This window comes from Chenopodium album, chromosome 20, assembly GCF_948465745.1.
Source record: "Chenopodium album chromosome 20, dcCheAlbu1.1, whole genome shotgun sequence".
Lineage (NCBI taxonomy): Eukaryota > Viridiplantae > Streptophyta > Magnoliopsida > Caryophyllales > Amaranthaceae > Chenopodium > Chenopodium album.
The window spans coordinates 12,190,101-12,262,189 of record NC_137853.1 but is presented as its reverse complement, the minus strand read 5'-3'; the positions used below and the strand labels follow the sequence as shown (position 1 = coordinate 12,262,189).

The 72,089-nt window shown below is 35.0% G+C and overlaps 2 protein-coding genes across 2 annotated transcripts; one reads left to right on the top strand and one right to left on the bottom strand.

Moving 5' to 3' along the window:
* The first annotated feature begins 44,198 nt into the window (after nt 1-44,198).
* LOC145598080 (ABC transporter G family member 22-like) lies at nt 44,199-52,810 on the top strand. The gene is made up of 11 exons (XM_081654380.1): nt 44,199-44,349; nt 44,566-44,975; nt 48,730-48,800; nt 49,369-49,604; nt 49,701-49,856; nt 49,998-50,181; nt 50,419-50,727; nt 51,229-51,516; nt 51,716-52,000; nt 52,095-52,202; nt 52,317-52,810. Exons 2-11 carry the CDS (start codon nt 44,594-44,596, stop codon nt 52,527-52,529), a joined length of 2,232 nt encoding a protein of 743 aa, XP_081510506.1. The 5' UTR covers nt 44,199-44,349; nt 44,566-44,593; the 3' UTR covers nt 52,530-52,810.
* Nucleotides 52,811-53,026: 216 nt separating this feature from the next.
* Nucleotides 53,027-61,416, bottom strand: LOC145598081 (prolycopene isomerase, chloroplastic-like). Its single transcript, XM_081654381.1, has 13 exons — nt 60,750-61,416; nt 59,198-59,404; nt 59,007-59,106; nt 56,280-56,362; nt 56,140-56,196; nt 55,909-56,061; nt 55,710-55,788; nt 55,458-55,606; nt 55,233-55,367; nt 54,908-55,021; nt 53,727-53,837; nt 53,534-53,642; nt 53,027-53,360 (listed from the first exon to the last, which is right to left on the bottom strand). The coding sequence occupies exons 1-13, from the start codon at nt 61,341-61,343 to the stop codon at nt 53,287-53,289; spliced, it is 1,965 nt and encodes a 654-aa protein (XP_081510507.1). The 5' UTR covers nt 61,344-61,416; the 3' UTR covers nt 53,027-53,286.
* Nucleotides 61,417-72,089: the final 10,673 nt, after the last annotated feature.

Sequence of the window (72,089 nt, the reverse complement as noted above, 5' to 3'; positions counted from 1 at the left end):
AAAACATCCTAACATGATACTAGGAATTAAACATTGATAAACATGCTTTCTACATTGTGAAAGAAATAGAGAGTAAGCTAATCTACTTACTTTGAAGCCTCGTACCTCTTTCTAATAACAAAATGCACAAGTTAGTAAACTTCAATGAAAATAGTAAAGAATAATTAAATAATTAAATTGAAATCAAATTAAATAAAGTTTTGACTAGATTTGGACCAAACCCTCAGAAAAGTATAAACCTTGCACGTCTAGGGCGAAGGCAACTTCGAACTTGGCTAGATGATTCTAAGTCTTGTGAATGCGGAATATTGTGTTTGTAAAAGCTAGTTTAGAAAGAAAGAGAGAGAAAGAATTAAGTAATTCTTAATGAGAGTTGATTGTTGAGAGAATTGATGAATGAAAACGGAGTTTTGGGACCTTATTTATAAGGAAAATAGTCCGGAAAAGTATGGAATTTGATAAGGAATAAAACTACACGTTGTCGCCAGAAATTCACTCTGTCGCGAGGCGACAGACTTGTCGTTTAGCGACAGTCCGACATAGACGCGCTTTTCCACGCGGAATCCGATCTTTAATCAACTTGATCTACGGAATCCGTACAGAAGATAAAAACGTGTTTTCAAAGATAATAATAATAATAATAATAATAATAATAATAATAATAATAATAATAATAATAATAATAATAAAATAATAATATTTTATTCCAAATAAAAGTCCATCTTAAAATAAATAATTATTAGATCTAATAATATTAGAATTAAAAGGAACCTTCTAGAAACTTCTAGAAAGTTATAATTAATCCTAATAATTTTAGGAATAATAATTAACATTGGGCCCTCCTCTAGATCATTGGGCCGTATGTAAACAATTAACCGGGCCCAGTTTAGTATTTTGGCCATAACTTCCTCAATATTCATCGGAATTGGGCTTATAATATATCGTTGGAAAGGTCTCTTCGAGCCCCATCCAAATACACTATTATTGGACCTTAATTATGGACTAAACTAAACAGGTTTGGCTATTTTTAAATAAATAGAGTTATTTTCGAAAACAGATAGAAGAGAATTTTAAATAAAACTAAACCGCAACACTTGACGTTTCCACACTTTCACCTCATTCGATTATGGTTCGACGTGAAAGGCATTCATCACTGGGTTTGGTTTTGGGGAGACACAAATGGGTGTCTACAGTTAGTAAACTTCAATAAAATTTATCAATCATAGAATTAAATCAAATAATTTAAAAGAAAGAGTTAAAAAGTTTAGAATGGATTTGAGATTAAACCCTCAGAAATTATCAACCTTTCATTACTAGGGCGAAGGCAACTTCGAACTAGGCTAGGTGTGTCTAGATCTTGTGAATGCGGAATTGTATTTGAGAAAGGGTTGGTTTAGAAAGAGAGAGAAAGAAAGCTTATGCTTAAGAGAGAAGAGAGAGAATTAGAGAATTCTTGATGAGAATTGAAGATTCAAAACGGAGGTCCAAGGACCATATTTATAGAAAAATAGTCTGGAAACCGATAGAAAAGAGATTAAGTTTTAAACGGAGTAAAACACATCCTATCACCAGTTGTCACCAGGCGACAAGACTAGCGCCAGACGACAGATCTAGCGCCAGGCGCTATTCTGGAAAATAACACGTTTTCCACGCAGAATCCACTTCTCAATATAATTAAGTCATAAAATCCGTGTTTAAGGTAAAATTCGTATTTTCATAAAAATACTTATTTTATTCCAAGTAAAACTCTTAATCATAATTATCAATCCTAATCCCATTAGGATAAAAGAGAACCTTCTAGATAATTCTACAAGATTATAATCAATCCTAATAGCTTTAGGAATGATAATAGGCCCTCCTCTAGATCATTGGGCCGCATATAAGAACCAAATTGGGCCTAGTTTATTATTTTGGCCATAACTTCCTCATTATTCATCAGAATTGGGCTTATAATATATCGTTGGAAAACTCTTTTCGAGCCCTATCCAACTACACTATTATTGGACCCTTATCATAGAACAAACTAAATTAGACTGGCTATTTTAAAAAATAGAGCAGGTTTTCAAAAACAGAAAGAAGGATTTTTAATAAAAACCACCACAACACTAGACTTTTCACACTTTCACTTCATTCGATTATCATTCGACGTGAAAGATATTCATCACTGGGTTTGGTTTTGGGGAGACACAATTGGGTAACTACACTAATATATTCCTTTTGTTGGCTGATATGTTTTTTTTTTCCTTTCATTGGTTAATATCAGACATCATTTGGCTTATATGTTTTTTTTCCTCTTTTGTTGGTTGATATCAAACATCATTTGGCTTATATGTTTCTTTAGTGGGATGATATATTTTTTTGTTGGCTGATATGTATATCTTAATTGTTGGCTTATATGTTTCATTTGGTTGACTGCCATGTTTATTTTGTTGGCTAACATGTTGCTTTTGTTTCCCGATTTCATCTTTTTGTTGGCTGATATATTTCTTCGGTTGGCTGATATATTCCTCTTGTTGGCTGATGTATTCCTCTTGTTTGCTTATATGGATCTTGGCTGATACGTTGTTATTATTAATGTCTAATATGTCCCTAATACTAACTGATATCAGACATTAATTGGCTGGTAGGTTCAATATAATAGCTAATATGCATCATTACTTTTCTTTTCACCACCACTCACTTAATGTTACTTCATTTTCTCCTCATGCAAGCACAATTCCCTGTTCCCCCAATTCATTAACCCAACCTAACGGATCTTCAAGCAACAACAACCGTAACAGATATTCAAGCAAAAACAATAACCACACAATCCACCAACTGCTCACCAACTACCGCACAATCCACCATAACTGCTCACCAACTACCGCCTAACCAACCACCATCAATCGCTAATCCCAATTGCCGCCTAACCAACAACCATCAACCAGAGCACTCCACCAGGAGAGCATCACCACCAATCACAACCACCTTCAACTGTAATTACACCTTCCCTGTAACCTGCACCTCAAAAGCGAATCGCACCTCACCTCCGTACAACGACCGCGACTGTAATTGCACCTCACCAGCGAATCGCGGCCTATTGAAAAACGAAGTACTCTCTCTTGATTGGGGATCCATGAGGTATGGTCTGAGTTTTTCTTGATTTGATCTTTGATCGATCTCATACAATCAGACCTGCGCAGATCTAATTGGATAGCATTATAAAAATCAATAGGAAATTAACTCAAAACATTGACAATCAATAATAATACATTATCCCTTCATATTAATCATGAATCCCCAAGAACCCTAGAATTTAACTACTCGTGCATAATTATATCTAAACAAACCAAAGCAATTAAACAAAGCATAAAGGAAAATAAGAAAACAATAAATCATAAAACCAATAAGAAAACAGTTAAACAGAGATAATAAAACTACTAATAAGAAAAGTCAAAGAACATAAAAATAACAAATACGAAAACAAAGTTGCGTAAAAAGAAAAAGAAAACAATCCAAACTAAAAGAATTAACTATCTAAAACTACTGCCTTCGTATGAAAAATATGGGTATTTATAGTACCCATTAATCGACATCACAAAACAATCAGGTAGGCGCAAGATTAGCGCGTCCAGATGAATAGATTTTTCGCCCATCCGGCCAGGCCTCACCCGATCGGGCCCGGTAAAACTTGCAAGCCTATCTTATTTCCTTGCTTTAGTTTATAATTTGGGCTTCTCTTTCTTAGAGTTCTTCTGCCCAGATTCACTGTTGCATTATTTGATCCACTTTAATAGATTAATACGCGTCGTATAAGCCCCTATTTACCGAACTAAGTAAATCTAGATTAATACTACCTTCGGTTCATTTTAGTTGCAACAAAGGACAACTTTACGCAAACCAAGGCAAAACTTTTCAGGGGCTTTAAGCATGTGTAGATAAAGTAATTAAGGGAGTAAAATATGAGGGGGAAACCATGTAGGGTCTATTTTTAATAAAGTAAAAGTAGTGGAAAAATTTGGTGAGGTGGACATTTCCCACCCAAATAATTCTGACTTTTCACATGGGACTCACAATTTGATTTGGGTGTGAATTCCCTTCGTATTTTTCAGCCAAAATTAAGAGGGAGTTCCCTCTTTTTTACTTTCCCACGAATTTCCCTCCCAAAATTTCAAGCCAAATTCAAAAAATTTGGCAAATACCCTAAACTCTGCACTGTTCATAACATTCAAATCAAATCCCCTTATAAACAGAGGAGTTTCCAAAGAACATCACTGTTTGTTTATCAACCGAAAGAGAAATTAGGGAGGGGTTGGGGGATAAAGGGAAGATAATTTAATTTTTACAAAACGAAATCCCTACAAATTACACAAGCCTACAATTAGTTTTAAATTAGCCTAAATTCACAGTGCTAAGTTAATCAAAAGCAGCATCCATGTTCAGTTCTTTTAGGCTCTGTTGAAGACCATCCAAAAAATTCCAGCCACCACTTCATCACCTTCAGATAACCTGAAAAAAAAAGGTAAGGGACTCATGGAAAAGTTCTTTGAAGAACTCTTTTTGAATGAAAATCAACTGTACAATGAGGAGTAAACAATGGCAGCATGGCAGCATTTCACAGATGAAGGCTACTTTAAACCGGAAACTGAAGAATACAGTAGCAATTCAAAAGAAGAAGCTGGTTATGATGCAGATGATGATGGTGAGCAACATGGTCCACTTCATATGTATGGCAGACAAAGCAGATAAATGACTGTAGAAGAAAAGCGCCAACTTGTTGATGAGATTATACTCAATATGCAGGGAGACTCATTGCCAAGACGATTTTTATCCAATTTGGCCAGAAAGCATCATGTGCATAAATCAACAACAACATGATGGTTTCAGGTAATTAAGAAACACATGTTAGAGGGAAATATTGTAGATGTTAGGACCAAAAAATTAGGTATTGTTGGTAGAAAAACAAAAAGAGTACACTGATGAATTCTTAACATTGGTGCCTTTGTACAAGAGACAAACTGAAAGATGATATGCTGCAGCCCTTCATATTTCTAAGTCTGCTATTGTTGGTAGACTTAGAACACACACAAGAAAAAACAAGCCAGCACTAACTGACAACCACAAAATAGCAAGACTGGAATGGGTTCTTAGTCACATTACTCCAATTCCTGCTGAAGGGGACCCTTCATTTGTTGACATGCAACAAGTGAGACACATTGATGAGAAGTGGTTTTTTATAAACCCATAAACAAGGACTTTTCTATCTTTTTCCAACAGAAGATGGTCCATACAGAGCACAACAGTCCTGAAGGTTTAAGGTGAAGGCTATGTTTTTGGGCATGATAGGCAAACCATTGTATGACGCAAACAAACAACTCTTACATGGTGGGAAGTATGGTCTATTCCCTTTTGTGAAGTATGAAGCAGAAAAGAAAAAAAGTAAACAAGGAACCATAGAGGCTAAGGCAGTGTAGAGTATAAACAAGGAAGCAATAAGGGACATGCTACTCAATCATGTGCTTCCCACAATACATGAACAATGGCCCCCACAGCTGCCCCAGGATATAATTATTCAATGGGACAATGCAAGGCCTCATCAAATACCACAAGATCCAGAATTTCAAAAGAAACTCAAGCATATGGATTCAACATACAGTTTGTTTTTCAACCAGCTCAATCACCAGACATGAATGTTCTAACTTAGGACTCTTCAATGTCATTCAATCACTTCAATATCAGTCATTCCCTCAAAATTTAAATGAACTAATTAGAGAAGTTGAAATAGCATTCAAAGATTTTGATCTAGAGTTGAACAAATACAGTTGGATTACTCTTCAATCATGCATGGTTGAAGTATTAACAAGAAAAGGAGGAAACAACTACACACCACCATACATGAAAAAAGGAGCCTAGACAGGCAAGGGGTACTACCAGATGTGCTAGAGGTAGACAAGGAACTAGTTGCAGAAGTTGTTAACTATCTTGATTGAATCACAATCCCACTAATGGTGCAGATGAATGCCAAATGGAAGTTGATGCAGATTGAAGATTACAAGGAACCAATTTTGATAGCAAAAGCATAGACTGCCACACATAACCAGTACATTCTTAACATGTTTTTTGTTCTTTGTTTTGGTATTGGTTAGGTGTATTTTGGTACAAATTTAAATTGCTAATTCTTAGGCAGCCATGTATGCAGATTAGGTTTGGTTTTGTAAAAATTACAACCTTTTGAAATTAATGAAAACAAAACCTGTTTTGGTACTTAGCATCCATCAGAAAGGGTTTAAGTTATCTTTCAAGGCATCAATGAGTTATGGTACCTCAATAGAAACCTCAAACAGAGGTAACCAGAGCATCCAAGAAACTCAAATAGCTATTGGATAAGTCCCTTCCTTATTTGGATAGCATTCAAGTTGATGCAAGGTGGGTGGGGGGGACTCAATGCATCACACAAACGGGACTCATCAATTCATACCCACACATAACACAACCAAACCAGCATTCCACCAACAAACCAACACAAGTTATCAACATAACCAACACAAAACCAAACAATCAATCCAAACATAATAGGGACTCATCAACTCATACCCAAACAACCAACACAACCAAAAATAGCATAACCACAAAACAAGGGTCTCATCAACAGCATAATTAACAAAAAATTAGAACAATAGAAAAAGATTAGGGTAATAGAAATTACGCTGCCCAATTACTATGGGGGAAGGGACTACTGGGGGTAGTAGATCTGAAGGTAAGCCTCCAGAACATCATCTGGCTTCAACCCCTCACGTAAGCCAAATTTCATGCGCTTAGTACCTGCGCTTGGCCCAGAAGTACTCCCACCCATCATGGGATGGGACACAGGTGGCTGGAGGACTTCACCAGCAGTCAGCTCTGGCAATGCAGAAGACCTAGTCTCAAAATTAGCGTCTGGTGGTGGTGAAGCAGCAGGAACAGCCACCACAGCAGCAGATCCACCTTCCTTAGTAAAAACAATCTCCAGTTCTGTAGTGGGAGGTGGAGGAATGACCTTTTTAGACCCAGAACTCTTTATGGGCTTGTCATCATCGCCACTAGAGATGTACTCTACTAGCTTAGCCCTACGAATCTTTCTACGTGCTATCACAGAGGCACGACGAACTAGCGTCATAACATCAGAACCACGACGAGGTATATACCTAGTAACGCCTGGTTTTGGTGGATATGGTGTGGATCCAGAACAGAGGGACTCATTGCATAGCAGATCTGGGCTTTTCCCTAGAGAAGAAGACATTTTCAAGGAGAATTAAGTTGGAATAGAGTCGAAAACCCCGAAAATGAAGAGAGAGAAGAGGAAAAAAAAACCCAGAAATTTTGAAGAAAAAGAGGAGAGAGAGTAAGAGAGTGAGAGATTTAAAGAGGTAGGGTTTGGGGGAGTGGGATTTCTGGAAAAAATTTCCAGAATTGAATTCTCTCAACCATCTTCATTGTGAATTGAATGCAGATACAATGAAGGTGGTTGGGAGATGAAGGAATTTAAAGGGGAAGGGGTAAATTTGGTGGGAATAGTTAGGTTAATGAATTAAAACAGAAAACTAAGCAAATTAAATTAGGAGTATTAATAAGATAGATTAGAAAAAAGTAAGGGCATATAAGTCATTTTACAGCCCAAAAGTTACCAAATAAGGAAAAAAATTTGTTGCAAGTAATTTGAACCACCCCAAAATGAAAATTGTTGCAACTAAAATGAACCGGAGGTAGTAGTATAATCCGTGACAGTAGTGCGTGGTGTGTATCTTATGTGGAGGCTATGGCATGAACGAAATCTCAAGGTCTTCCAGAACGCTAACACACCAAACAACATTTTGACTGCTCGTGTTCTGAGGTGGGTCGAGGAAACGAATAAATACTCCAATGCCATCTACAAGTCTCCAACAATCCCCCGTCAACCCAGTCCCACTACTTGGTCTCCTCCCCCTGTAGGAACCATCAAAATAAACACTGATGCATCCCTGGTAGCTGAGGGTTGGGTGAGGCTAGGTGCCATTGTGCGAAATTTGAAGGGTGAAGTAATTTTGCTGCATCTAGAAGAATTAAGGCATGGTGGCCTGTCAAAAATGCTGAAGCAAAAGCCATAGTCATGGCGATCAGATTGGGCCTCAAGTTTGGATGTGAAAAAGGTGATTATCGAATCGGATTGCCAAATAGTTATCAACAGACTGTCTAAGGGGGCTACGTATCTTATTGATCTTGACTTTGTTATGTGTGACGCTACGTATCAAAGCTACTTATTCTCAAGCCTACAATGGAGGCACGTTAAGCTTGAAGGAAATATGGCTACCCACAACCTTGCAAGCTTCCTGCCATTTGGAGTAGTACAGATGTGGGAAAATTATGTTCCCCCTAATGTAGCTTCTTATGTACTCATGGATGCTTTGGCTATTAATTAATGAGTAATTCGCTTGTTTCCCCTAAAAAAAAAAGTAAATCTAGCTTGGCCTTGGGCGTCAAATATTTTGTCATAAATACATTCAAACTCCAATAAGATTGGAAATTATCATAAATCTGTAAATTCCTATAAAATAATACCAATTCTACAAAAACATTCGCAAATGTATATTAGTAATAAAAATAGTTTAGAAAACTTAAATGAGCACAAATATGGCCATGGGTTGGGGAATAAAAATATATATAAAATAGACTTATCAGCAGCAGCAGCCGCCGTAGTAACCGTGGCAACCGACCAGCAGTCGGCATCAGCAGCAGTGGCGTAGGCGCAGAACCGCCACCACCATATCGTCAGCAGCAGGATCAGGCGAGATGATGGTGATCATGGTGGCGGCGAGATGATGGTGATGCTTAGATAGATCTACTGGAAATGATGGTGGTTGGGGCTTGTGTTTATAAATGAGAAATGAGGGAGGAGGGAGAAGGGGAAGAAGCAATATTTACATAAAATGCCATTTGAGTAACACAATTTGTTACTCAAATTGAGTAACCTGGGCAAGCTCTTACTCTATACCTCTACTTTACATAATTTTTTAATAACCATGCATAATTCCAAACGTAAAAAAACATAAGGATACAACGGGAATATTTACTATATTTAAATCTCTTTGTAAATGGCGTATGGCGTTTTATATATAAATCAATATTTAATAAAAAAAAATGAACTACTAAAACTAAGTACGAAATGCAAAAGAAAATCGTATATGAGGTAAGGTATTTGAATTTAGGATCATTTAGATGATCACAACCATTTTTTCCAATTCTCTTTTTCCACTATGCCAACTAGCAAATTGTGCCCGAAAAGAAATTTAAACGTTATCACAATTGTGCTATATATGTGTTTCAAGAAAAACTTGGGCAATCCGCAACAATTATTATTTATGATTCATGTGAATATAGAACTTTAGTGTTCTTTGACCCTGATGATATATGACCTCATTGCATCCTGTAGAACTTTGAATCCCCAGATGATGTGTTTTAATCCTTTGACCTTTTGATATGTACTGTTGGTATACATTCTAAATGTCAACTATTTTTATTTCTAAATTAATTTGCTTCCTACTTCCCTTATTGCAATTTTCAATCTCGAATTCATTTTGAAAATGGCTTATAATTTTACTAGTATCATATATATAATTGGCTTTAATCTTTTTTTACTGTTTTAATTTTCTTCATTTCCAACTTCTCTTACTGCGTTTTTTCACTTTCAAACTCGAATACTTTTTGAAAATGTCTTATAACCTTTTCATTTTCTTTACAGGTTCCCCATTAGGTGGCAATCCACCAGTAATTGGCAGTGTCAAATCCGGTGATGGTTCTCTAACTAGTGCGAAGCATACAAGGTTGTACGATTGTTTATATTGCCAGGCCATCAAATGACCGAGTTCATTCAAGAAATTTTTTTGAATTGTGTTTTTGAATCTCTTAACTGCAATTATTATGTCTCATAGTCAAATTTTTATCGATGAATTTTTTTGGGATAAAGTTTGAGATTCAAATATTTAATACACAATGATAATGATAAATGAGTTCTATCGTAAACAAATTTTAAATTAATCATTGTTTAGACTACTTAATATAAATTGGATATTTATTTGAACTTCATGATATGTTAAAAATTAATTTGAACTTCATTAATATGATAGGGATTTTAAATAATGCATTTTTCCAATGAGCACCCATGACAAAGAGTAAATTAACACAATATTTAACATGAAAAGTATTATAAGTTTGAATAAATAAAGGTCTCAAAAAAAAAAAAATATTCCAAAATGTTTAACATGAAAAATCCTCGACAGAGGAAAAAAAACCCAAAATAATCTATTATATGAAAAATAAGAGAGTACAATGCAATGCAAAATAGTTTTATAAGGAGGGTAAAATGGCCTGGTAGGAAGACTTGTGTATACGCATGGCTTCTTATGTGTGTATGTGTTGATTATATATATAGTTGAAGATGCAAGTTGAAAGAAATTATTCCAAAACTCTAGTCATCATTCTTGTAGCCATAAAATCTTTTACAAACCATATATTCTTGTTGCTTCTATTAATGGCAAAAATCCACTAGAATTTTCAAGTAGGTCTAAAGAAATCATGAACAATTACTACATTGCTTGATTTTTTCGGAAGCTTTTAGAATATGCACAAATGCTCCACCAAATTAAACAATCAACCTATATAATTTGGGTCACACCTTTTCATATACTAGGGTGGCTAACGCGTGCGACGCACGCACCTTAACTATCTATGTTTGGGAAGCTTTTTTAGATGTTAGCTACATTAAACAAATATTCTAGGGATATAAATGTCCTTAAACTATTCTAAATAGTATGTTTTTGGTCCTTTTATTTTGTCCTTGTTTTCTTTGGTGTTTTTTAATGTTTTGTTAGAACTTCTTGTCCAAAATAGTAATAGTAATAGTGGTGGTGGTGGTGGTGGTGGTGGTGGTGGTGGTGGTGGTGGTGGTGGTAGTAGTAGTAGTAGTAGTAGTAGTAGTAGTAGTAGTAATAATAATAATAATAATAATAATAATAATAATAATAATTAGCACATTCAATATGTAATGGAAAGGCCAAATTAAACCTTGCTTTGTCTAAATAACCTAACAAAAAAATTTTAGTATCTCTCTCAAAAAATGCTCTCGACTGGAAACCCCAAGAACCCTAATGAGACTGTGAATTCCACTGAAGAACGTGATCAATTGGTTCGCTTGTCATTCAATATGCGCTTGTCATTCAATAATGTGCAGAGAAATGGCGAAAATATGCGCTTGTCATTCAATCCTCAAGGTACTGGATTATCAACAGGGACCTCATGAAGAAGGATTTGAATAAGGATAATGCATCTCAGATGGCAATACCCTTGGAGGACACAGATGATGAGGACATTTCTGATGATGAGGAGATACCTGATGAAGTTCTAAATGATGAGAGGTGCCCTGTTATCCGTCTCACGAAGGAAGAGAAAAAGCAACTGAGAAAACCATGGAAAACATCGCTGATTATCAAGATGTTTAGCGGAAAAATGGGATACATGGGACTGATGAGGAGGCTTAAGAAAAAATGGAACATCAAAGGTGACCTTACTCTGACAGATATAGGATGCAATTACTATATTGCAAGGTTCACAAGTCAGGCAGATTATAATTATGTTCTAACACAGGGACCTTGGCTACTTGATGATAAATATTTGACTATAAGAAAATGGGTTCCGAATTTTGTTCCGGATGAGGCTCCGATGAAGGTATTAATTGCTTGGGTGCGCATTCCAAATCTTCCGGTGGAATACTTTGATGTGAGTTTCTTGAACAAGGTAGGATTGAAGATTGGAAAAGTTCTAAGGGTGGATAAGACCACGGCTCAAGCGGAGAGGGGGCAGTTTACAAGACTAAGTGTAGAAATTGACTTGTCTAAGCCATTACTCTCGAAATTCTGGCTTAAAGGGCGCATATGGAGAGTCCAATATGAGGGAATCAGGATGGTTTGTTTTAAGTGTGGGAAGCTTGGTCATGTGGAGGATGATTGCCCTTTAACTAAAGCAGATGGAGTAGAATCTTCAATGATTGTTCATGACAATCCTTTGCATAATCAAGGATTAAAACCGGAGGACAATGAGGATTTTGGTTCGTGGATGTTAGTGAAGAAACCAATTAGGAAAAGGGATCCAAGAGTTGAAAAACCAGTGCAGGGTGGTGGAAAAGCAGGGGAAGTGGTGGCCAAGGTGGCGGAGATTGCTGTAGCTGGTCAGAATCTTGGTGGGGGTAAATTAGGAAAGAATATGCCTAATAATTCTGCTACCGTAAATCAAGCTAAAGGTTCGAGATTTGGTATCCTTACTGCGCAAGATGGGGAAGAGAATGAGATAAATATGGAAGTTGATAAAGATGCTGAAGATTTGGAGGAGAATTTGAATGATAATATTGAGGGCAATATTGCAACAATGAATTTAGGAGATAATTCTCAGCCAATCAAGCAAATAAAAGATAATTTTCCAAAGGATCAAGGGAAAAATATCTTTTCAAGTCAACAATTTCCAAAGTAAAAAAAGACTCATAGCAAAGTCTATCAAGAAAAAAAGAAAAAAGCCATTCAAAATAATGCCCCCCCCTTTGGTAGACATAACAAACACTTTGGAGTCGCAGCCAAAAAAGAACTTTGAAGTTAGTATTGAAGCTAATCCTACACGACACTTCCAAGCCACTGAGAAGCAATCAGAACCTATTGAGCAGCCACAACAAGCAGTGATCAAGCAGACCGTCAGTCCCACACATGTCTCAAGTTCCATCCCCAATTTTCCTGAAGATATCCCCGGAGAAGACAATATGTATAGGGACATTGACAAATCAACCTTACCAGGTAATAATGAACCCCTTGATACATGTTATGGAAGTGCAAATGGAGTCGATGCTACCGCCTATTTCGAACCCCCCGGAATTGGTGATGACATTGAAAATCCCCAATGAATTCCAGCGTCTCTTGATGCTTATTAGACAAGCTTATGTGTCTTCTCTACCTTCTATTCCTTTGTCTATGGAAGATAGTATCCCAAATTTAAACCTGGACTCTTTGCCTGTGTCTTGTATGGTTTGGAATGTACAAGGGGCGGGTAGCAGAAATTTTATTTCTTCTTTGAAAGATATAGTCAATTTTAATAAACCGGATGTAATTGCCTTGGTTGAGACGCATATGGGTGGAGACCAAGCAGTTAAAATAGCCTCGATTATTGGTTATGATGGACACTCGAGAGTGGATGCTGTGGGTTTTAGCGGAGGTATTTGGGTGTATTGGAAAACCAATTTTGTTACTGTCAATCCGATTAGCCAGCATAATCAATATATAACAATGGAGATTGTTAGGTGTGGTGATGTCCCTTGGTATTTTACGGCTATCTATGCTAGCCCGGACCCTTCAAAAAGACAGGATCTTTGGAGAGAGCTCAAGGATTTTGCTATGACTCACAATAAACCGTGGCTAATGGAGGGGGACTTTAATGATACAAGGTATCCCTCGAAGAGAAATAAATCATGTGCTGAGACCAATAGGCGATCAAGACTCTTCAATGAGTGGGTTGAAGAGATGGATTTGCTTGAGGTTGAATTTACAGGATCGTCACACACTTGGTCAAGAGGCAAGTCATTGGAAACAAGGCAAAGTGCAAGACTTGATAGAGCACTTTGTAATGGAGAGTGGGCTACTCATTTTGATAAGGCTATGATGAAGCATCTCCCGGCAGTAAGTTCTGATCATTGCCCCCTCTTTATATCCCCTAATGGATTTACCCCATTGCAATCCCTTCATAGACCTTTTAGGTTCCAAGCTACATGGCTAACTCATGAAAAATTTAAAGATTTTGTGGCGGAGAAGTGGGATGTGCAAGGTAATCTAATGGACTCTCTGAGCAAACTATCGAATGATCTTCAAAATTGGAATAGAGATGTCTTTGGCAACATTTTTAAGCTGAAAAGAATGCTTCATGCGCGTATTGCTGGTATACAAAAGAAATTAGCAGTGAAAGTTGACAGGGGCTTGATTAAACTAGAGGCTCGACTTAGGAGGGAATTGGATGAAATCTTGGAAAGAGAAGAGATCTTATGGTACCAGAAGGCGCGCATTGACTGGTTGAAGCATGGAGATCGAAACACGACCTTTTTCCACTTGAGCACAGTTGTTAAGAGATGGAAAAATAAGGTGGTGGCTATTAAAGATTCGAATGATGTCTGGCTGCAAGATAAAGTTGAAATTAAGGAGCACATTGTGAATTATTTTTCGACTTTATTTAGTGAAGAAGGGGAACCTGAATTCTTTGATGTTCCCTCTGATATTTTTCCAGAGCTATCTGCACAAGATTGGAGAGCCCTCACCTTACCTTACTCTAGAGTGGAAATTGAAAAAGTGATTAAGGAGATGGGAGCGCTGAAGGCCCCGGGGCCGGATGGTTTCCAAGCGTTATTTTATCAAAAAAATTGGGAAATTGTGGCTGAAATAGTGTATAGCACGATTATTCCAATTTTGGAAGGGAAAGGCTTACCGGAGCATCTAAATGATACTTTCATTGCTCTCATTCCCAAGATTGAGCAACCAGAACTAGCCTCTCAATTTCAACCCTTGGGACTTTGTAATGTAGCCTACAAGGTGGTGACAAAAGTCTTGGTGAATCGATTGAAACCCATTCTCCCTCATATCATCTCCAACACCCAAGCAAGCTTTATGCCGGGGTGACAAATCACGGATAACATTGTGATTGTGCATGAAGTCATACACACTATGAAAAGGAAGCAAGGAGGTAAAGGGTATATGGCAATCAAAATAGATTTTGAGAAAGCGTATGATAGACTTCGATGGTCTTTCATTCGAGACACTTTGCTCCAAATGAATTTGCCTATTTTCATGATTGAATTGATAATGGAGTGTGTGACTTCGGCTTCACTTCAAGTATTGTGGAATGGTGAACCTTCGAAGATTTTCAAACCAAGTAGAGGAATCCGCCAAGGAGATCCATTATCCCCGTATTTATTTGTAATGTGCATGGAAAGGTTCTACCAAACGATAGAGGAAGAAATAATTCAAGGGAAATGGAAACCAATCCGAGCAAGCCGCAATGGTCCTTTGTTATCTAATTTATTTTTTGCGGATGACATCATTCTATTTGCGGAAGCAACTATAGACCAAGCTGAGATCATTCATCACTGTTTGAAACGGTTTTGTGAGGCTTCAGGGCAGAAGGTCAGCTTGGCCAAATCAAGGGTCTATTTTTCGAATAATATGAGTGAAGAAGCATGTGAGTCTATAAGCGCTGCTCTTCATATGGAAAAAACGGAAGACCTTGGAATGTACTTGGGGATGCCTACATTGACAAGCCGTGTTACTCTTGATACTTACAATCATCTTTGTGAGAAGATTGATCGAAGATTGGCAGGATGGAAGTCGAAATACTTATCCTTGGCTGGCCGAATTACTCTAGCAAAGTCAACATTGTCGACCATGGCCATGTATTCAATGCAAACGGCAAAAATACCTCGTGGTATTTGTGATAAAATTGACAAGAATACTAGGCAATTCATATGGGGAGGTGATGAGGATCAGCGTAAGGTGCACCTTTTATCATGGGAGATGATGCAAAGACCCATGGAGCAAGGAGGAATTGGCATCACTTTGGCTAGACAGGCAAATGCTGCCTTCCTTACGAAGCTTGGATGGAGAATTCTTGCAGAACCGAATGCTTTATGGTCAAGAGTGTTGAGAGCAAAATATTGCAAAGGAAGGTGCGACATTGATATGTTCGTACCAAAGGTGGGGATGTCGAATGTGTGGAACGACATCACTGAGAATGCTAAGGTGATTGGTGAAGGTACTCGTGTGGCTATTGGTAATGGCAATAGCACATTGTTCTGGGACCATCGGTGGTGCACGGATCAGCCACTGTCTGACCTTACAAATCAGCCCCTGCCAGAGGAACTTATGGGAGCAACCGTAGGGGAAATGTGGGAGGAAGATGTTGGATGGCGTTGGGATATTTTTTCACCTTTTTTGGAGGAAAAATATTTGAAAATTATCCAGAATCATGAGGTTCGAGTAGATCCAAGCATAGGGGTCTTGTTTATTGGAAGGATGGAGACAAAGGACGATTCACAATAAGGTCTGCAATTCGTATAATGCAACACAATACTGATGTAATAGATGATGAGTGCTGGGAGGTTGTGTGGAAAGCTCCGGTTCAGCAGAGAATAAGGGCCTTCTTATGGCTTACGTGTCATGACTGTTTGTTGGGGAACTTGAACAGATTTAAGCGCAAACTAACTGATGATTCCAAGTGTTACATTTGTGGAGTAAATGAAGAGACTAATCTACACATATTGCGAGATTGTCCAGCTGCAAAAGTTGTTTGGAGAAAGACTTTAACCAACCCCCGATGATTTCAAATCAGTTTTACAATGGAAGCATTAGGGATTGGATAGTGAAAAATATGAAGGATCTAGACCATGAAGATGCAGAGAGCTGGGTGGTTTACTTGGATCACTTTGTGGTGGATATGGAGATGGCGCAACTGCTATGTGTTTAACAGGAGAGATGAACTTCCCATTGATTTTTGTGCTTTTCTTCAAGTAAGATATGAGGAGGCAAGAAGAGCTTGGGTGAGAAACAAAGAAGAGTTTAGCAGCATTAAGCAGCCGCGTATTCAAGTGAATGTCTCCTGGTGTCAGCCTGATTTTGGGTGGTATGTGCTGAATTGTGATGGTGCGGCAAAGGGTTGCCCAGGTCCTGCTGGTGGTGGCGCAATCATCAGAGATTATGCAGGCAAGTGTGTTTCAGCTTTCTCGAGTAACTTTGGTTACTGTTCTGCCTTCAGAGCAGAGGTAATGGCTCTGACTCGGGGATTGGAAATAGCAAAGAACTTGCAGCTAACCAGATTAGAAATTCAACTTGACAATTTGGCGTGTGTTCAAGCACTTCACAGAAAAGATGTGCTAAGAGGAGAAAACATTCACGATATAATCTATTGCAGGAGCTTGATAAATGAACAAAGATGGGAAGTGAAAGTGGTACATGTTTATCGTGAAGGGAACCGAGCGGCGGATTGGTTGGCCAATCGCGGAGCTATTCAAGACTCTCAACTTATATTTTATAATAATATTCCGGTAGATTTAAATCGTATTTTAGAGGAGGATACTAGAGGCGTGGCCATGCCACGATTTGTCCCTCCTTAGGTAGCTGTTATTTTTCATTCAGTAGCTTGTAGTGTGCTTTTTCTCTTTTTTCTTTGGTATTTGCTTACCTCTCTTGAAGCAAAAAAAAAAAAAAAAAAAAAAAAAAAAAAAAAAAAATGTAATGGAAAATTTGTCTAGAAGGGACTTATATGTTCACTATTTTGTCTAGAATGACCTTATATGTTCAAAGTGGTCTAAAAGGACCTTATAAATTGTTTGTTGATTAGTACATTCAATATGTAATGGAAAATTTGTCTAGAAGGGACTTATATGTTCACTATTTTGTCTAGAAGGATCTTATATGTTCAAAGTGGTCTAAAAGGACCTTATAAGTTTGTTTTGTTGTCTAGGAGGACCATGACGTCAGATTCTGGTTGTTGACTTAATATCTCCGGCGTTGACTTAGCACGTTATTGTCACGTGACTTAAAAAAAAAACCACTAATTTTTTGTTTTTCACAATTTTCCTCCAAGACTTCATTCTCTCTCTTCTAACCCCAAATTATCTCTCTACTATGATATTTTGTCGAATAATAAATGAAGGAGTGACGATTGAAGTCTTGAAATTCTTGCTCTCATCTACCAAATTGAATTCGAGTCAGAAAGGAGGGGATGGACTTACTTGGCCTAGGTATGAATTTTCTCTTCTCTCTCATTCGTCATTTTCATATCCTCTTTTGTACCTCTATTTTTTTTTCTTTTTCTGGTCTTAAATGGTGAAAGGGAAATAGGTGCAAAAATATGGGAAGGAATTTGAATTACAAACAAAAAAGCCAAACGTTGTTCTTACCTAATAATCCGTGGTTTATACACACAGGTGTACCCGGATAAATAAAAAAAAAAGCGGAAAGAACATCCTGTGTTTCATAAAGAACATACATGTATTTGACAAAGAACATGTTTGTATTTGACAAAAAAACATGCATTACCAAAGAACATAAAGATATAATAAAAACTTAATAAAATTTTCTGAAAAATTACACATTATTAACGGAAAAAATTTAGAGGTGATAAAATCGAGTAGGGTCAGGCCATATCATAATTTCTCGTGCCCAAACCCGTAGAAAAGTAGCTGTTTCGGGCTTTTTTCGAGCCCGATTCAAGTTTTAACTAAAAATGCAGTTTTAGGTTTTCCCAAACTCATCCTATTTCGGGCCGTCGTATCGGGTCGGGATGCGAGTCATGCCAATGTTGATCACCTCTTAAAAAATCCTTACCAAAGATATCATTTCCCCAAAAAATAGTTTTTTATCTCTCCAAAAAAAAATTCAACTTCCCATAATAATTTAGTTTTTTTACTCTAATATTATTTTCAATTAAAAATAATTTAAGATTTCAATATCAAATTTCAAAATAACATATGTTAAAAGAACATAATTTATATTGTAAAGTACATATAGTTAATACCTAAATAACACATTATTCAAACTCAAAGAACTTACTATAATAAAAGTAATTTAAATATAACATATTATAATAAAAAATAGAATTTGGGCGTCACTACGAACTTAAAGAACATACACACCAAATTCAAAGAACATACTTTGTATTATTAAACCCAAAAAAACATATATGCTTATCAACATATGTTAAATAACATAAGTTATAATGTAAAGAACATATAATTTTACTCAAAGAACACACTGATCACACTCAAAAAAACATATTAAAGGTATGTTCTTTGTCAAACATAGGTATGTTCTTTATCAAACACTATATGTTCTTTCCGCCTTTTTTTGTTTACCCGGGTGCACCATGAGCATGGTGCACCCGGGTGTATTATCTATTTTCATAGTTAGGAACCCAAGTTCTTGAGGAGGACAGAGAAGTTGGGGAAAAAATCTGAGCAAAATCCGTGAAAAATAAGTGAAAACGTAGAAAACATTAAAAGGTATTCGTTTTTTTAAGTCACGTGAAATCATGTGTCAGGTCAATGTCGGAGTAAAAAAAAGTCAACCACCGGATTCCGACCTCAAGGTCCTCCTAGACAACAAAACAAACTTATGAGGTCCTTTTAGACCACTTTGAACTAGGTCCTTCCATACAAAATAGTGAACATATAAGTCCCTTTTAGACAAATTTTCCATATGTAAAAGGTACGCTAATCTGTTACTGACCTACGTTAACAAGCCGATCGACTAAAGGGATTTGTTTTTAGGTTAGATAGAGTTATCAAAGTAGAGCAAATTAGCGAGCTCATTTATTTTGTTAGCTAGCCATATCGTTTTATAGTTAAGAGTGTGTTTTTGTTTTACTACCTTGTATATCATTGAGTTGAAAATAGCATAAATTAGTTTAGGTCACGTGCCATGCACGGTAATTTTCAGTGTTAATTTAATCGAAAAAATTTGTCAAAAATTAGTGTGAGTTAAAGTACCAAAACATTTACTAAAATGAAATGTAGTCATGACAAAATCGATCGATCAGCAAATTATGTACTTTAAAGTTAAGCATTTGAGCATTCGGTGTGGTATTGTTAAAGTGTTATAAAATTTTCAAATTATGCACTAACCTTGTGAATAATTTTTTTTTTGTACACACTAATAAAATAACTCTATAATTTCAACCAATCAAAACTATGCAACCTAAAATAATATCTTTACTTACAACATATTATTATTTTTTATTCAATCTTTCTACCGATAAGAACTCTAATTAAATATCAATATATTTTAAATTATATTTTGGTAATTTATATAATAATTAATAGTTATCAATCAATAAATTATACGTAGTATATAGTTATTGATTGATGTTCTTACGTAAATATTGGTTATCAAGTTAGGTAATTTACTTAACAAAAATAAGTAATAAAAATCTTATGTTGATAATCTACAACATATATGATATTTTTCCTAAAGAAGTTATTGTATTTAATTTTTTTCTATAATTAATGATCTAGATAATAATTATTTTATTACAATTAAGGTTATTTACATTTTAATCAACTTTTTTTTCTACCTCATTATACTTTACTTAAAATAATATTTTCTCCAAGAAAATAATAGAAAAAATATATATATTTAAGGACACACTAGACGATGACATGTGTCATTGCTGGTGTGTCTTTTAGTATATAAGTTATTGATTGATTATTGATGGATTGATTTAGTTTTATAACTAAGTATTAGCTATTTTTTATTTTTTTATTATTAGGAAAAAAAAAAAAAAAAAAAAAAAAAAAAAAAAAAAACTGAAGCATTAGCTAAATAAGACATTCAGACACTAGTTGAAACTCTTTTTTTTTTTTTTTTGAAGGAAAGTTGAAAACTCTGGTATATTTATATTTTCTTGGAAACTTATTGACATGGCATTGAGTTCAAATTCTGGCATTTTCATGCCATCATACTCTTTCTCTTCTCTTTTGCTGTTTAGTTTTATATCAATCTTTTGGCTACGTCTTGACCTATTGGTAATGAACTAATAATCCTTGTTGTGTGCAACCTTTGGAACTTGATTGGGAACGATGCACGAACTGAATTTAGAGCGGCTCATTATCATAGGCCTTAGTGCAGCTTCAATGTTCAACATTTGAGCTTAGAAAGTGCTTAAATTCGATGGACTCAATCGTTGATTCGTTGCTCCTCAGGTTTAGGTGAAGTATGGGAAGATGGCATGTTGCTCCATAATTGAGCAATAAAACTATTTATTAGCTTTCTAGGCAAATATTAGGTGATCCAAGTTAATGTCCTGTCACTCCGCCAGTCTTTGATCGATCATTCCCAGCAATCTTACAGTGTGTTTGGATAACATTAGAGGAAGGAAAAGAAGGGGAGGGAGGAGAAGAGGAGGGGAGGGGAGGGAAAGGGAGGGGAGAGAAGAATGGTGAGTTTTCCTTCCAAATCTCTCCATTGTTGGAGGATCATTTTCCTACAATTTAATCCCTCCCTTTCTCTCCCCTCCAATCCCCTTACTTCCTCATTTGTTATCCAAATGAAAGATATCACATCTCTCCATTTCCCTCCCCCTCTTTTCTTTCCATTTCCTTCTATCCAAACACACCGTTAACGTCATAAAGTTGAGTATAACACTCCTGTTGGCTGTTGCGATGGAGGGCATATGCATTTTAGTACCTCATCACCTACATGTGTGTGTCAAAAATCAATTTGGGCGTGAAGAAATTTCATCCCATTGAATGTATAATAGCTTGTGGTTGAGTATAAAAAGAGTTGAACTAGCATAAATAGTGCATAGAAATAGTGGCATAATTAACATGGGCTTACATTAACTCCTACAAATATACGATAGCATATATTCAATCATGAATTGTTTAAATTATACATTAACAAACATGAAAGTCAAAATGTTACAACTTTTTTTTGAAAGAATTAAGAAGCTAAGTAGTGAAGATTATTACAAACAATTTTATCCATGCATTAATATTACTAAGTTATTATTTATTTATTTTTTGAAACAGTATTACTAAGACATTATATTGACACATCTTCTAAACGACATTTTATCATGGAGTAATTATGTTAAATTACCAGGTAAGAAATTCTAAACGACAATCATTTAAAATCGTAGTTGAAGTTCACCGCAAATAAATGTGGCATTGACATTATAAATACTAGATAAATAAATAAATAAATGGTTTTTCTACATTATAACCCTCCAACTTTTCGTTTTCTACGATGTGCCCCCCATTTTAAGAAATCTACACTATAACCTTACAATACATTTAGAAACTATACGGTAACCTTGCCGTTAACAAATTCCGTTAGTTATATTTTTTATCGATTTGCGTGTTAGAACAAAGATTTTTTTTTTTAACAGGAATTAATGAAAAATAAAGTTTTAACTAATGAATACCCTTTAAAATGTTTATTTGGTCAGTTATTTGATCTTGTTAATTCTAATTGTCAAAAAAAATGTTTACTTAGTTATTTGCTTTCATTATTAATTCTAATTGTCTTTTATATATATCCCTAAAAGTAATTTGTTTACATTTTTTTTTCTTCATTAATTATGGCAACAATTGAATTTGCGATATAGAGTCAAATTAAAAGAGTTTCCTAGATATGACGCGTGCATTACACACGTTAACGGCCCTTAGATATACAAGAATTAAATATTGTATATATTTAGGATTGGAAGGAGAGAATTGCAGAGTAAGTAGATATTTATGCAATAACAACCTTTTAGTCATTTTAGTATCCCAAACCACCATGTTTTTGTAAAGCATGATGACTCATATAACCTACCAAATAAGAAGTCATTTTCAAGAAGCCTTTACAGAAAGGAAAAGTGTAAAAACTTTTCGATAATGTTGACTTTTTATTAACTGTTTGTGACTTTACTTTATATTATCATTCAGATTAATAGCCTGTTATTTTCTTACCAGCTTGAATTATAAATAAAGGACATTTTATAACAGCCTGGTGGATAAGGGTTCTAAAATAGACCTTCCTTTTTGTTTTAAACACTCTTATGTTGACAGTTATCTTCAGTAATCCGGAACATAATCACAACTCCGTACTAACTAATTAAGAGATTAACCTGATCATTATTTAATGTTAATGAAGTTAGGTGGATCAACTGCTTAGAAAACTACGGTGTATGTATTATAACAACTACTTGAGGGAATTTTCATCCTTGGATAATGTACATGACGTATGTAACCTATTTGTTAGATTTTGTGAAACTCCTCTCCCGGAGTGTTTTTCATTGATCAAAATATATAGGGTTACAATATCAGTCCTACTGGGATTAGGATCCCTCATAATATAATTATACAAAGAATATAACATATATCCTATAAGGACATAATATCTTATCATATATTCTATCACACCCCCGCAGTCACAGCGGGAGGAGGGCGAACGCTAAGACTGGATCTGAACTCCAAAAATAGTTGTCGAGGTAGGCCTTTTATTATGTCTGCAAACTGATACCGTGAAGGAACATGTAGGACCCGTACCTGACCCAACGCCACCTTCTCTCGAACAAAATGGATGTCCATCTCAACATGCTTGGTGCGTTGGTGTTGTACGGGATTATGAGAAAGATAAATTGCACTGACATTATCACAATAAACAACTGTAGCCTGTCGAAGAGGGCATTGTAACTAAAGTAGAAGATTACGAAGCCAACATGCCTCGGCAACAACATTCGCGACGCCTCGATACTCCGCCTCTGCACTTGATTTAGAAAGAGTAGTCTGACGCTTAGAAGACCAAGAAATAAGATTGTCACCTAAGAAGCAACAATATCCGGAAGTAGAACGACGAGTGTCAGGACACCCGCCCCAGTCTGCATCAGTATAAGTGATCAAGTTTGTCGGAGCTGAAGGATATAAGTGTAACCCGTGATCAATGGTGCCCTGAATGTATCGCAGGATGCGTTTTAATGCATCATAATGAGCCTCTCTAGGGTCATGCATGAATAAACAAACCTGCTGAACTGCATAAGCTATATCAGGGCGAGTAAAAGTGAGGTATTGTAATGCACCTGCTAGACTTCGATAAAGTGTTGGATCATGAAATTTAGGTCCAGACTCTGCACTGAGTTTGGACTGAGTATCCACTAGAGTCGCTGCAGATTTACAACTGGCCATACCTGCACGCTCTAAAATTTCCTGTGCATATTTTTGCTGAGATAAAAATAAATATGATGGAGTGCGAGTAACAGCAATGCCCAGAAAAAAATTCAGAGGACCTAAATCAGTCATTGGAAATCCTGTACGTAAGTGAGAAATGATGCGCTCACGTAGCTTCTCTGAGGATGTAACCAACACAATATCATCAACATATAATAGTAAGTATTCCATATCATTTCCATGCCTGAAAATGAATAAAGAATTGTCACTCTTAGCAATGACAAACCCCATCTGCACAAGAAAGTTAGCAAACCGCTGATACCAAGCTCTTGGGGCTTGTTTGAGGCCGTAGAGAGCCTTGCGAAGTCTGCAAACATAGCTGGGATATCTCTTGTCAACAAACCCGGGGGGTTGATGCATATATACACACTCATTCAAATCACCATGTAAAAAGGCATTTTTTACATCAAGTTGATGAATAGACCACTTTCTAGCCATAGCTAGGCTCAACACAGTACGAATAGTAGCCGGTTTAACAACCGGACTAAATGTTTCATCACAATCAACACCTTCAACCTGTGACCTGCCATTACAAACTAATCGAGCCTTGTGTCGTTCAAGATGACCATTAGCATTCAATTTATGACGAAACAACCACATACAATTGACAATGTTCACCCCCGTAGGCCTAGGAACCAATTCCCAAGTCCCCGTTTCAATTAAAGCATTATATTCATCACTATTATTGTTGTATGTAGTCTTCAATAAGTAAGTTTTTGTGGGAGCATTGTCCCACATGGAAAGAATATGAAAGGTTGGTCTTGTTTATTAACTAGTGTGTACTATGTGTATTATGATTTGTAAGCCTTTTTGTGTGGGCTTGATCATGGGCTTGTTAGTAGATGATTAGTAGTATATTTACTAATCATAGACTAGCACTTAGGCATGTGGCACGCGCGCGACGGTTAATTAATTATGACTAACATGTGCCAATTAATTTTTTTTTTTAATTTTCGGATAATATAGGGAGGCAGTTATTTTTTGGGGTAAAATAACTGCCATACTTATCTCTATATAATTGTTTCATTGGCAGTAAAAAATAATCAGTTTTTCATATTCATTCTAAAACGTTCTTCTCAAAAAACATGTCCATGGAGAGTTAAAATTATGTTGTGTTTTCATTCATAGAAATAGGATAATCCTGGGGGTAAATTAGCGTAGGAATTCCCATCAGCATCATAGTGGGAGGCTAATATTATCCTAAGGAAAGAGATTAATCTCGTCCTATTCTATTTTGTATTTTCATTGTAATTAGTTTTCTAATTTTCTGTAATTGTAATTTCTAACAATTATCATACTTTTATTTTATTTTAAGGGGACCTATTAATCTATTACTGGTATCATACTTTAAGAGTTTGTCAATTGTTTGCGTAGACGGATCTAGATACTTTGTATTTGCATGTATTAGGGTCTGTTCTCATACGTTTATTTTCAGTTCAGTTCAGTTCAGCTCAGTTCAGTTCAGGTCAGCTCCTAATTTCCTTCTCTTATAAAATATTCAGTTCAGTTCAGCTCAGTTCAGTTCAATTCAATTCAGTTCAACTGAGTTCAGTCAATGAGAACAGGCCCTAAGTTTTGACTTTAGAGAGGTGATTATTCATGAATATATCTCCTAAAGCGCATCAAATAAGCAAAGTTTTCTATAGCAAAAATTCTAAAATTTAACTTTCATTATACAAAGGAAATTTTGATAATTACCACCATCTATTGTTGCCAAAATTGAAAATACCACCACAAGTTTTTTTTTTTTTTTTTTTGAATTTTACCAACTAGTTTTTTCCAAAAGTTTAAAAATCCCACCACTTTGTGAGATGACATCATTGTGGGACCCACAATTTCATTTTCCCTCTCTTTCCCTCGATTTCCCCTATTCTTCCACTTCCTTTTTTCAATTTCATATTTCAAATTTGATTTCAATTACACAAATTTTGCAAATTAGGTTATAATTTCTACAATCTAACCTACACCGAACTGAATTGATTAGTTTAATTAGGGTTTGGGTAATCAATTTGGGTGTTTTGCAAAATTCGACAAATTACATAATCTAATCACTTTGGGGGTTTTGCTAAATTCGACAAACCCTAATTAATCTAATCAATTCACTTCGATTTAGGTTAGATTGTGTAAAGGATTTTTTGTGAAAAAGTACCTTTTATATACAACTTTTTGTGAAAAACTACCTTTTAAATGACTACCTCCTTTAAAAAAAATGTTGTAAGGGACTACCACTTGCCGGAATCTAGCCGTTGACTCACTTTTCCGGCGTTGACCACCCCACTTGGCGGCCTTTTTCCCGTTTTCAACCACCCCCACCCTCTCCTCCTCCTCCCTTTTCTAGTTTTCGACCACTCCTACCCCCTCATCGTCACCTCCACCTCAATCCCGCCCAAATACTCCATCTAACGGCGGCGCAACCACCATTTCTGCCATTATTGCAACTCCAATCCAATGGACAAGCTCCCAATTCTTCAATTCGAAGACAAAATCGTTGAAACAGTCAAGAACAAACTCGTATTTGGAGAACTTAGTTCCGGCAAAAGTACCCAACTTTCTCAAATCCTCTTCCGATAGGGTTTTGCCGAATTCAGCACCATTTGCATCATACAACCTCGCCGCGACGCTGCTGTCACACGCTGCGTCGCCCAAGAAACGAGGGTCTAATTTGGGGAAGAAGTTGGGTATGCAATTCGATTCGAAGATCTAACTTCAACAAAACCCCCTCGAATTGAAAACCAAAACTCTTCCCTTCCTTTCCTTAATTGAGAAAGTTATTGATGTTGCTGTTTGAGGGTCACGGAATTGCGGAGCGATTGCGGGTTTGTGTTGGATTTGACGGGGTGGAGGCGGTTTCAAGTGAGGTTGGGTTGGTTTTGGGATGTGTGAGGGTGGCTGTAATGGAGTTTTGTGGTGGGTTGAGGTGTTGTGGTGGTGGGGCGATGGTGAAGATGACGGCAAGTCGACAAATCTGGTGGTGCATACATAGAAGAAAAAGGAAAAAAATTTAAAGGTCATGTGACCGGCACGTGGGGTGGTCAACGCCGGAAAAGTGAGTCAACGGCTAGATTCCGGCAAGTGGTAGTCCCTTACAACATTTTTTTTAAAGGAGGTAGTCATTTACAACAATTTTTTTAAAAGGTAGTTTTTCACAAAAAGTTGTATATAAAAGGTAGTTTTTCACAAAAAATCCTTGTGTAAATTATAACCTAATTTGTGAATTTTTTGTAAATGACATCAAATTTCAGAGATGAGGGAAATCGAGGGAAGAATGAGGGAAAACGAAATTATGGGTCCCACAATGACGTCATCTCACAAAGTGGTGGGATTTTTAGAACTTTTGGAAAAAACTAGGTGGTAAAATTCAAAAAAAAAAACTTGAGGTGGTATTTTCAATTCTGGCAACAATAGATGGTGGTAATTATCAAATTTTCCTTATATAAATAGGGAAAATAATGGTCAAAATTGTATCTCTGAGTGTATAGGCAAACTATAACACTTACGAAGATAGAATAAATGAGAGTGCTTGGGGATAGGTTAGGTGATTAGAGTTTTCCTCCGGTTTCATCAGTAAATCCTGAGATCGATTCTCACCTCGCACTTGTGGGTCTCTAAATACCAAAAAAATAACAAACATAGAATAAATGTTTCATTTAAAACTTAGGTCACCCATACACATTTACAAATCGAGCTTAACTCTACCAAAAATAAAAATAAAACTAAAAATAAAAATAAAAAAAAAAAAAACTATTTCAAACCTTATTATCCAATTCTGGTCTTTTAACATGTGAATTTAGGGGATCATCCACTTCATAAACTACTGTATTTTCCAACTGTAGTCTCTAATCTCTGTTTAGTCATACTAAATTTAATGTGCCACAAAAGAAAGAAAGAAAAAAACTGTCGACGAGTGTGTATTGCACGTGAGTCGTGAGAGCTACCCAAAAAATACTAGAAATAACAATAGTGATTGCCTGATTGGTACTCCCTCTGTTCCACAATGATGTTCTTGTTTGAAATCTTTGACTTTTTTAACAAAGAGAGAATATTCTAAATTTCTCTTAATCTATAAAAACAAATATAGTGATGTGGGATCTAGTTTGATTCGTCTTGGTGGGTAGATTATTAATATCTAACTTTTATAATTTTTGCTAATGTGAGATTAAAGATATTTGCGGTCAAAGATAAGTAAAAATTTGCATCGATTTACGAACAGGAACATCATTCTGAAACGGAGGGAGTAACATTTTTTCTTTGGTAAATTTGAAAAATATTGATGCATAAAAAAAATAAATAAATAAAAAATAAATAAAAAATAAAAATAAAAATAAATTAGAAGATGGTGAGCACATGCTATGTGCGTGATCATAAAGTCCACGTGGAAGCATAAATTGGGTGCAATCGATTTTTGTGGGGTCCACTCATATCTTTCAATAATATTAACGTGTAATCATCCAATTCATTCTTTACTCTACACGTGGTCATAGAATATACCCCGATCATCACTTTCATGTCTTCTTTAATAAAGAAAATTTAAAGTAGAAACCACTAATATCCTTATATCTTCTAAAAAAATTAAAACAAAAAAATTAGGGTTCGTTTGGTATCATTGTGGTTTTCTGTTTTTTGGTTTTTTGTTTTTTAAAAGTATATTATATATGTCACATAATGAATCAAAAATATTTAGACTTATTAAAATCATGATAATTTTGAAAACTGACAACAGAAAAGTGGAAACACCTTTTTCTTGTTTCCTGTTTTTGGTTTTTAGTTTTCAAAAAAACAGAAAACTGAAAACCAAAAATGATGCCAAACAAGCCCTTAGCATTTTCTTTTTTCATTTTTATACGAAGTATGATGAAAAATTAATGACAAGGCAGTGGGATTTGGAATTTTGGACAAAAAAAAAAAAAGCATTTTCTTTTTTCATTTTTAAACCCTTGTTCACAATATACTACTACACATTCTTATGCATACATATTAAAAAATGAAGTGTGGAACCAAAAAATGTAGCTACCCTAGCTATTAAGAATATCCCATTGTGCCAATCACTAACCCTAACTGCAAGGTTGAGACAAAGATGATTAATTCATAGCTATATAAGCTAATATTATTTAGATGGTTCGGCAGACTAGCACGATATAATTAGCATGATATGTGATCAACAACACTTGAGTGGATATGATGATGTTGACCCACTCCCTCCTCGATCATAGCTTGAATGTAATTTAGAATGATTGACAAAGTGTGGCTTATGACCTACAACTATTTTCATCCCATAAGAAGCTATTGATGAGTGAAAATTATAATGTAGTTAAACTACCACAATTTTTTTAAAATGGACGGCTGAGATTGTTTGTTTTGTTATTTATCTTTAATTAGTAAAATTGTTGTAGTCAAAAGTCATAAGACTACATTAGAATAGCTAGTAAAGTAATCTCACGACAAATATGCTTAAACATAATAGCCTAAAATTGCTTGATTAGAGAAGCCACTTTATTCATTAGGACGCATCTGATCATAGCCAGCTCCTGATGCATGTTGGATTCCATTGTGTCCAGCATGATTTTCAACGACAATGCATCAGTTCCGCCTCCAACTACTGTATTTCTAACGAATCTAGCAACATTCCAATAAGCATTGGAAGGAGAAACGTCCTTATCAATAGAAAGGTATAATGGTCCATCGATCACCAATTCAATGATGATACTAGAGGTTAGTAGGTCTTCCATTTCTAATTCCAACAATTAATCCAGAAGCTAAAAGATGTCTATCTTCAGCCTTTCAAAAATCTCTCTAATTGGGGAATGATAGGGTTTAGGAATATAATTAAGGCAAGCAGAATGCCTTGCAGATTATTTATCATTATATATCCTCACCTTAAGTTTCTCCTGATCATTTAATATCTTCCAAACAAACATAGCCATGTAAAGGAAAATAATATCATTATCTTTGATTTACTCATTGATGATTTACACAATTAGGTTGATTGTCCACCCTATTACCAACCCTTGAACCCTTCATTTCAACTCTACTTGTAATAGTTTTTAAACACCCCTACTTGTGATAGATTTAGAGCAATTGAAAAGGTAGTTTACTAAAGTAGTTAAACCAACAACTTGATTTTATACTATTTATTTTATTTATTTTTCTATAAAGTCAATTTATTGCATGTATTGAAAAGCAGTAAAAAAAATTATTAAAAAAAAAAGTGAAAAAAAAAGAAGAAAGAAAAGCTTTGTAATGGAAACATCTTTTTATCTACGAGTTGTAACTTCTAAATAGTGTCACCTCTTTACCTTTACCTTTATCAATTAAACTTAAATAGGCACGTGCCAGCTTCTTGTTTGTTTTAAAGAGTAAGGCACATGCCAGCTAATTAATGATTGGTAATTTAGCATTAACAACAGTGTAAATGGGAGCACATGCCAAATGTGTGATCCGATGATGTAGTTGCCTACGTGGAACCATAAACACTAGCAATTTAATTATTTATTGTTAACAACCGCCATTTTGGATGACGTGCACCACCGCTGTTTTAAAAGTTTGCACAAGTGTCAAACTGCTAATACAATCAAATCCAGCCTCACTAGTCACTACCTTTCCTTGTCAACTAAACATACTACCTCCGTTTACGGTTATTTGCAACGTATACTATAAATGAATGCTAACTATTATGTGTAACACATGTTTTTTTTCCTTTTAAGATAATCTTTTCTCTCTATCTCTCTCCTCATCACATGCACCCAACTTTTCTCTCTCCATTTTACTCTCACAAACAAATTTTGCGAGTCCGCAAACACCCCCTTTGTTGCAAATAATAGTTAACGGAGAAAGTATAAATTTTGGTTTATTCTCTTCATGTATAATTCTTGTATTGGCTCTTATTATTTAACAATAATATTTGTAGAATTTGTGATTAAATTTTTTTATAGATATTGAGTAAAGTCAAATTTTTGCAAGTGTTTAAATATAGACTTAGAGATATAAATTTACGACTACATGATAAACATAAGTGTTGCCTAATGTAATCGATGTAAAGAAAATGCTGACATTTTGAAAGTACACATTGATACAAATATCAAAAGGAAAATTGGTAGCGATCAATTATTAACACCAACATTTCTAAGGTGAAATAATAGGTGTCAATTTGGATATTTGTGTCAATTTCAATGAAATCGAAGAGGTTCACTTCTATTTTAAATTTGAGTCACACTAAATTATTGTATTGAAATTTAAATTTGATTTTTATCATAATAGTATTCAATCAAATCATTTTTTGACACCTCTATTAAAAATGATATCATAGACTATTACAAAAGCAAACAAAAGTATAAGTTATACTAAGAGTCGGTGCATGCAATGACAAAAACTAGTCTATCTATTAATGAAAAAAGTGACAGCAATCTCTACTATTAATCCTTCAATATCAAGATTATATAGATAATTAAATTGATTGACGTCCTAAATTTCACAAAAATAGTGTATGTTTTCCCATAGAATTGGTATCAAAACATTAAAATTCGTACACTCAATCGAATTAAAACCACAAACATAGTGTTATTTGAAGTGTTTGTTCCAAAGACAGTCGTCCCTGTCACGTGGCTTTACTTGGTTAGGCCGGCACCGCCCTTTTTAAACAGATTTGGAGAGAGAGAAAGCTTACGTTAGTTATTGCCAGACATGATTAATATGCTTTCCTACTAAAAAGATCTTTTTTGGCACTACTTTTTTCTCATGCACTTGATTTACTATATTAATACATCTATGATACTATCTAGTTTTCAATCTATTTAGTATACAATGCAAAATTAGGTAAGTAATATGCTGCTTTTCAATCGTCATTTCTATTACAGTGTTTTTAAGAAAATAAAATATGCGTAGAGTATGTACCAATTAAGGCCCCATTCATTTCGCCTTATTTTTTATAAACTGAAATTATTTTTACTGAACTGAAATTATATTTGCTGAATTTAAATTATTTTTACTAAACTTAAATTAATTTTACTGAACTTAAATAATTTTTGCTGAACTGAAATTATTTTTACTAATTTTCTATTATAATTCTTCTTAAAGAAAACTGAATTTTACTTAACTAAACTTATTTAAATTGAACTGAAATTATTTTTACTGAACTAAAATTAATTTTACTAAAATGAACTTATTTTTAATGAACTGAAATTATTTTTACTTAATATTATTTTTTTAGGGTGAAGTGAATAAGGCCTAATATGTCATGACTCATAAAATTGATTTGATGCAACTCATTGTAGATCTAAGGAGTGTTGATTAAATTTCCTTGCAAAATTACAAAAATATAACCCAAACTACTCTTACAAGGTACGAGAGAATTAAACCAATATACAGGTAAATATAAGTCATATACTCCCTATGTCCCTATTTTTTTGCCCCATTTGACTGTGTGCGGTCTCCAAGACGCGTATTAAAACGTTTATATCTTTATTTCCATAAACGTAAAAATTATAAAAACATGATATTAATAAAATATACAATGAGACGAATCTAACAAGACCACTCATGACTATATTATCTTTTATAGATTAACCGTAAATTATGGTCAAAGTTTTTAAAGTTTGACTCAAAAAGTGGCAATGGGGCAAAAATAAAGGGACGGAGGGAGTATATAATCCAAAAATCTTGTCTTGGAGTCTATGAAATCCTCTAAAGTTGCAAATAATAAGAAATAATGGTATAATAGAGATGGTATAAAGATGAATGCATAGCATAATATTCACTTTGTTTTATTTGCAGGGAGCTAGCTAGCTCGAGTGAGTGAGGAACCTTCAACGTCTCTCGAGATCGATAAGCAATGGAAGTTCTAGATCGATCCAACCATAAGGCAAGACTAACTGGCAATGAGCTACACCGTGAAGATGTCCTCTGCAACATCATTACATCAACGCGCCACTGATCCATCTACAATTATTTACTCTCAATTTATATTTTTGTAGATGACTGCACTCGCTCCACATTGATGTTTGTAACCTAACTTCCTTTTTGTTTCATATTAATTGCAACGAGTTTGTATGAATTTATAAACAAAAGTTGTTTGTGAGGGTTATGAACTGAAAAAGATAAATAAAGATGTGATGAGTAGAGAGATAAAGAGAAATGACAAGTATTTAAAAAGGAAAGAAAACATTAATTACATATTATGTGAGAGGTTCTGGCCTAATAGGCCCTTCTCCTTACCAACAAAAAAAATAAATAAATAAATGTTGCACGTAATATAATTTTTTTTGGTGTTTCTAGAGCCACAAAGGGCGGGGGTGAGAAGCAATCCCAACATTTCTTGGAACCGGGAGGAAGCTCTAACCACTTGTGTTATCTCTCACTCTCACATAATATGAAACAAAGGTAATAATCGTTTGGCATTACTTTGGTTTTCTGTTTTTTGGTTTTTTGTTTTTCAAAATCATATGATACAGGTCATATAATGAATTAAAATTAGTCAAATTTATTAAATTCATGATAAATTTGAAAATTGGCAACAGAAAAGTGAAAACACATTTTTCTTATTTCCTATTTTTAGTTTTTTGTTTTCAAAAAAACAGAAAACAAAAAACCATAAACATTATTTTTTTTATTTTTTTTTATTTTTTTTTTTTAAGAATGAAATCTCAAACCTATATTTCTATGGCAATGTTAGTATTCTTAAGACATTTTTTTCAATTTGAATGGATTTATAAATAACAAAGATATCATGATCCGATCCAATCAATACTTCCCTAAACTTTTACCAATGGTGTACTAAACCTATTTGACTTCTACATACACATACAATATAAAATATAAATGAGCTCACAAAGCACAAAACCTGAGCCTAAAAGGCTAAAACGCTAAAACGCACCCCAAATTCCAAATCTTACAACAGTTAAACATTATTCAATCAATAATTAATATTACTCTTAATTACACCAGCTCAAAAAGGATTTGTGTACTGTATTTGTAAAAGTTATTAGAGATATTGAGAAATTATGGGAATAATTGACAAAATTCTTGAATAAGGGGATTTCCTTTAATTTTATGTAAAATGAGTTATAGTTACCTAAAAAAAATTGAAGGTACTATTTTTTTTTAACATATATGAAGTATATAATTAACTTAGAAAAGACTCATAATATATGTATTAGATTAATCATATAAGCTTTTATAATATGTATCTGATTCAATTCGTTATAAATACAATCAAACTCATTACAAATTAAAAATTATCCTTAACAGTTTGTTTATGATAGAATATGATAAATATTCTCGATATTATTTTGTATATAAGGATATAGTTTGTTAATATTTTGTAATTATCTTGTGAGATCTCCTAACGTGTTTAGGACTCACCCTTGTAACCCTATATATATTTGATCAATGGAATGACTCCAATCTGAGGAGTTTATATTATCTAATATGGTATCATAGCTTTAGGTTACGATCTAGCTACCGCAAAATTTTTTTTTTTAGCCCCATATTTGTCTTCTTCCCACGGCAATTCCTTCTTGAGTGCACCTGCTATTTCTTTTTCCTCCACTATAATTAATTAATTAATTAATTGGTTTTATCAATTAATTAATTTTATTCTAGTTCCTTGTTTTATAATTTTGGTGCGCCTACCTTCTTCCTGCCACCATGGGCAAAGATGACAACGCCTCTTCTTCCTCTTCTGCTGATTATCACCCTGCATTAGGTGTTAACAACATCAAGAATGTTTTTCCCCTTATTCTTGATCGAGATAAAGTCCAATATTCCAATTGGGTTGAATTATTTGAGTGTCATGCACACGCGTACAATGTTCTTGATCACATTGACTCTAAAACACCTAAACCGACGGATATATCGGATGAGATGTGGAAACGACTTGACTCTATTGTCAAGAACTGGATATATGGCACAATTTCTAAGGATTTGCTTGAAACAGTTATAGAAAAAGGGGCTACGGCTCAACAGATTTGGGACAAGCTCAAGGCAATTTATCAAGATAATAAAACTACTAGAGCCGTCTATCTTGAAAATCAATTCAATGCCTTGCATCTCTCAAATTTTTCAGATATTTCTTCATATTGTCGTGAATTGAAGAATTTAAAAGATCAATTAGCCAATGTTGATCAACCGGTGTCGGAGCAAAAACTGGTAATTCGCTTGGTCTCGGGTCTTACCAATACTGACTTCGATACAGTGGCTGCAATGATTCAGCAGACGGAACCCCTACCTTCTTTTGAGACTGCCAGATCCCGGCTCTTGCTCGAGGAATCTCGTAGAGCAAACGACACAAGCAATCCGACTTCTTCTTTTGTGGCTCAGACCGGAACCCCAAACCAGCTCGGAACCCAGCAGCAGCAGCCGGTATCCCAGCAGCAACAGCCGGCTGGTCGTGGTGGCACACCACCTGTTTCCGCAGCAGCAGGCGCCAGCTTGGGGTCAGCCTCAATGGGGGAACCAGCCAAGCTACTACCAAGGTCCGCAAGCTGCACCTCAATGGGGTCAACCCCCATACACCTACCCGCAGCAACCAGGGAGGCCAGGCCCTCTTGCCGTACAGCAACAACGACCCCCTGCTGCCTATTTTCATGCTCCACAGTCGTATCAACAGCCCCACCAACAAGCCTGCGTAGCTCAAGGGTCTGAATATGGTGCTACAATGACTCCGACTGAGTTAGGCAACGCATTTGCAACTATGAGCTTGCCAAACTATGACACATCTTGGTACATGGACTCCGGAGCTACTTCTCACATGACCAATCAAGCCGGTAAACTCTTACCCCTTTTTAATTTAAGCACTAATAATTATATTCAAGTGGGAAACGGTCAACGCATTCCAATAACGGGTTATGGTCATTCCACTATTGCTAATAAATCCCTTGCTTTACGTGATGTTTATTTAGCTCCACAAATTATCAAAAATTTAATTTCTGTTCGTAAATTTACTTCTGATAATTCCGTGTCCATAGAGTTTGATCCTAGTGGTTTTTCTGTGAAGGATCTTCGAACGGGGAGTCTAATAACCAGATGCAATAGTACGGGGGACCTCTATCCTGTGACCACCACTCCGTCAACTTGTCTAGCCACTTCTCTCACAGCCTTGTCTCCATCCACATGGCACAATCGTCTAGGACATCCCGGGGCACCTACCTTAGATAGATTTACTTAAAAGTAGGAATTTGATTGTTTGTAATAAGGAGCATGACTCCAATACTTGTGTTGGTTGTCAATTGGGAAAACATATTCGCTTGCCTTTTTATCGTTCTAATAGCACTACTCATTCTGCTTTTGATATAATTCATGTCGATCTGTGGACTTCTCCTATTCGTAGTGACAAAGGTCACAAGTATTATTTAGTGCTCTTAGATGATTTCACTCATTATGTGTGGACTATTCCGCTTGTTTATAAATCTCAAGTGTTTCAAACCTTTCTTAATTTTCGACAATATATTCTCACTCAATTTGACCGTCCTATTAAATCTTTTCAAAGCGATCATGGTCGCGAATTTGATAATGATCCGTTCAAATTGTTTTGTGTCAAAAATGGAATGGTTTTTCGCTTTTCATGTCCTAACACATCTTCCCAAAATGGCAAAGCCGAAAGAATGATCCGTACGATTAACAACATTAAGCGTACTCTTCTATTCCATGCTTCCCTTCCACCCTCTATGTGGCACATTGCTCTTGAAACCGCAACATATTTACTTAATATTTTGCCAACTAAAACTCTCAATCAAATCACTCCAGCTCAGGCTCTCTTTGGGGTAGTTCCGTCCAATGATCACCTTCGGGTTTTTGGGTGTCTTTGCTTCCCGAACTTGTCTGCTACTATGTCTCACAAACTTGCACCTCGTTCCACACCTTGCGTGTTTTTGGGTTACCCTTCCGACCATAGAGGTTACCGATGTTTGGATCTCAAAACCAACAAAATCATCATCTCTCGTCATGTCACATTTGATGAGAACATCCTTCCATACCGCAACATTTCTATGTTTCGCCAAACCGATTATGATTTTTTACTTCCGATGATCCATCCCCATATTTTTTACATCACCCCTCATTGCGTTTGATGCACCAAAATCACGAAAACCCACCCCAAAACCCCGGACAGACTAGTCCGCAGGCAGGCCGCGGCTTGCTGCCTCACACCGCAGCCAACCTGCGGACCAGCCTGCCTGGCCCTGCTGCCCAGCACTCCCCTCACGCTGCTGGCTAGGCAGAGCTGCGAGGCAGTGCTGCAGTCCCTCACAGCCCCACTCCGAGCCAGCCAACCCAGCCAAGCAGCCCCACTCCGAGCCCAGCCACACTCTCTGCTGGCTCAGGGAGTGCAGCTACACCTCACAGCCCAGCTATGCACCCTGCTGGCTCGGGCTCTCCTGCCTACACACCTCCCCCACTTCGTGGCTGCCCCCCCATCACACCTACTCGTCCACCTCCCTCTCCTCAAATGCAAACTCGTTCCAAACACGGCATTTTTAAACCAAACCCAAAGTACGGTCTTGCCACTACCACCCCGAGTCATCCAATAACCCGCTCCCCGCTTCCCAAAAATCACAAACAAGCCCTTTCCGACCCAAATTGGAATGCTGCGATGCGTGATGAATATAGTGCTTTAATTAATACGGGGACATGGGAATTGGTTCCTAGGCCTACGGGGGTGAACATTGTTAATTGTATGTGCCTTTTTCGTCATAAATTGAATTCTAACGGTGATTTGGAACGACACAAAGCTCGTCTTGTTTGTAATGGAAAATCACAGGTTGAAGGAGTGGATTGTGACGAAACTTTCAGTCCGGTTGTGAAACCGGCTACTATTCGCACGGTGCTGAGCTTGGCTATGACTCGTAAGTGGTCTATTCATCAACTTGATGTTAAAAATGCATTTTTACATGGTGATTTGCAAGAGTGTGTGTATATGCATCAACCCCCCGATTTTGTTGACAAGAGATTTCCAGACTATGTTTGCAGACTTCGTAAGGCTCTCTATGGTCTAAAGCAAGCTCCCAGAGCTTGGTATCAACGGTTTGCAGATGGGGTTTGTCATTGCTAAAAGTGACAATTCTTTATTCATTTTCCGACACGGGAATGATATGGCATACCTTCTATTATATGTTGATGATATTGTGTTGGTTACATCCTCAGATCTGTTACGTGAGCGCATCATATCTCACTTACGTACAGGATTTCCAATGACTGATTTAGGTCCTCTGAATTTTTTTCTGGGCATTGCTGTCACTCGTACTCCATCATACTTGTTTTTGTCACAGCAAAAATATGCGCAGGAAATATTAGAGCGCGCAGGCATGGCTAGTTGTAAACCTGCGGCGACTCTAGTGGATACCCAATCCAATCTTAGTGCAGAGACAGGGCCTAAATTTCATGATCCAACACTATATCATAGTCTTGCAGGTGCTCTTCAGTACTTGACATTTACTCGCCCTGACATAGCTTATGCAGTTCAGCAGGTTTGCTTATTCATGCATGACCCCAGAGAGGCTCACTATGATGCATTGAAACATATATTGCGGTACATTCAGGGCTCCATTGATCACGGGTTACACTTATATCCTTCATCATCCTCGCAATTAATTACTTATACTGATGCAGATTGGGGCGGGTGTCCTGACACTCGCCGGTCGACCTCAGGGTATTGTTGTTTTCTAGGTGACAATCTCATTTCTTGGTCTTCTAAGCGTCAGCCTACTCTTTCTAAATCAAGTGCAGAGGCAGAATATCGAGGCGTCGCAAATGTTGTTGCCGAGGCATGTTGGCTTCGTAATCTTCTTTTGGAGTTACAGTGTCCTCTTAGTAAGGCCACCGTTGTTTATTGTGATAATGTCAGTGCCATTTATTTATCCCATAACCCCGTACAGCACCAACGCACCAAGCACATCGAAATGGACATTCATTTCGTTCGAGAAAAGGTGGTGTTGGGGCATGTACGGGTCTTGCACGTTCCTTCACGTTATCAGTTTGCCGACATCTTCACAAAAGGCCTACCTCGACAACTATTTCTAGAGTTCCGATCTAGTCTCAGCGTACGACCTCCTCCCGCTAAGACTGCGGGGGTGTGATAGAATATGATAAATATTCTCGATATTATTTTGTATATAAGGATATAGTTTGTTAATATTTTGTAATTATCTTGTGAGATCTCCTAACGTGTTTAGGACTCACCCTTGTAACCCTATATATATTTGATCAATGGAATGACTCTAATCTGAGGAGTTTATATTATCTAACAGTTTAGAAAAGGGAATGAAAAGAAGGGAGGGAGGGGACACAATAATTATGAGTAGTTTTCCATCTAAATCTCTCCATTATTGTTGAAGAGATTAATTCATACAATTTGATCCCTCTATCTTAATCTCTCCAATAAGTTGTAATTAGTAATGAAAAAAAATATATGTTTACATTAAGTAAGAATATAAAGTTTCAAAAGCCATATATAATTTTAAAAAATACCTATAGACCCTACAATGATCAAAATACATTTAAGTTTTGATTAGAAAAACAAGTACTTGCATTGTAATAGTACGGAGTAGTAAATTGATTTAAGTTAGCTAAAATTAATTATGTGAAGTAAACATGGTCTTTTTCTCTTCTTTTTTTTTTTTTTTTTTTTTTTTTTTTTTTTTTTTTGATAGAATAAACATGGTCTTATTGATGAGTACAGTACTAAGTATAAAAATAAGGGTCAGATATAGACTTGGTCTCATTTAGGTTATTTTATGACATATAATAATGACAACGCAATAAGTTTCGATCGAGTACCTCATATAAGTACCAAAAAATTTAAAATTTTAAGAAAAAATTCAATTAATTGATTTCCAAACTATCATGTTACGAGATTACAAGACGACCAAACAATCACTTTCAACCTAGTCTCATCTTAAAGTTGAAATATGCAGCAACCAAGTGGAAATATTTGAACATACAATCACAACTCATAAAAATCAAAATTGAAGTACAACCATTGATTTATTTATTTATTTATTTTTTTTTTTTATCTTTTTTCTTTGTTTCAATAATTAAAAATAAGAAGGTAAATAATAAATATAGGCCTAGTGTATAGGGTAGGGTTTGAAATCAAAAAAAAAATAATAAAAAAATAAAATAAAAATAAAAAATAATGAAGTGAGTGACTGGCTGTGCTGAAATAATAAAGATATATGGGAATTGTATTTGTCCTACATGTTGGACGTACAGTTGGTCACGCTCTTATAGTTTTATTAACCCAATTTCTTAAATACTTGAATGATAAGTTGTGGACTTCTGGTATTTTTATTTTGATTTGTTTTTTTTTTTTTTTTTAGAAACCCCGTTAAGGGGTGGACTTGTGTATTATGTATGCGTGTGTTAGTAATTTTAACAGAGTAATGTATGATTAATTGGATTTTAACTTTTCCTCAAAAAAAAAAAAAAAAAAAAAAAAAAAAAAAATTGGTTTTTAACATATTCATTTTTCATAAAAGAGAAAATATTAGGAAAAAGAATCATGAAATTATAGAGATTGAGGCTTTTCACTAATTAAAATTGATAAAAACCCCTCCGACATCCACTTATGGATGCTAGGTTAAGCAATTTGAATGTGGAGGGAGATAAGAAGAAGAAAAGGAGACAGTATATATTGTTCTTAAAATAAACTATGTGACTATATCAACGTTTTGAGTGTATAACCATGATTAATTTCCTTAAATGTAATTGGATGACTTGGTAATAAAGTTATAATCTACCAGCCATGCATGTTGTTACGGGTTCAAGTGTCATTAATGATATTATTATGTACTTCGTTCATTTTTTGTGAAGAAACAAAATGAACAAGTAACTTGACACCATGCCACTTTTCGAGTAATGGTGATATGTATGTAACCAAATGCTGATCAACCATTTTTTTCATTACCAATGTTGGCATTGTATTAACTTATAATCATGTCATTACTTTTTCTTTGGTCCTTTTAGCTTTGTAACAACGGCACACATAGTATTTCATACATAATATGTACATACACGAATCGGAGTATAAATTGTCAATATTCCGTGAAATGATTGAGAGATTAATTATGATGAAAGCATGACAATGATAATGCATTTGATGATGCTAATAATAAACGATTTCATAAAATGACAATACTCATAATTAAAATCGGCATACAACGCATGTCGTCCTCCCATATCTAAAAGAGGTCGGGGAGAAAAAAAATCCGAAAAGTCGTACAAAAACTAGTTTAAAGCTAAAATCCAAAGGATACTTTTTATTTCTTTCCTTATAGAAATTCCCTAGTTAGAAGGTAATTGTATTAGGTGATGATAAAAATGAATCCAAACTCTTGATATTCACAAACTTATAATGCATGCAACGTAAGAGAGAGTTGCATGTCTTGGAGTTACTCAATTCATTCTTTTGTCCAAATTTGATAATTAGGCGGCAAAATTGAGCATATTCTAATAAGGTTAAATAACATTAAATTCAAAAGGGGCTATTTTATATATTTATATTATTATTATTATTATTATTGTTGATTAATTGTGTTATTTTCCAACTTGTTATTGTTATGAGTTTGACATGACAATCAAGGATTATGATGAGAAAACACACACAACACTCTATTTAATTGTCCGAACACGTGTACGACATAGATGGCCCTAGTTCTTGACTATGATTGATTGGAAATTCATCATATCTTAGTGGAATTTTGGCTTTTCAAAAGGATTTTATAAATGAGTCAATGCTAGTAGTAAGCTAGTGAGTCAATTAATTTTTAATGCTATATATATGAGTGGAGTATTATTGAAGCATTAATTAATAGAAAATAGAAATAAAGCAAGACACCATGCATTATAATGGTAGCTAGATGCATGAATATTTAATGTTAGGTTATGTACGGTATTATTGTTTTAGAATAATATTAATCGTTGTGATTTAAGGTGTAGATTGTTATGTCACTATCTTGATGAAAAATAATTTAAACTACCGCTAACTACAACTCGGATATACATAACCACAAATTAAATAAATTATTAAGAATTTTTTTCATTTTGTGTAATCAATCATGCCTTCAAAGAAAAGTACAAATTTCATTAATAATGTTGTGGCGGGAAAACATGGGAGTACCGTCTTCAAAAAGGAGGGCGGTGGAAATTAAAAGAGAGATCAGGGTGGTAAGAGTGTTTGTGTATTCGAGAAAGTATTGTGTCTCTTGACTCATAGTGAGGTGGATATAGATATAAGTTATTGAACATTTTATACGGCATACAAATCTTTGAATATCTCGGCTTTTGAAATTTAGATTCCTCGTATAAGTAATTGAACATCTCGACTATTGAAATTTAGATGTAATTTTTTGGACATTTTATATATACGAGTTTATGAAAATTTATACGAGTAAGTTATAAGACATCGATTTTTGGAATTATATTTTACGTAGTATATGTATTGGATGGTGGCCAGACATATGGTGAAATGGATTCATCCAATACTTTGTATTTATTTTATTAACAAATAGTAACGAGGGGATGATCCTAATTTAATAAGCATAAGTAATATTGTCTAAATAGAGAAAATTTTCTTCTCCTCTATCCTTTCTCGTCTCTCTAAAATCCTAGCCTCTATTATTAAATTTTAGGGGGCATTCATCGGTTTTTACTGTTGAAAAGCCGCAATTTCTTTTCTTGCATGTTTTCTTTTTACTTTTGTTTGTTTTTAGATTTTCATAATAACTGATCTCTTTGAAGAGGAACTTTTTCCTTTGAAAGACAGGGTTTTTATTCTTCTTTAGAAAATAGGATAATTTCTTTTTCTTTATTGAGGGGTTTTTCTTTTTCTCTTTTGAGGGAGGTTTGCCTTTTTGCCTTTATGGATTGCCGTGAAATTGTTTCATTGGCGAAGAATTATACGAGATTGTAAATAATTTCAATTTCTCGAATATAGTCAGGTGAATCAGATGAAAATCATCATTGCAGCTACAACAAATCGTTAGATGGTCTTCGCAAAAGGTTGTACATTCCAGAGATGTAAGTGGAAAATGTTCCACATGTAGTGTAATATCTACTTGACCGGTTGTAGTTTATAAGAAGGATTTCAATATATTTGATTCCATATGCGACGACACATATGGAATCAAATATATAGACGACAAATATGGAATCAAATATATGTATTCGAATATATTTGTATATGTCATATAACTTTTATTAATGGATTGATTTTACCTTTTAAAAAAAAAATCTAAATAGAGGTTAACTATATTGAAAAATCAACTAATTGCTTCATTCCTACATCACCTTACTGTCATTATAATCCGCGCTATGATTTCTTTCATCAACTATGCCAATATGACATGTTGTTGCGCAGATCAACCAAAACAAATTCCTGATAATAAGTCTTTTAAAGAGAGATCAGCTAGGAGAGTTAGTGGAAACATGGATAACAATCAAAGTAATGGAGAAATAAATTATGTGTACAAAAGGAAAATAATACAAACTCCAAAAAATTTCAAACGTAGAGTACTATATAATATATATTTTACATTTGTTCAAAGAGAAAAAAAAAAATCAATTAAAAAAATTTAATAAAAAAAAATTTAATTTTTTGGTGAAAAATAAAGAGGAAAAAAAATGCTTAAACACATCAAACTTGAATACATTAATAACATTATACATATGTGTATGGAGTAAATATTTTGCTATGTTCCAACGTGTATCTACATAACTTATACAAGTATTTGCATTTTTATATCTAAAGTACACATGTTTACTCGTCTATTATTCTTATATAGTTTTTTATATGTTCAATATACGAGGTGTTTGGCAACAGGGTTAGGGATAATGAGGATAAGAAGGTAGGATAAAGATAGGAAATTAATAGGTGGGATAAGGATAAAAATTATGTTATACATTGTTTGGTAAGATTTGGGAATTAAATTGGGATAAGTAGTAAAATTACAAAACTATCCTTACTAACATTTCTCCTCTCCCTCTTTCTTCCCTCCTATTATGGGTTAAACTGTCTTTTACATTTCAAGATTAATCCCTACACCTTATACCTGCACCCCCCCCCCCCCCCCCCGAGGTTACAAAAATAGAGGGATAACTTTACTTTTTATCCCTATCCCTATGGGATAGAACAATTCGCATTAAACAAACGAGGGATTATAGGATACAATGGTTTATTAATCCCTATTGTATGCTCTTTATCGTATGTTACTATAAGTACTACCAATTCATATTTGCTAATGATCTTGTAGATTATTCTATAATAATGAAATACTTAATTATCTATATAAAACTAAAAAAACATACATGCATGTATTATTAGTTGTATTTTGTATATGTTATACTGGAAAGTTGTATAAATTATAGGGGTGTTATTGTAATGTATATGTAAAGCCTCTTGGGTCCCCTCTTCATAAATGCACCTTTATAAAGGATGGGTTGCACCACTAAAGTTGTCACAGTTTAGTTGTTCTTTCAGTTTCCTTCTTCAAAGAGATCACCACTTCCTCCTCTTTCTCTCTCCTCTCTTAAATTTCTTCATCTTTCAAACTTTGCCACCTGCAAATTCAACTTACCAATATAACTAAAAAAAGGTAACTCCCTTAACTAACTATACTCATTTTTTAATATTATTTTTGATACAAGCTTCTTTATTTGGTTGTTATTTTAAGAGTATACATATAATTTAATCTTTCTTGTTTTTGTTAAAAATAGTAACATGTTAGACTATATTACATGCATATATAATTAGCATCATGTACTAACTATGTGCGTGCATGGTGTGCGCTTCTTATTATTTCTGTATGTAGGAAATTATTAAACTAGTGCCTAGCACAGATGATGGACAAAGTAAATTCTACGATGGGATTAGTCCGAACAAAATCGGACCAACTAGTGGAGTCAATGGCAGCAGCGATGGCAGCAATGAAATCCCCGCCATCAGGGGATGGGAGTATGGTGCCTACGGCTGATGGATCGCGTAAATCGAGCCGTAGGATAACCTCCCCAGGAGTGAATAGCAGCAGTAGGAATTACAACAATACTCACATTAGGAAAACAAGGAGTGCTCAGCTGAAACTTGATATTGATGATCTTAGCAATGGGGCTGCCCTAAGTCGAGCCTCTAGTGCTAGCTTGGGTCTCTCCTTCTCCTTCACTGGCTATAGTGTTCCTCCTGAGGATATTGCTGATTCTAAGCCCTTCAGTGACGATGATATTCGTAAGTTCAAAACTCGTACTCCATCTGTCTCTAAATATTATTCTTAAATATAATTTTCTATTAGATCATCGTGAAACTAAAAAATAACATTTAAAAACAGAGAGAGTAATATAATAAAGGCCGCGACTATAAACTCATTTTCCTCCATCTTAATCAATACTAATAAGTATATAGACTTTGTTTAATTATTGTTTCAACCTAAGCCAATTTAATCAATTATTGTAATATAAGCTAAATTTATGTAATAAACCGAGCATGACTTGAGTCCTAATTAGTTATATTTCTATTGTGTGGAATATAAATCTTATAGAATTTGTGGTAAAATATCAACTACGTATGCAATTTACAAATTACTTAATTTAACATCCAACTTGGTTAAGATTGAAAAAGTGTATAATAAAAGAAAACAATGGAAATTTTGGGTGAAGTATGCTAGAACATACTAATCTTTAAGATGACAACTTGTGCATGGTTTAGAAAATGACTAGCTACTACTCATAATGACATCAAAAAGAGCTATATGAATTTTATTTTCTGTTTTTTTTCTAGTATTGACAAGTGGAAATACATAATTTCCAGTTGGGTGGACGATATTTAAAATTTAGTCAATTATCATCATCTTTTCTTTTAGATTTTAATGAATGGAAAAAGAGAGCTTGTAAAGATTATTTTTCAAATCAATAATAGAGCCAAATTATATCCTACAAAATCTAAGAAAATCAAAATGAAAATTGCACTCCATAGTATATATATACATAGTTGTAATTAATAAAGTTGGAAATAAATAATATAGAGTCCAAACAATTTGGTTCACTATTAATTATTCCATTAACCTTAATTATAAAATAGTATAATATATATATGACAATTTGATAACACAAAATAAATTGAGTGCCAAATAAAAAGTAGGGTTAGTTGTTAATCTGTTATTATTGGTGATTACTAGATAAATTCACTCCTAAAAAGTTACCTAAAAATGATTAGGTTATAATATAAAGTTTTTGTTACAAATTATTACTCCCTCTTTCCTTAATTCACTTTATAAATAATTAGGTATAGAAAATATTTAGTTACGATTAAATTTGTAATTCTTGTACATCATTACTTTTGAGACAAAGACTTAGAAGCGTTCCAAAATTAAGATATTTTATATAATAAAAAATATTCAGTAAACCTTTTTTTTTTTTTTTTTTTTAAGGAGTCAATAATATAACTTTATTATAAAAGCATAAAGACTTTTTTAAGGAGTCAATAATATAACAATTCATCACCCATGATAATAACCAATCCAAACATCAGTATAAACTACTATGAGAATAATATCCCTAATAGGCTAATACTTTACTTATTCTATAAACCCTAGGAATTAGAAACTCTTGTCACTTGTTAGATTGGTATGAGTTGAGGGTACGCTTTATAGGAAATGATTAGAGAAGGTAAGACCGTTTCCTAAGAAAATTAATATGAAGGCAGCGCATCGCAAGATTTTAAATGAAGCGGACTTATAACGACTTATTTCCGCGACCGCGAGATTAAGTCCGCGGCCCGGGCCGCCTAATACTAGTTGTCAAAAGATTAGTGTTCCGCAAATGATGGATTGGTCCTAATTGATGTTAAACACAACTAGTCAAGTAGCTAGTAGAGAAAAACAGTTGATAGCAACCTACCAAACATGAACGACCATCACTATTCTTTAATGTGAAACCAGCAACTATATGGTAAAATAGGGGGTCCACTGTCCACATTATTAAAAGAAAAACTTCTGGTAGTCTTTGTTTCCCAATATTAACGTTTAATATATGGCCAAGAAATGTAAAAAAATATATATGGACCATACAAATATAATATTAATGTATATTTTCTAAGTTTTATTTATATGATATGTCAAATTTCATGATTTTATTTTCAATGATAAACACCTTGATTGATCACAAAATAAAGAACGTACAACCCAGGAGACAAAGGTCTTTGTTAGTAGAAAAGTTTACCTTTGTTTTCCACCTCTAGTCTTTATATTATGGGACCTCTTTATATATTATGCTACACCCACTTGGATTCTATTTAGTACCGACTAGGACATGCCCTTTGCTACATATGTACTGCATTGTCCATGGTAGTAGTACGTTCACTGCTCGACTACTCGTAAAATTTATCTTGTTTATAAGAGTACGTACAGTCGATATATGAGTATAGGCATACCTAAGGTTAATATTTTAGACCATCCGTAAATGACTGGATGGATATATTGTTTATGACGTACTCATTTACAGTACCCTTTATATTACGGCCACTAGAATGTGTACCTTTTGGAAGTAATATATGTAGAGAGTACGAAAATAATACAATCCTTTATCCTTAGCATTTGATAGCTGAGGGAAGCTTGATTGTCGTTATTTTAGCAAACTAATTGAGGTTGATTTATCAACTCACTTCAAAACAAATATTGAGCCTTATCATCACCAAGTATATACATCTCACCACTGTCTTGGTTTGTTTTTGTTGTGAGAAGCTGTCATTTTGACTTTATTTTTTTGTTTGTTTTTGGAAAAAAGCTGGAAAATGTGTATTAAAGCCAATAAAATAAACAACAAAATCCTGACTAAAAGCAAGCTTACAGTGTAACTATTTGCTTGAATTGCCAATTCATACAACCCATAGGGTCAATCAAATAATCAATAAATCTTAAAATATGTCTACTCGGCTCAAGATATAACTCGATTTAAAACCTTATCAAGTCAAACTAATTACCTCTAAATTAATCTAAATAAATCAAGTCATTTATACGTCTTATGTATCATACTTGTCTTTCTTTCATAATACTATGTGATTATTATTTTTAGACAAAAAGGTCGTAAGTAAGTATACTGTTAGCCATCTGTCTTTATCCGAAACTCGGTCATTATGGACCAACCTTAGTCCTTTTGTTTGACACATAATCCATTAAAGCCAATCATGCATAAAAAGTGCTATGTGGTATGCTCCCCAACAATTTTTGAAAAATTGAAAAATCCATGTTAACTTGTTGAACTGAAATCCACTGAGAAAAATGGAATCCATTACTTTGGCCAATCAAGCTAAACTTTACACACGTCCACTCAAGCTAAACTTTACACACGTCCACTCAAGCTTGGTTTATTATGGCCAATTATTTAGATTCAAAGTTTATCAACTGATATCAACAATTCAACCTACCAGGTGACTCATGAGATAATAGTGGACCATTATTTTTCAAAATCCATTCCTTCCAACATCACTTGATAAAAATTCTATGAACCGCCAAATACTCGCTCATACTTAAGTTTGAGATGTTCAGAAAAAGTTGTCACATTTTCAATATTAGAATTAGACCATGCTAAAATTTCCTATCTTTCACTTACTAAAATGAGTAGTAGAGAGAGTACGGAAAGAAGAAAACTACTTAAAATTATAGCGCGTTCATATTATAATGTGTAAAGGATATAGTCCATATATTTAGGATAATCACGGTGTTTAGTTATGGTGATGGTAACAGTAAACTGCAGATACATGCCCATTACCAATTTTTTAGGATATGGTCTAAAGACTATAAGCTTGATAGATCATATATCATTTATTCATTTGTACATTACTGAATGTTTTTCAGTCTAAAACCCAGATGATTCTACAATAGATTAATGCAACATAACCCTCAGTAAACATACTATAAATTTAGAGAAATTTTATGGTTGCTTTTAACAAGTGAAATTGAAAAGAACATGCATTTTGGTTGTTGCAGCTGAGGATCTTGAAGCAGGAACACGTAGGAAGAGGCTCGAAGCAGAGCCAACTTTTCCAATCTATCTGAAGGTAAAAACATGTACAAGTATGTACTAACACTACTATATCATATATTGCAGACATCTTTTTTGTCCGCCTTCCCTCAAAATGTCAGCAAACAAGCATTCTCCATAGTGTTGATCATCCTGCATCTTTGCTACGAAAAGGCAGCATGTACTCTTTCACTTACTACCTGTGTATCTGAACAGGCCCGGGGGTTGGAGAGTTTAGCTACACACTGATTAACGGAATCCCAATGCATTGAATAAGGCTAATTAATCATGGTCAGGTTCACTGATTGAGTCTTGTACAGACCTTGTTCCGTATGACAGTATGTACTAGACACATATTAACATTTCCCGAACAACATAATTAGATCACACAAACTCCAAGTTAGATGACTAGTTTGGAAGACTGAGCTGGAGGGCCTAGAACATAATGCCCCTTTTACTCGTAGGGAGGGTAGGGAAGAAACGAGAGAGCAACCTCTGGTGGCTATTTTTGTGCATGAGATTTCCTTTACACCAGTGTGATGCTATTATCGATTAATTATGAGAGGAATACTAATACGAGTTGATTGTTGCCTTATATCTTGCAGTTTAAAGAAGTTACGTACAAGGTTGTTCTCAAAGGATTTTCAAATACAGAAGAAAAACAGGTCTTACATGGAATCACAGGTTCAGTGAATCCTGGAGAAGTGCTGGCTCTGATGGGTCCTTCAGGAAGCGGGAAGACAACGCTTTTAAATGTTCTTGGAGGAAGGTTGACACAGCCCAAAGCCGGAGGTTCTGTTACATACAATGATCAACCATACTCAAAATTACTGAAAAGCAGGCAAGTATAAGTGTTGGTTAAATCACTAAGTATTAATATTAACAAGATTGATGAGATATTCAAATTTAAAGGAATGCCAACTTATGACACTTGCAGGATAGGGTTTGTGACTCAAGATGATGTTCTATATCCTCACCTTACTGTGAGAGAAACCCTCACATATGCTGCATATCTTAGACTGCCAAAAAAATTAACGAAGAAAGAAAAGGAACAACGAGCTTTGGATGTCATTTGCGAGCTAGGGTTGGAGAGGTAACCTTCACTTGTTACAAAGGTTTGTGGATATGATGAAAAGGAATAGTGCATTCTAGGGAGAATTGCAGATTCCTTATACCAATTCCTTGCAAAGGAGAGCTACTAATTTTCTGAATTACTACATATATGTATGTGCAGATGTCAGGACACAATGATTGGCGGTTCCTTTGTTCGTGGAGTTTCAGGTGGAGAAAGAAAGAGAGTTTGTATTGGTAATGAGATTTTAATCAACCCTTCCCTTCTCTTCCTAGATGAACCCACCTCAGGCTTGGATTCTACAACCGCCTTACGGATCATTCAGGTGTTGCAAGATATAGCTGAGGTAAAGTAACACATGCTATGTTCGATTATTTATCAAATTCTTAATGAACAAGTTCAAATATTTTTCTTTCAGAAAACATATGACAGTTGACACTGATATCATAGTCTTCAAATTAAAACTAAAAGTTATAAAACACCCCTTCCCAATTCATGCATCTTTCTGACAATTCATGCATATTTGTGAATTGAATATAACTACCAAAAGTCCTACCTCTCATCCGGTTCTTACATGTTGCAGGATGGGAAGACGGTCATAACTACAATCCACCAACCATCAAGCAGACTTTTTCACAAGTTTGACAAACTGATCCTTCTCGGAAAAGGAAGCTTGCTTTATTTTGGAAAGGCATCAAACGTGATGAGCTATTTCGCCACCATAGGGTGTACCCCTCTGATATCCATGAACCCAGCAGAATTCCTGCTAGACCTTGCTAATGGGAACATAAATGACGTAACTGTACCATCAGAATTAGATGACAAAGTACACATGGACGACCCAGAAACTGAAAAACCGAATGGTAAACCATCTGCTGCAGTTATCCACGATGTAAGTCATCCCTGACTCTCAGACACACTATAGACAAACAGGCCGAACAACAACTAGAAAAAACCAGTCACACGCACTGCCCTCACGAGATTAGTTTAGTTTAATTCAATAGACAGTGTTAAAGGATCCCAAGTAAAATCACATCTAAAACATAAGGAATTATCAAGAAAAAAAAGCTATATTCAACTTAAGCAATATAGCTCCAATATAGAAACACACCTCTAGTCTAAAATGAAAAGATGTATTAATCATTTTTTATATGTATTCATTCATTCAAGACATGGAATGAATACGATAATTCTGATAAGGCTTCTCCATTGAAATACAAGTATACAACAGTGTCACATTTTTAACAATATGCACAGGTATATGATATATCCAATACTGAAAGGAAGTACAATACATTAAAAATGACATAATAACAATAGGAATATGTTATTTTGAAGGAAGAAAGTAGAGTCAGGTATTACAGCAAATGTCTCATATAAGATTTCATTGCAGTATCTTGTGGAGTCCTACGAATCGCGAGTAGCAGAGAAAGAAAAGAGGAAGCTTGGAATTCCTATACCAATAAATGAAGAAATGAAGTTAAAATTATCTTCTGTGAAGCGAGAATGGGGAGCAAGCTGGTTTGAACAATATTCAATTTTATTCAAGAGGGGAATCAAAGAGCGAAGGCATGAGTATTTTAGCTGGCTGCGGGTTACCCAAGTTTTGGCCACAGCAGTTGTACTAGGGTTACTTTGGTGGCAATCAGATAGCAAAACTGAGAAGGGACTAGAGGATCAGGTATACTCAAATCGCATTCCACGATTTCATATTTTTTTCCTTCCTAAATTTTAACAAGAATACGCTTATAATGGAGAATGATCTTTACAGCTTTACTGATATCATGAAAATTTAGAGGGTATATAAAACCATACAGTCAGTCATTTATCATACAACAGAGGGTGACATACTAACCAGACTGATCTTTCAACCTTTACAGGCAGGGCTACTTTTCTTTATCGCTGTTTTTTGGGGTTTCTTTCCAGTCTTCACAGCAATTTTTGCATTCCCTCAAGAGAGGGCAATGCTTCAGAAAGAAAGAGCAGCTGACATGTACCGATTAAGTGCCTATTTCCTTGCAAGAACGACAAGTGACCTACCACTCGATCTTGTCCTTCCAGTTCTCTTCCTGCTAGTAGTCTACTTCATGGCAGGCCTAAGGCTTGATGCGGGAACTTTTTTTCTAACAGTACTGACAGTTTTCCTCTGCATTGTAGCTGCACAGGTATATTTCCTTCAACTGTTTTTTTCACAAAGTTCAGTCAGGAATCACTATCTATTAGAAATCACTTTTTTACGACGATTTGCTGCAATGACAGGGACTTGGATTGGCAATAGGAGCTTCTCTAATGGACATCAAGAAGGCAACAACTCTAGGTTCTGTAACAGTAATGACCTTCATGTTGGCTGGTGGATACTTTGTAAAGGTAAGCACAAAATCAATGTTTACAGGGCTCTATATTCCCTTATTTAGCAATCCCAACCCTATAAAGATAATTGCACTCTAATGACCATTTATAACTGTTGTTCTTTGTCTGCAGAAAGTTCCGATATTTATATCATGGATCCGTTACCTTTCTTTCAACTACCACACCTATCGGTTGCTTCTCAAAGTACATTATGAAAATCACATTCAACCCACAAATTTGATGAAATTTGACAGTGGCTTAATGGAGGTTGGTGCTCTTATTGCCATGGTCTTTGGCTACCGATTATTAGCATATATAGCCCTTAGGAGAATGCGGCTTCAATGATAAGCTATACCCACGAATCTATTCATTGGATTACGAGCAACACACCCTCCAAATTTCACTCCGACTCCAAATGCCCACGGAGAATCCTGTCATACTCACTGTCAAAAAGGATGAGAAAAATGCAGCCTAGCAAAGATGCTGATCCAACTCCAGTTCTCCAAGTACTTTTAGTTATTACTTCAGCCAATGTGACAAAGAGCATAGAATAGTTAAACGTCAGTTGCTTATAAGTGTAGTGATAATGTGCAAAATATATCTTGAGATAAGCTTTTTTCCAGTAATAGTCTCAAATCCTCAACTTTATCCTAAGTTTAATGTTAGTTCTCCCTAATTGATGTAAACAGCTTCGAGTAATGGAAAAGCAGTTTGACGTAAAATTAGTTAGTTAAGCTTGTTGAAGCATAAAAAGCATTCTATAAGTAGGGCATCAAGTGCATGTACAAGAATCAAGTATAAGGAACTATATTAACAAACTAAAAAAAAAAAAGAGAGAGAGAGAGAGAGAAAAAAACGTTGTTTGATGACTTATTAACAAACAAAATAGTTGTACACATGATTTCACCTCTGCAGCAGCGAATCTGCTTTTTAATGTGAAATGAATAGTTTCAGAGCCCTGTGATGCAGCATCTTTCTTCTGGTCCAAAACTATATTCTATGAAAGAAGCACCGGAAAACTTTCTTCACCTTCACTTGAACAATATATCAGTATACAGCTCATGCAGTGCACCCAGTAGCCATGCTTCAGTTTTACGAGTATTCAGGCCAATGTTCTAAACCAACGAAGCAAGCTAAGGAGAGCAGCATCCAATGCAGGGGAGGATTTCTCAATCCCTACATACAAAAGAACATTATTTTAATCACTTTATTACCCCATATTCATTTGAATACAAACAGAATGAATGGAGATATGCAGGTCAATTTTCCGCATTTTCTATCACAATTAAACAGCTAGGGCTGGTACTAGATTTTCATCTAATATCTACTAATACTCAGATAATACTAACCGATATCAGCAGCCACTCTATGAGCACACATTATTCCTGAAAAGGCCACAGCTATGACCCCTTGCCCAGGGAAACAGCTATCACCAACACAGTAAAGGCCATCTATAGCCTGCAATTACAACAACAGAGACTCATTCACAAGTCAAGATACAGGTGTAACTATGAAGTGTCAAGCCATAAACTTTCAGCTAACCGTTGTATTGAATGGCATTCCCAATAAGCCTTTAGGAACTGAACGTGGCATAGGTCCGTACGTGCCACTATCACGAGCCAAAAACCGCCTGTGTGTTTTTGGAGAGCCAACCTGCAATGAGGATACATTTTAATATTCAAAAAGCAATCTAGGAAAGAGAAAAGAGAAAATGATATACAAAGTAGTATAAATATATTTTTGCATTTATGTAGTTCCAATACTGCAGCAGGGAAAATACAGTAAAGGATTTTCAATGTTGATGCTTTGCTGTTTGACAAAACTCCACTATAGAGACCTATATTTATTAATTTCCATAATGATATCCCCCCGTTGGTGACCCAGGGTAGTAACAACAAATTCACTTAGATAATTTAACACTAGCCCCATGTCAACGTTGAATCTTTGTTCAAAGGGTGACATGTCAAACAAGATTCCATTTTCAATCTCAAGTCACTAAAGCGAGAAAGTGAAAACACAGATCTTAAAGTGAAAATTGTCATAGCTAAGCTACCGAAATTGAAATATTCCTGAATTAAATGAACATTAGTCTATATCTTCAATACCTATTTTTATATACTGTATGTAAAATAAATTCTCAAAAAAAAAAAAAAAAAAAAAAAAAAAAAAAAAAGGGGTAAAACATCTAAAAAGGGTGATTAACAACATTAAGCATTCAAAACTGTCAGAATTAATGTCTATTATATGATTTTTTCCCTCATCAATCTCTTACTTCTTAGATTCAGAGTCTTTGTTGCATCAGACTACTCTATATCTTCAATACCTATTTTTATATACTGTATGTAAAAAAAAAAAAAAAAAAAAAAAAAAAAAAAAAAAAAAAGGGTAAAACATCTAAAAAGGGTGATTAACAACATTAAGCATTCAAAACTGTCAGAATTAATGTCTATTAAATGATTTTTCCCCTCATCAATCTCTTACTTCTTAGATTCAGAGTCTTTGTTGCATCAGACTACTGACTACTGAATAAAAATCAAAAAAACAACAACCCAATAAGGAAGCATACAAGCAGAAGATGGGCAATGATCATGGGCTTGATTTAAGTACTTGGAAAAGGGAACACACTTAACTAGAATTACAGTTTAAGAGAGAAGGGGTTAACTTATTAGTTAAATGCCCTCAATTCATAATTTTGTGGGAAGCTAGTTTTTCTATAACAATACCTCTTTAAACAGTATGGATGATTTAAGCCCTGGAAAAAGTTTCTTTTCTAATCTGCTTATGATTTCATCAGCAATGAGCTCCTTCTTTTTGTTGTAGTCTGATGGAGATAGTCCCTGTGACATCAAAAACTGGATTGTTAGATTCACCCAATCCCTTCACACATGTTAAGATTTCAATATGTTCAAGTACTTCTAGAACTTTAGAATTTAAAGGAACAAAGAATTACAAATCATAATAAATAAATTAATTAAGACGCAATCTTCTTTCAAAAAAAAAAAGGAGATAAAAAAGTCAAGATATAATCAACAAAGTCATAAGGTGCACCTGCCAGTCTTCAATGGAGGAAGTTGTAAATATATGGAGAATGTGATGTCCACTAGGGGCTAATGAAGAATCGAGAATGGTGGGAATGCTCAAGAATATACTCCCATAAGGCTCCTCTAGATTTTTCCAATCACTCTGTAAGCAAGGAAACAGCACCATCAGTTGATTTGTTCCTCAATATAGCACCATAAGGTCCATAACTAAATGTGTCATCAGACTCATCACCTCAAGAACAAAGTGGTGACAATCTGTATCTGGAGGTAATACTTCAGCCTTGACTCCCATGTGTATTGAAAGAAAGGATGGAGCTTTAACATATAATTTCTGAAAATCTTTCTCTTCTTTTGGCAGATTTTCGGCTTTTAGAAGTTTGCCTAAAGTAAAGATATTTGTGAATATTACTGATGCAAAAGCTAAACTGCCAGCGTCCAATTAAAGAAGTGAAAGGGTAGTTCCTTCTTCCTTGCCCAAACTTACCAAAGGTATCCCATCTAGTAGCATTTGATATGATGGTTCTGGCATAATATTCACTTCCATCAGACAGTCTCACTCCAACCTGTAAAATTTATATACATAGGCCATTAACACGAAGCCACCAATCTGAGTTTCCTAATATGCCTTCCAAGTTTCTAATCATTAACAATATTCCCGCATCTTAAGCTAACTCAGAACTTACAGCCTTTCCATGCTCCAGAATGATGTTTTTAACATTTGCTTTGTAACGAATGTTGCTCCCTTGATCAATGAGACCTTGTGCCAGGGATTTGGCAATTTTACCAACGCCGCCAACAGGATAGTTGATCCCTCCAAAATGCCTATCACATAAAACCTATCATAAAGCATATTAAAAGATAAAGAAACTAAACATAACTAATAGGATTGGGAAAAGGAAAATGACGTATCTTACCATACTTGCATTTATCATAGGAGTTTGCATAGCATTAACAGTGCTGACAATAAAACACTGCAGAGGATACACATGATTACCCATTATATAAGGCATGCCAATGGATTGAATGTTTAAGGTAACAAAGTAACTTGAGTTACCTCAGCATCTATGAAAGACAGCAGTTGAGGATCTTTGATGTATTTTCGGGCAATTGCTCCAGCATTTTGAGGCAAATAATAGGCTGCAAATACAATTGGCATCTAAAAATTAATTCCAAAAAACCATGATTTATTCTTAACAAGTGAGAATGTCATTATAGCTTTAGGTAATTACATGTCTATGAGCAAAGAATGGTATGAAAATTAAAGTCTTTTTCTTCAGCATAAAATTCAAGAGCAATGCAATGTGGCACTTAATTTACATTTTGGCTATCTTCTCCATATTACCGAATTAATCTCTAAAAAGCCAAGAAATTCTCTGCATCTTTCAAAAGATTTGACACAAAGTTCAACTCTAATCAATAGATAAGTAAATTAGCAAAAAAATACTCCTTTCTTTGTCAAAAATGAAAAGTGGTTTAGTTGTCCACTTATTGTGGTGATTTTAACCTGATTTTGTTGTTGTTTTCCCTATTTGATTTCCTTTCTAACTCCTTTTTGTAAATAATTTTAGCCTTTGGCATCCCCATTCCCCTTTATGTGTGTGTTCATGTTTGAAGACGCAACGAGAAATTGAGGATTTAAGCATGAACATGAGGTCTACTTTGTTCAGGAATCTTCAAGTCTTGTACTCTTGTATAGTGATAATAAAAGTGGTTGAAGCCATTGTCGGTGGAGGGAGTTGGTTCACATGGAGAGGATACCTATAATTGAGATGTTGAGTGTTTTAAACCCTCCTTTATTTGTTTTCTTCCGGCTCCTTCGAGGACTCATGAGACACTACCACTAGGGGGAATTTGAACTTTGTCTTGGGGACATGGTAAGATTGGTTGAATATACTAAAGTTGAGTACTTTTTGGGGAGGTTAACTAGGCCTTGGCTAGTCATGACCATGGTTGATCTTAGACATATGTCTCATGCTCGAGTTTTATTGCTCAAGGATTCTTTAATCTATGCATGTGTTTTTCTTTGAGCGGACTAATCAATTGGTTTCTTTTGTGCTAAGTAAATTGCTTGAGGACAAGCAATTGGCTAGCTTGAGGACAAGCAATTGGCTAGCTTGGAGGAATTTGATAAGTGGTTTATTTGTCCACTTATTGTGGTGACTTTAGCCCAATTTTGTAGTCATTTTCCCTATTTAAATTCCTTTTCTAACTCCATTTTGTATATAATTGTAGCCTTTGTAGATGCAACGAAATTGAGGATTTAACATGAACAGGAAGACTACTTTAAGGAGGCATGCACCATTCAAGGAGCAGGTGTGCACCACAAACTGCTTTGATCGGAGCGGGCGTGCACCTCTTATGGAGCGGGCACTCCTAATTCTTAAACTGCATTCTGCTTCCCCCTGCATTACAAGGAGCGGGCATGCATTACAGGAGGAGCTCCCTGATCCTTCATATTCTGCCCCAGCCTATTGCAGTAGAAGCAGGCGCACAAGAAATGCCTACAAACCCGGTTGTCTTGACGGATTTTCCTATGTAATTTTTGTGGGCATAAATACCATCCTTGGCCTCATTTTTACGGATGTTCTTTTCCCTTTAGCTTTCTTAGGCCTTTATCTCTTAGTTAGTGCTTCAAACTCTCATTAATCAGCTTAGTTTCTCACAAACTCAATCAATTGTACTACTTTAATTGAAGTTTGTGTTCTTGATTTCAATAATTCCTTTACTTGCCCTAGACTTGTCTTAGGTTGGTTTAGATAGAAATATTGTTTGGCTATAGGGTGTTTGTCCAACGACCGAATATCCCCATGTCAATAAACTTTTACACTCACCAGGTGTACAATAATTTCACTACACATCGGTCAATTGTAGGATAACGTTTGACCAATTTTAGATAACTTTTAACCTAGTTTGAAGTAACTATACTCAATTACATTTTTTTTATTGGAAATTGCAAAGTAATTTATTAGAAATCATTTTTGTTTAGGGTAACATGATTACATTTATGCATTTTGATTAATATTCATAAGGTCAATTCTTGTAAAGAGAGTAATTTATTTGTAAAAAATAGGTAAATTTTATTTTGTATCAATTATAACTTTTGATTATTCTAGGGAAACTTTTCTTTCGGTGTACAATCTTTTTTGTACGCACAATTTATTTAAACGTTGTGTTATATTATTGGTTTACTCAATTTGATTTTCACATTTGTTGAATGCTAATATATAGCTTTGAATTTTCCTATTTGATAATTATTTATATTTACTTTAATTTTTTAATATTTTGGAAGTATATATATCTCAAGAAAAATTTAACAAGATCCCACATAAAGCTATATTTTTCCTTGAATATAAATCACAAAAGACAATCAAAGAGATGTGCGTGAACAATATCAAAATGAACTTAGAGTGAACTTAAAAATCAAAATGTTTACAAGGCAATAAACACACTTTACATTAATCAATCAAGAGGTAAAGTGAATCAATCAAAGAGTGGACCTAGCCATTGGTCATGATTTTTTTTTTTCAAAAACTCCATGGACAATGATAAAATTGTTTTAGTAGCATAGAGTTAGTTGCTAAGACAGCCAAAATTATTTTCAAGTTTCAACACTCATGGAGGAAGAAGTAACTCAGCACATGATATCTTTTTTGGTTATATTGCCACCCGAACATATCAGATCTTTTTGGTCACTACAAAATAGAAACCCATAGTTCCACCATCCTAAACTTATCTTCATTATTTGATGAAATTGTTTCCAGGATCTCAAGTAAGTACTTACCAAGGGTTAAGCATTCAAGGGGCTTCTGAAAAAACTGCCCAAAAAGGTAGATTGGCTCCTCAAGTGACTTCAGCTCCAATGAATTCAGGGCATTAAAGATCTACGTAATTCATACTATTAATAACACCAATGGTCGACAATGGAAGAACCCAAGTTCAAGATTAGCCACAGAAGCATAACTCAAAACTGACCTTCCAGCACTCTCCATAAAATTTTAAAATTCCGTCCTTCTCATGGGGAAATCTGGTAGTTAGTTCAGCAATAAAATCACTGTACTCTCTGTGCACTCGAACAGAAAGGTTATTAGGGAGGTGAAAATGAACAGTAGTCGGGTCTGGTATGACTTCCATCTTACAACCTACTGCAGCTAATGCTTGGGTGATTAAATTCAGATTACCCTGTCCAGTTTAAGGCATTAATAAAGAGTAAGAGGTACTGGGGGGAAGTAAACTGACAAATTAAAAAATAGCAAATGAAAAGGTAAATACATTATTAATAATAAAAATAAAAAAAATAAAAAAACATAATGCAACAAATTTTCCTCTCTTTTATAGCTACCCGACTATCTGTCTTCTCTCCCTCCCAGTCTTCCACATCTATCTCATGCCCCTTGTAATCATCATCTGGATGGGGCAAAATCATCATATTTTACTACAATCATCTCATAAACTTGAGCTATAATTGATCACGTATGCCCAAATAAACATAGTAACATTAAGCTTCCTGCTTCACAACCCCCATCCCAAATCCATACAACACAAATTCATCTGGAATTGCAAGAGAATTCACTTGAGCCCTATTCCATTTGACTGAATTTGGATCAATTAAGTTCATATAAATTCAGGATAAAAAAGTCATGTTCAGAAAAATAAATTAAGCAAAAATTAAGACAATTTCAGACAATTACAAATACATAGTAGTTTAAACAAAATAAGTAAAAATAAAAGTCAATATAAGTTCAAACAAATACTTCGTAAGTTAAATAGAACAGGCCCTAACATCAAATTCCTAGACTGGAATAAAAACAACAGACAGAACTTCATAAACAAGCTTTAACCCATTGACCCATATGGTGTCTGTGAGACTTTAACAATCAGGCAAAAAGGCCAAAGCATTATAGGATACGATGGAAACCAATGTAAGAAAATGATATTTACAAAGTAGCATGCTTAATAAGAACACAGTATCTATCAGTGTCACATTGTATCTTATTAATCTTAATGATACAAAATTCTGACGACTGAACAGCATACAAGCAGCACACCTATGGCAATGCTACTATAGCCAATGCAGCGCAGAATATGAAACATAATGGAATCAACAAGCCAACTACTATGTCCATTGTCAAGGGAACATTATTGAGAGTAAAATATTAAGGATATAACACATTAAGCACATATTTATAAAGATCAAACTCATTACAACATCACTCCTATATTGCTCTTGCAAAATGCATAACATCTGATCCAATTCTCTACACTATTACAAAAAAAACAAAAATAAGTAACATCACCAATTCATCATTACCATCATAACCTTTCATATCTATATTTAATTTAGAGCACATATTGCTTGCAGTAATCATTAAACTCAAAAAACGGTTCTAACAGTCTACTCAATTCACATCAATGCCTTCAAAATTTTAACACCATAGTATAATATCATTAAATTCTAGTTAACCTCAATGCTGAAATACTCAAAGCAATGCAAATCAAAGTACAGAGAGAATCACAGGGCACAAACCTTGTCACTAAACCCGAACATTACCGACGAACCGACATCGAAAGTATACCCAGCTTTCTCATAAAACCCAGAGCTACCACCAGGGATCACATACTTCTCCAAAACCAAAACCTTGGCACCCTTTACAGCTAACTGTGTTGCTGCAACCAACCCACCAATACCAGACCCAATCACAATTGCATCATAATTCTCCCTTTCTTTACCTTCACCACTTTCTCTTTCCATTGTTTCATCAACATTCATCACTGCTCTTAACCTACCTTCAATTCCCACCTTTTTTCCATCTACCCCATTAAACCCAAATCCCATTTTCACAGAATTAACACAATAAACCCTAAATTCTTTACTTGGTGTGTGAATTTCTGTGCCATAGAACCCTAAATTTGTACTTTTATAGCTGTAATTACAAGATTTAAAAGAACTTCGAGGACCCCGTGAACTATAATTGAACTGGGTATTTGTAATTTTAGTAGAAAAACAAGGGAAAATATGATTTCTAGCTTTGATATGAGGGAATAAGTAAGAATTCGTGGAAATTTTGGAGTTGGAAGATGGTAGAAGAATTGGGGATGGAGAGAGTGCGAGGAATTGCATAGTGAATTGCGATGAATATGATGGTGGAGGAGAGAACTAGAGAAGTGGGGTGTTACTGCTCACTGGTTACCGTTGGTTTCCACTAATCCATCTCCAAACTCGCATTTACTTAAATAAATACTCCCTCCATCACTTAGGCACGGTTCTCTTCACCTTAATTTTGCATAACTGAAATTATTTTTATTGAACTAAAATTATTTTTGCTGAACTTAAATTAATTTTACTGAACCTAAATTAATTTTACAGAACTGAAATTATTTTTGCTAAACTAATATTATTTTTACTGATTTTCTATTATAATTCTTCTTTAAGAAATCTGAATTTTACAAAACTTAACTTAACTTATTTTTACTGAACTGAAATTAATTTTACTGAACTGAACTTATTTTTACTGAACTGAACTTATTTTTACTGAACTAAAATTATTTTTACTTAATATTATTTTTTTAAGGTGAAGAGAACAGGGCCTTACTTGATTTTTGGGGATTCTCTATAGTCTATAGTCTATATTCTAATACTCGTGCATCATACAAATCAAAGTGGAAATATGTTACTTGTGTTTGTGAAACTTTAAGTTTTAATGGTATAGACTTTGTTTGGTAAATGGCTTTTGACCGGCTTTTTTATTGGCTTTTGGCTTAATAGTTGAAAAGTCTGCTTTTCGCAAAAAACAAAAAACTAGTCTTACTAGCTTTTTGATTTTTTTCTGTCAAAAAATAAAATAAAATAAAAAATACTCCGTAAATTGGTTGTGGCTTTTCATAAAAAAAGGGTACTTTTTTATTCTTTTTTAATAATTAATAGTTAATAGATAATAATTACTCCGTAATAGTTAATAGTTAATAGCTAATAGTTAATAATTAATAGTTAATAGTTAAGTTAATAATTAATAATTAATTGTTAATAGTTAATAGTTAATAATTAATAATTAATAGTTAATAGTTAATAATAAATAGTTAATAGTTAATAGTAAATAGTTAATAATTAATAATTAATAATATATGACCTTTTGAGTCTTAATGTATCACATTAATATCATTGAAATTTACCTCGTCCATAAAACTCCATTTATACTACTACAAAAATATCATGACATAATTATACCATTAGAAGTTACTCCCTCTAGTTTTTTTTTTTTTTTTTTATATGCATCACTTTTTATTTAGGGGTGTTTTTTTTAAATGCATCACTTCAATATTTGGTAACTTTATACTATATTTTATTATTTCTCTCTCTTCTCAAATACCCCACCCAAACAGAGGTTTTTCAGTGCGGCAGGAATTACTTGTATTCTAGGTTATTTGTTTCTGGAGTTACTTGTAGGATGTTACTTGTATTTTGGGGTTAATTGTATGAGTTACTTGTATTCTAGGGGTACTTGTATGGATTTGAGTAACACCTACAAGTAACCCCAGACAAAAACCTCGTATCAAACCAGTATCGCCCTACAAGTTATGATAAGTTCTTATTTTATATACTTTATTAGATCATATAATACTATATTTTAGTATAAATTATGTTCTTATATAGATTTCAATGGTTTATTATGAAATTTACCTTGTTAAGCTAAATTAATAACTTTTACTTAATAATGTTCATAATATGCAATTTTAACTAAGGAACTACTAAAATTCCATCTTTCTTATTGTTACAGGTTAATTGCATATGTGACGAAAATAACAAGGTCAACTTAAAGAAACAAAAAGCCCACATTTTACTCTTTCACGTGAGGTGCATCAGTAAACAAGGATTAGTGGGTTTTCAACCATTAACTTTTACTCCCTTCGTTCCCTTTTGATAGTCTCTTATGGTCATGTTTCACGGGAATTAATAAACACAAATAAGAATAGTAAAAGTACATTGAAAAAGTAAATTGACATTGGTTATGCAAAAAAGTAGAGAGAGAAAGTAATAAAAGTACATGGGAAAACACAATTTACATGGGAAAGTTAAATTTGCACAAATATTATTGCAAATTAGAGGGTATTTTGGTAAAAAAATTAATATTAATTGTTGTTGGAAAAAACAAATGGGGTGAACATTTTGGGACTAAAATTTGCCCATAAGGGACTATCAAAAGGGGACGGAGGTAGTAATTGCCCAAAGGGAGAAGTGGCAGAGGCACGAGGAATTGAGGAAAAACCCTCAAAATATTCTACTGTACTTAAGGAGACGAGGCAACAGAGGAGTGAGATAGACACACACGGAGGGAGACGAGAGGACGCCGAACAACAACATTGGAGCAGCTGCGCACTACTCCGTGGAACAACATTCGAAATTAAATTAGAGTTTATTCTTTCCTTTTGTTTGATTAATTTCGTTCTAATTGCTATACTTTATGACGTTTGTATGTCAATTATGGATTTCTCGTTATCGAACAGATTGAGTGTTCTCTTGATTCCCATGTCTAGCTAATTTCGTTTGTTCTAGGTTAGGGATGTAGTCTTTTACAATTTATCTATGAGTTGAATTAATTTGTTTGATTTGATTTATATAATTGCAATTTGATAATCTTGTTTTAATTCGTACTTTTAATCTGGCCAATTGATTGTATGTCTAAGGTATTGATTTATTAGCGGGAGTGAACTTTCAATACTAGTTCGTGGGATTATCAAACGTCAAGTAGTATAATTTTAGGAATAGTTATACACTTGGGGTGGTCTTTTTGAATTTCTATTCTTAATGAGTTTATATCAATTGTTGTGATAATGAAAGTAGACAAAAGATTGATTTAAATATACGTTTTCTATCTTTGGAGAGGAGATAACATACTTTTGATAATTCTATAATTGTTATGTTATATTTATTCAACCCTGCAATTAGTTTAATTTCATTATAGAGAGTATTTGACGAAACCCGAAACCGAGAACTATTTCTCATACTTGTTTGCAACTTTAATAATTTCATTCATAGTTTTAGTAGTACTTTACTCATATTTTCCATTGTCTAAATAATATTTAGTTTCTTAACTTGGTAATTGAGTAGACCTCCTTCTGGATACGATACCTTGCTCACCCTATAAATACAGTAATTGACCCTTACACTTGCGGTTGATTTAGGCCTGACCAAGTAACCCCTGACCAAAATCAGTAACACTCATACAAGTAACCCCATAATACAAGTAACACCTATAAGTAACTCTAGAAACACTCATGCAAGTAACTCCATCATACAAGTAACACCTACAAGGTAACCCCATGATACAAGTAACACTTACAAGTAACCCCTGACAAAACAGTAACACTCAAACAAGTAACCCCAAAGTACAAGTAACATCTACAAGTAACCCTTGACAAAACCAGTAAAACCATACAAGTAACCCCTGCCGCACCATGTGGCCAGCCATATACAAAAATTTATGCTACCCAAAATATTTTATCATTTCATTCTCTTTCATGGTCCGATCCCCACTAATATAATTAAATAAATCATTTTCTCTCACATACTATCGATTTCATGACCCACATTATACTTTAATCAAAATAAATTAATCATCCACTTGCCCCACTTGCACAATATAATATTGAAGCAAATAACTTTCCTAAAACTCTGTGTAAATGCAAGTGATGCATTGAAAAAAAAAAAGAAGGGAGTATTATATTATCATTACACTATTTAATGGGAATAGTACTCCCTTCGTTTTTTTTTTTAAAAAAAAAAAAAAATTTGCATCACTTTCCTTTTGGGGTGTTTTTTTTTAAGTGCATCAATTCTATATTTGGTACTTTTATACTACATTTTATCATTTATGTCTTTTCTTTAAACCCCACTCAACTTATTTTATCATTTCTCTCTCTTCCATGATCCCCACTAAAATAATAAAAATATTTATCCTCTATTACATACTTTCTCTTTCATGATCTCCATCTTACTCTAACTATAATAATTTATTCACCCACTCACAATATTATATTCCTCTCCTAAAACTTTGTGCAATCCAAAGTGATGCAAATAAAAAAACGTAGGGAGTACTATTTATTCACTTAACTAGTATAGCACTCGTGCGATGCACAGCTTACAAATTTTGATACTCATATTCATTTCACAAAGTTTTAAAATAAAATGATTTAATGAATAATGATAAATTTACTTAAATATGTCTGTAGACACCCATTTGTGTCTCCCCAAAACCAAACCCAGCGATGAATACCTTTCGCGTCGAATCATAATCAAATGAAGTGAAAGTGTGAAAGGACTAGTGTTGCGGTTAGTTTTTATTAAAAACCTTTCTTTCTGTTTTCGAAAACCAACTCTATTTTATAAAAATAGTCAATCCAGTTTAGTTTGGTCCATGATAAGGGTCCAATAATAGCGTAGTTGGATAGGGCTCGAAAAGAGCTTTCCAACGATATATTATAAGCCCAATTCCGATGAATAATGAGGAATTTATGGCCAAAATACTAAACTGGGCCCGGTTTGATTTTTACATACGGCCCAATGATATAGAGGAGAGCCTACTATTATTATTCCTAAAGCTAGTAGGATTGATTATAGTCTTCTAGAAACTTCTAGAAGGTTCTTTTCATATCCTAGTGGAATTAGGATTGATAATAATGTATACGAGTTTTACTTGGAATAAAATAACGTTTTATATAAAATTACGATTTTAGCCTTCATACAGACTTTACGACTCAATTTTATTGATAAGTGGACTCTGTGCTGAAAGCGTGTGAAAAATCCAAGTTGTCGCAAAACGACAAGCTTGTCACCTGGCGACGACAGTCTTGTCGTCTGGCAACAAGATGAGTTTCTGGCGACAGTGTGGAGTTTTATTCCTCTTCAAATTCTGACTGTTTTTCAATCGATTTCCGGACTATTTTTCCTATAGATAGGGTCCTCGGATCCCCGATTTCATTCATTCACAATCATCAACTCTCGATTCTAATTCTCTCATCTCTCTCTAGCTAGCTTTTACTAAACACAATACCGCATTCGCAAGACTTAAATTAGAAACACCTAGCCAAGTTCGAAGTTGCCTTCGCCCTAGACGTGAAAGGTTTATACTCTTCTGAGGGTTTGGTCCCAAATCCAGTCTAAACTTTTTAACTCTTTCTTTCAATTATTTAATTTAATTGTTTTATTTATTATTTCATTGAAGTTTACTAACTCGTGTATTTTGTTATTAGAAAGAGGTACGAGGCTTCGAAGTAAGTAATTAGCATACTCCCTATTTATTTCAATATGGAAAGCATGCTTAGATTTGTTTAATTCCTAGTATCATGTTAGGATGTTATTTAATGCTTTCTGGTTTCATGTTTAGGTTGCCTCTTATTCTTTCTAATAGCATGTTAATACCATGTTGGGTTTAAAGCTTTGATCTTTATTGCTTAGTGACATGTTAGGATTTGTTATTAATTTTGCTAGTATCATGTCTAGGATCTTGCTATTGTTATTATGCTTTATAATTAATATGATTGTTATTATGATTATTATGTTGCTTGATTTATATATTTTCTTGTTATTGCTTGATCACGCCTTTTATGCGTGTTTAAAGGGAATTTGTACTTGAAATCACACCTAATAAGATAATTAATAATTTGGTTTAGGCTAATATGATTTTAATTCGAGTGATTGCCAATAATAGTTTATTTGTGCATTAATATTCAACCAACATAGATTAAACAAGTTTAGGGTTAATATAATGATTGCATGTTAGTCAAAAAGCGCACATGAATACGAGTAGAATAAAGTAGAGGCCTATTTTATAGGGCGAGTTCTTTCTTTGTAGATTGGATTCGTACTCTCATCCCCGAACCCTATTTGGTTCTTGACCTTATGGAGTTGACGATCTCTTGGATCGTTAAGGGGTGTAACCTTCACCTCGTGAACGGTTTACAAGTTCCTAAAACTTGTTGGCGACTCTTTTGCTCTCTTTTCTTTCCCTTTGGACGCCACCATACTTAAGTGTATGATCATAGTGGGGTTCAAGTTTGGGGTAATGCTTGAAATATTCCCTACAATGTCTAAAAAACCCTCAAAATAATAACATATGAAGTACTACTTGAAAATAACCATTTTATATAATTCTTAATTCAACTTAATGAACTGCAATCAATATCCACATTAAGTCATATATTTTCCCTCATTTCGACTTGAGCCACTGGCCACCTCGTTTTTAAATGGTTTAGGGAATTATTCTGTGTGGCTGGTCACATCATATGGCCGGTGTTACTTGAGTTACTTATTCAAGGGTTACTCGAGTTATTCCTGACCAAGTAACCCCTGACTGAGTAAGTCGTAATCCCTAACCAAACCCATTGAGTAACCCCTGATCGAATAACTCGAGTAACCCCTAACAGAGTAACCCATCAAATAATCCACGACCGAGTAACCCCTGACTGAATTCCTCAAGTAACCCCTAAAGTAACCCCTAAAGTAACCCATGACCGAGTAACCCCTATCTGAATCCCTCAAGTAACCCATAAAGTAAACCCTGACAGAGTAACTCGAGTAACCCCTCGAGTAATCCTTAACCGAGTAACCCCTTAAGTAACCCATGACTGAGTAACTAACTAACCCTTGACCGAACCCCATAAGTAACCTCTAATCAAACCTCTCAAGTAAACCCTGACCGAGTAACTCGAGTAACCCATGACCGAGTAACCCCTGGCCGAACCCCTCAAGTGTAGCCCCTGATCGAGTAACTCGAATAACCTCTGACCGAGTAACTCGAGTAACCCCTGCCATACGAGGTAGCCAGCCACATATAAAAATTTGCCTTTTAAATGACAATCTTTGTCCTCTAACTCAATATATTTTTGGAAAAGTTTACCACTATATATAATTAATAACAACATGATCATTGTATATTGTACTTCGTACATCACAAATAATTTTGTATCTTTGTTCTCCTCTATGGCCTCTTAAAACACTTAAAGTTTAACATGAAACTTTTAAAAATAGGATTTTTGATCCCATCACTTACTACCTTAATTTTATTACATGATGAATTCATTTGATCATATCGCACCTTCTACAACCAAATTTAAAATTTACCCGTCTAAAAATCTACAAAGCCACTAACTTAAAGCTTAGTACAAAGTATAATTTTTTTTTTTGGAAATATTGTCAAAAATAATACAACCTTTGAGCGATCCACCAAAAACAAGTCAACCTATTGATTATTTATGAATAACACAACCTTTATAGGGTTTCTGCTTTAAACAGGATATTTTACCTAAAACCTTGATGACCGGTTAACCTTTTTATTTTATTTTAAGAAATTCGTTTAACACTTTAATTAACTCTTAATTAACACTTTAATTATGGTTAACAATTAATATATTTGTTTTTTCTGAAAAAACATTCCACCAACCACCACAACCACCTTTTTCCCTTACTCCGACGAGCCCCACTCCCTACCCACCAGCGCTGGTCGCGCCCATATCCTCACTCCGGCGTCGGTGTCGACCGCTTCCCTCTTTACCTACTCCCTTGAACAAGCAATCCCCTACTCGAAATCTTTCTCCCTAACCCACGAAACCCCTAAAATCCATCCTCCACTCTCGAATAAACCCTAACCAGACCTCCCCAATCGTCGATGACGGTTTTGGTTAAGGTTTTTAAGGGTAGGTGATGGATCTAAGGGTTTCTATTAGGGTTTTTGCGAGGCGAGGACTGTTGTAATAGGGCGAGTTGGTAATGCGGCTGTGAGGTGGCAAGGAGCGGCAGCAGCAGCGGTAAAAGATGAGTGGGTTTGTCGGGCTGTGGAGGAGGAGGCTATCCAGACGCGACCGGCGCCAAGGTAGGGAAGGGGGTTGTTGGTCGGGGAAAGGGGTGGCTGGTGGAGGAGATTAGTGGTTTTTTTTAAAAAAAAAATATATAATTATATTAAGCTTTTAAAATTTAAAAAAAAAATCAAATTAAATTGTCAACCAATGAGATGATGACACGTGTCTCATATAACTTGTTTTTAGCGGATAACTCCCAAAGGTTGTATTATTCAGAAATAATCAAAAGGTTGACTTGTTTTTGGCGGGCCACTCAAAGGTCGTATTATTTTTGACAATTTTTCCTTTTTTCTAAAATTTTAACTCTGAATGATGTTTAGGCTTGTCAATTGTTTGCTTAGTTGTCTTTTTTTTTTTTAATTATATGTAACCATTTAATATTTTTATTGCATATATATAATAGTAAATAAAAAATTAAATATACAAATATATAAGAGAAGAAAAAAAAATGCAGGGTTCTGCTTGGAAAGGCCAGTCTACAACTGTTATATTTACAGAGGGTTTTTTTTTTTTTTTTGGAAAAGATATTTGCATATAGTCTTAAATATGTAATATGTTTTAGAACATATCTTACTTTGACTATCTTTTTCATGTTTGCTGCCTCTGTAGGTGAATGCAAGGCAAGATGTGGTATGTTGTTACAACAATTATGCTTAGCTATTTAAAAATATAGTTGTTCCCTTTATTGCCAAGGGAAAAATACACATATTTAGATGTATAATGTTTATATGTGCTTGTATATAGCTTGATTGTTGCTCGCTATACATGGCTTATAGCTATATAGCATCAAAACAGCCCCGAAACCAAACCCTGATGCGTCAGCCTCCACCACAAATGCTTTGTTGAAATCGGGCATGGAGAGGACAAGAGTTGATAACATGGCTGATTTCAGTCGATCAAAGGCTCTCATGGCTTCACTCGTCTAGCCAAAGTTGTCCCTCTTTAATTGCTCAGTTGGTGACCTAGCAATTTGAGCATACCCACTGATGAATTTGCGGTTTTACCCGGTCAAGCCCAAGAATCCTCTCAATTCCCGCAAACTCCGGGGAATTGGCCACTCCACCATTGCCCTCACTTTATCCATGTCAACTGCCACCCCTTCTTGTGAAATTATGTGACCCAAGTAAGCCACTTTCCTTTGCCCAAACTCGCATTTTTTAAAGCTGCCAATTGGTGCTCGGCTCATTTTGAGAGCACTACTCTTAAATATTCCACATGATCCTCCATTGTAGTGCTATAGATAAGGATGTCGTCAAAGAGCACTAACACAAACTTCCTTAGATACAGCAAGAACACTTCGTTCATAAGGGCTTGGAAGGTGGCCGGGGCATTAGTCAAGCCGAAGGGCATGACCAAAAACTCATAGTGTCCCTTGTGGGTTCGGAAGGCGGTTTTGTGGGCGTCCTCCTTCCGTACTCTAATTTGGTGGTACCCTCACTTTGAGGTCGAGTTCAGAAAAAAATGGTTGCCTTATGGAGCTCATCAAGTAGCTCGTCTATCACCGGTATAGGGTATTTGTCCGGGAAAGTTTCTCGATTCAAGGCTCTATAATCCACACAAAAGCGCCATTAGCCATCTTTTTTTTCACCAACAGAAAATGGGCTCGTGGATGGCTTAATAATCCCGCCTTCAAGCATTTCTCGTATCAACTTCTTTATCTTATGTTTTTGAATCTGAGGGTACCAGTAAGGCCTCAAACTTATCGGGTTGCTGCCTTCTTTGAGGTGAATGGCGTGTTCGTGTCCCTGACTCGGCGATAGAGAGGACCCCTTGAAATTCAACCAACACCACCTCCAACTATTCTAGGATTTCTACCGTTGGCTCCCCTATTTTGCAACTCCCTTCTCCATATCCACCTTGTTCAACTCCAACCACAACTGTCCTCTCTCATGTCTAAGGGTTCGAAGCATAGCTTTCAGTGAGACCCGAGCATGCTCTAATGATGGATCACTCACCAATGTAATCGGTTTGCCTTCGAGGTGCAATTTCATCACATAGGTCTTCTAATTGGTGGTGACAGATCCAAGCTTCTATAGCCATTGTATTCCCAATATTATGTCTGCGTTCCCCAACCACAGTGGTAGAAAGTCTTCCACCACCACAAAACCACCCTTGAGGGTTACCCGTACTCCCTTGCACATCCCCCTTCCCCACACAGACTCCCCATTCCCGAGAGATACTTCGAATTCCTTCCCTTCAACATCCACAATTCCTACCTCTCTAACCACGGTGGTTGAAATGAAATTGTGAGTGGCCCCCGAGTCCACCATAACCACCACTGATTTCCCCCCAATTCGCCCTTCCATCTTCATTGTTCGCGAGTTAGAGAGCCCCACTACTGAGTACAGTGAAATTTCGATTGACGCCTCCTCCTCTACACCATAACCAACTGGATTCCCAGCTTCCCCCTCACAGTCGCTGCCCTATTCCACCTCCCCCATCGATAAAACAATGAACTCTTCTTTTTACAATGGTGCCTAACTCCCCACCTCTCATCACATCTAAAACACAACCCTTTTGCCTTCCTCTTCTAATGCTCTGCCTCCGTTAGTCGTCGTTGTAACACCCTAGAAATTCCTTTCCTTTAAATACCCAGATAACTCTTTTAAAATACAATTTAGGAATATCTAAGACATTACCGCCATCGTGAAAACGGCTAAGGCAATTATCAAAGGTACACAGCGGAAGACTTAAAATCAAAATCCGTTCAAAACAAGTCAACTTAAAGACAACCAAACGTAAGTAAAGGTTAAAACCAAAACAAACGAAGTCAAATAAAATCAAACTACAACTTGGAACCAAAACCGTTCCAAAACCAAACCTTTGCGTTAGTCCACACAAAATGTATCATAAATAAATAAAGCATAAAACACATCGTAAACTAGCATGATTCACTCTTCACTCATGCCCCGTCATGAATATGCTTCAACCTGAAAAATTTATCTCTACTTGTCCCCACTACTCTCCATTAAAAATGGGTCATCATAGGGCCAAGATAAAGACATGGCCAAACACA

What these genes read in the sequence shown, in the direction of transcription:
- LOC145598080 (XM_081654380.1), top strand. Translation starts at nt 44,594, where the DNA reads ATGATGGACAAAGTAAATTCTACGATGGGATTAGTCCGAACAAAATCG. An exon ending in TGCGAGCTAGGGTTGGAGAG is followed by an intron (nt 49,857 to 49,997) that starts GTAACCTTCACT and finishes ATGTATGTGCAG; the next exon opens with ATGTCAGGACACAATGATTG. An exon ending in CTGGTGGATACTTTGTAAAG is followed by an intron (nt 52,203 to 52,316) that starts GTAAGCACAAAA and finishes CTTTGTCTGCAG; the next exon opens with AAAGTTCCGATATTTATATC.
- LOC145598081 (XM_081654381.1), bottom strand. Translation starts at nt 61,343, where the DNA reads ATGCAATTCCTCGCACTCTCTCCATCCCCAATTCTTCTACCATCTTCC. An exon ending in CTATGATAAATGCAAGTATG is followed by an intron (nt 56,062 to 56,139) that starts GTAAGATACGTC and finishes GCTTTATGATAG; the next exon opens with GTTTTATGTGATAGGCATTT. An exon ending in TTCTGGAGCATGGAAAGGCT is followed by an intron (nt 55,789 to 55,908) that starts GTAAGTTCTGAG and finishes TAAATTTTACAG; the next exon opens with GTTGGAGTGAGACTGTCTGA.